A 71,136-nucleotide genomic window follows, 5' to 3' on the forward strand; every position below is an offset into this window, starting at 1 on the left:
AACTAATCCCAATCCTGTCTTCCTTCTGCTGCAGCCAGGATCTGAGTCCATCTCTTCCTTGTTGCTTGGAATCGATGGAAAGATGCCCTGTCTCTGGCCCACCAGATGATTAGTTCATCTGTGATGTTGGTTCCTTCTGGGAACACCTCCTTGAACTGCTTCACGTCATTCTGGTTGCGTTTCGCCATAATCATGGCAGCAATCCTCTGGCGTCGCTCCTGTGCCTGTGCTCGACGGTTGGCCCTCCTTTCAGCCCTCCTTTCAGCCCTAGCAACCTCGTCTTGTTCATCAACTACCTCTCCTAACTGTGGATCCATCAGTGGCGGCTAGGTTTTGGTCAAGGGGAATGAGGCGCAGGGATCCAGTGGTTTCTGGTGGCCTCTCTTATGTAGACAGTGTGGCAGGCTTGGTGGGTTAGTTAGGTCCAACACGGAAGCCCACCATCAGGCCCACGTTACACCACAAATTTGATAGAAGTACAGTCAGGTTCGGTCAGGTTCACACAAATTCAGACAGACTCATGCAGAAAAGTACAGACAGGTTCAAAACAAAGTGAAACCGGTTCTAAACTAATTCAAACAGGTTCAAACAGAGAAGTTCTACCTTTTTATAGTGTCAGTTACCACTTGCATAGAAATAACCCCTCAATCTGCTGCTTGTAAACCTTTTCCTTTTGTTACCAGCCAAAACATCTGAAGTTGCAGCAACATATCTTGGTGCATTGAATCGCTTGCCTCTCCCTCCACCTGCAGGCCTACCCCTTTTAGCTGTTGTAGTAGGAGTTGATGCATATGCAGCAGGAGCTGGTGCTCTTGCATGTGGTGCTGGTGCTGATGCAGCAGGAGCTGGTGCTCTTGCACTAGGGGCTGGTGCTCTTGGAGTTTGTACTGGAGCAGATGGAGCAGGTGCATAGACTGCCCTGTTTTCCTACATTAAAGGTCCAACTTAACTTAGATTAGACTATGAAAAAGGAAACATTGCATAGATGCTTGATAATTACCTGGTGTTTGTTTTTCCTCATTTGCAGTTTAGGCCTAAGAGTCTTATTGCAACTTGTATACTTGTGTCCTTCCAACCCACAATTTCCACAGGTAATTGTTCCCATCCTACTGGTGTCTCTTGGGGTAGGAACTTCAAACTCTCCTTTCCTCCTTGCAGTCTGTTTTCTGCCTGCCTTTTCTTTGAACACAGGAGGTTCAATGTCTGGAGTGTTTGTGTGAGGCCAGAAATCTGGACCAGGAACAGGGTATATAATTTCTTTGTATGTCTCCAAATAACGTGGCTTCTTGAAAAAGTCATTGACATAGTCCTCAGGATGCAACTTTTGCTTTGTCAGTACAGATATGCCATGACTGCAAGGTACACCAGTCATGTTCCATCTCTTGCAGTCACATGTATACCCCTCCATGTCCACACAATACTGTTTTTCTTTGCTAGTAACTTGCCAAATTGTTGGACCAGCTCTGTCAGCCTGGCAATACTTGGCATACTGCTTGTTCTCTTCTAAAATCTCTGAGTAGGTTGGTGTGATTGTCCACCTGCTAATCTGTAACTTCTCCCTAGTTTGTTGCCTCTTGATCATTTGCTTGGTCCTAATCCCTTCAAACATTGTCCTTATTGGTTTGGCCCTAACATCCAGTATCATCTTGTTGAAGACTTCACTTAGATTGTTCACAACTAAATCTGTTTTGCAAGTATGATCCATAGCAAACCTAGCCCAAGTAGAGACCTCAATTTTTTTGAGCCATTTCCAAGCATCCTCAGACTGTGCTTTCAGCTCTGCCATGCCTAGTTCATGCCCATGTTTAGTGTAGGAGTAGCTAGCCTTGTCAATACACTTCTTTAGTTCCTGGCCTCTAAATCCAGCAGATTGAAAACTTGCATATATGTGCCTAAGACAATACCTTTGAGGTGAATCAGGGAATACCTCATTTATTGCCTTAAGCAAGCCCTGTACATTCACAAATTATTAATACAATTGAAAAAATGAAATAATTAAAAAAAGTAATAACATAAATTGCTCAATGAAATTCTTCCCAACCTTTTGCCTGTCAGACATGATAGTGTATGTTCCAAATTTGTTGCCACTGCCAATGCAACATCTCAATTGAGTTAAAAACCAATTCCAACTTCCACCATCTTCCTTGTCAACCACACCAAAAGCTATAGGATAAATATTGTTGTTTCCATCCCTTCATGTGGCTGCAAGAATTTGCTGTCCAGTGGTTAACTTGATGAAGCATCCATCAAGACCTATAAATGGTCTGCAACCATTAAGGAAACCTTCCTTTGAAGCTGCTAAACAATAGAACATATACTTGAATCTAGGAGTAGGTGCTGGGTTCTCTAGATCTTCAAATGTTGTTACTATACACCTGCTACCTGGGTTTGTGTCAAGAACTGCTTGAAGATAATCCCTGAGCCTCAAGTACTGCTGCTTGTGGTCACCTTGAACTACATCAACAGCCTTCCTCCTTGCCCTATATGCCACACTTCTTGATACATCCACTGAAAACTTAGTCTTGGTCTTCTTAATTAATGCATCCACAGGAGATCTAATGTCTTCTCTCAATGCTGCCTCTACTGACCTTGACATCCACTTAGTAGTAACCTTTGTGGACTCTGCACATGCTCCACAAGTGTGCAACATATCACACTTCTTGATGCAGAATGTTTTTTCATGAGCTAACTTAGAGTCACATATATAAAAATCACATCCCTGGGCGGCTCTCTCTGAGCACCAAACAATAATCCTATCTGGGGCATTTCTGTGGTATTGAAAATTTCTCAAAGTCCTAATGTGAAAATCCCTAAGTGCATCTCTGAACTCATACACAGTGGTGAAGCACAAGCCCTTACAGAACTGTTCTACTGGTCCTTGAAGTTTGTGATCATACCATATCCTGTCTTTCAACTTCTTATTCCTTCTCTTCCTACCACTTGGTAGTTTATAGGATCCTTCAGGCTCATCTTCTTCATCACTGATGCCACAATCACCAGGGAAACATTTTTCATCTGCTTCAGGGAACCAATCTGCTTTCTCCATTTCTCAACCTCATGGTGGGATCTACTGGTTGGACCAGGTTTTCTCACTACCTTCAGTTTCTGTACCACTGCTGTATCTTGTTTTGCAGCTTCATCTTCAGAGGAATACTCTGACTAAAAATCCACATTGTTCCCATCTGAACCTGAATTTGCAGCTTCATCATCAGAAACAAATTCAGACACATCAGTGTCACCTTCAAAATGGTTAAGGTCAGCCTCTCTCTGCACCATGCTTTTCTTCAGCTCTTCCTTTCTGTCCATGCTTATATCCACCAACTTAGTGCAACTTTGTTGAGTGTTAATGCAATGTTCAGCAAAATAACTATATCTGTTTTCATGATTTTCATCTGCATTACATTCCTCAAGAGCTCCCCCTACTCTTATGTTCAGAAACTTTTCATTATGAGAGTGTGCCAACATCTGCTGCACATCATCTTCACAGCATATTTTATCTAAACCTTCTAATCCTTTCTCCTCATCAAGTACATAGTACATATAATCATCAGCCACAAAGCCCTCACTCCCAATAAGAGAAAGCATTGTCAAATATGATATGTCTGACTGGTATAAATTTCGAACCACAGATTCTCTGGTATTGAAATGGAACCAAATTGACCACTTTGGGTCATCAATTCTGAAAATTATAAAATGAAATACCTTTATTAACTGAAAACAGGATAACTGAACCTAACTAGGCACAATATTGAGTTTCTGTCAAACTGCTTTTTTCAGTTTCTTACACAACAAAGTATGCACAATACTAACAACTTGCAAGGTCACCATAACTGAATCTAACCACAAAAAACTAGCCTAAATTACTGATTCTCTGAATCTATGAATCTCACAACCATGCAAAAAACTATGCCGTACCTGCCGCCACCCGCAGAACGAGGAAGCTTCCGCCGACCTTGAGCTCTGCTTCTTGTCGTCGACGGTGGTCATGCCGGCGCCGACCAATCCAACCTCGGCTGCACGCCGCCCGCGGAAGGATTAGATTCGGACTGAGAAGGCTGCTGCGCCGCGCTGCCGCCCGGAGGTACGCCTGAATCGCCGCCGGAGTTTGCATCCACAGCCGCCATGGCTGGCGACGGCTAGGGCTAGGGAGGAGCTCGGGGGAGAGTGAGAGAGGGTGGGGAATGGGGAGCCGGCCGGCCAGGTCTGACCTGGTCCGACCAGGTGCGACCGACGAGCGGCTCTAACGCCCCCCCCCCCCCCCCCCCCCCCGCGTGCCGTTAGCCGTTAGGCGGGCCGCCCGCTGGCAAGTGGGCCACTCATGTTAGAATCGCGGTTAAAACGGTCAAAACCACCATTCAGTCAACCTGGTAGTTTTTAGTCACGTTTTTGGTAGTTTTCGGCCACTTTTAAAAAAGTGGTAGTTCTGTGGGACGCGAACCCCTAAACTGGTAGTTTTTTGTCAAACACTCCTGACGGAACTGTTCTCCTCCATCTTGCAGTTATAAAACTTGTTGGAGACTTCATATCTCTCAACTCGGGCATTTGCTTGAAATATTAATTTCAACTCTTGGAACATCTCATATGCTCTATGACGTTCAAAACGTCTTTGAAGTCCCGATTCTAAGCCGTAAATCATGGCACACTGAACTATCGAGTAGTCATTAACACGCGACTGCCAGGCGTTCACAACGTCCACAGTTGCTGGAGGGGTTGGCACACCTAGCGGTGCATCAAGAACATAATTTTTCAGTGCAGCAATGAGGATAATCCTCAAGTTACGGACCCAGTCCATGTAGTTGCTACCATCATCTTTCAACTTAGCTTTCTCTAGGAACGCATTAAAATTCAAGGGAACGGTAGCACGGGCCATTGATCTACAACATAGATATGCAAATACTATCAGGACTAAGTTCATGATAAATTAAGTTCAATTAATCAAATTACTTAAGAACTCCCACTTAGATAGACATCCCTCAAGTCATCTAAATGATACGTGATCCAAATCAACTAAACCATGTCCGATCATCACGTGAGATGGAGTAGTCATCAATGGTGAACATCTCTATGTTGATCATATCTATTATATGATTCACGTTTGACCTTTCGGTCTCCAGTGTTCCGTGGCCATGTCTGTACATGCTAGGCTCGTCAAGTTCAACCCGAGTATTCCGCATGTGCAAAACTGTCTTGCACCCATTCTATGTGAACGTAGAGTCTATCACACCTGATCATCACGTGGTGTCTCAACACGACGAACTGTCGCAACGGTGCATACTCAAGGAGAACACTTATACCTTAAAATTTAGTGAAGGGATCATCTTATAACCGTACTAAGCAAAATAAGATGCATAAAAGATAAACATCACATGCAATCAAAATATGTGACATGATATGGCCATCATCATCTTGTGCTTTTGATCTCTGTCTCCAAAGCATCATCATGATCTCCATCGTCACCGGCTCGACACCTTGATCTCCATCGTTGCGTCGTGGTCGTCTCGCCAACTATTGCTTCTACAACTATCGCTAACGCATAGTGATAAAGTAAAGCAATTACATGGCGTTTGCATTTCATACAATAAAGAGACAACCATAAGGCTCCTGCCGGTTGCCACTAACTTTTACAAAACATGATCATCTCATACAATAACGTATATCACATCATGTCTTGACCATATCACATCACAACATGTCCTGCAAAAACAAGTTAGACGTCCTCTATTTTGTTGTTGCAAGTTTTACGTGGCTGCTACGGGCTTCTAGCAAGAACCATTCTTACCTACGCATCAAAACCACAATGGTGATTTACCAAGTTTGTTGTTTTAACCTTCAACAAGGACCGGCCGCAGTCAAATTCGATTCAAGTAAAGTAGGAGAAACAGACACCCGCCAGCCACCTTTATGCAAAACTAGTTGCATGTCTGTCGGTGGACCGGTCTCATGAACGTGGTCATGTAAGGTTGATCCGGGCTGCTTCATCCAACAATACCGCCGAATCAAAATAAGACATTGGTGGTAAGTAGTATGACGATCACCGCCCACAACTCTTTGTGTTCTACTCGTGCATATTATCTACGCATAAACCTGGCTTGGATGCCACTGTTGGGAAACATTACATGGAAAACAAAATATTTTCTATGCACACGCAAGATCTATCCATGGAGATGCATAGCTACGAGAGAGGAGAGCATCTTCATACCCTTGAAGATTGCAAAGCGGGAGCGTTTATCAACGCGGTTGATGTAGTCGTACACCTTCACGATCCGTCCCGATCAAGTACCGAACGTATGGCACCTCCGCGTTCAGCACACGTTCAGCTCGATGACGTCCTCGCCTTCTTGATCCAGCAAGACGAGCGAAGTAGTAGATGAGTTCCGGCAGCACGACAGCGTGGTGATGGTGTTGGTGAAGAACAATCTCCGCAGGGCTTCGCCAAGCACAACGAAAACTATGACGGAGGATAAACTAGAGGGGACGGGGTTGCCGGCACACGGCTTGGTGAATCTTGATGTGTCTTGGGTGCTAGCCCTGCCCCTCTATTTATATGTTGAGGCTTGGGGTCGAAACTTGGAGTAAAATCCTCCTCAAAGTCAGTTTTACCCGAAAGGCAAGAGTCCTTCTCGGACTCCAGGACCATACGCCAGGGTTCCTGGCGTCTGGACCCAAACGCCAGGGTTCCCGGCGTCTGGACCCAGACGCCAGGGACCCTGGCGTCTGGCCCCTGGACTCCGCAAAACTTCCTTTTGCGCTTTCCAAAAACCTTGTGGGCTTTCCCCTTTGGCCCAAATAAAGTGTTCTCGTACCCAAACATTTCGAAAAACATCCGGAATCCCTTCCGGAGACCGAACACTATTATCCCATATATCAATCTTTACCTCCGAACCATTCCGGAGCTCATCGTCATGTCCGTGATCACATCTGGGACTCCGAACAATATTCAGTCACCAATATACATAACTCATATAATACTATATCGTCAATGAACATTAAGCGTGCGGACCCTACGGGTTCGAGAACTATGTAGACATGACCGAGACACCTCTCTGGTCAATAACCAATAGCGGAACCTGGATGCCCATATTGGCTCCTACATATTCTACGAAGATCTTTATCGGTCGAACCTTATGACAACATACGTAATTCCCTTTGTCCATCGGTATGTTACTTGCCCGAGATTCGAACGTCGGTATCTTCACACCTAGTTCAATCTCGTTACCGGCAAGTCTCTTTACTCGTTCCGTAATACATCACCTTGTGACTAACTCCGAGAGGGCCCAGAGATACCTCTCCGATACTCGGAGTGACAAATCCTAATCTCGATCTATGCCAACTCTACAAACACCATCAGAGATACCTGTAGAGCATCTTTATAATCACCCGGTTATCTTGTGATGTTTGATAGCACACAAGGCATTCCTCCGGTATCTCGGAGTTGCATAATCTCATAGTCGAAGGAATATGTATTTGACATGAAGAAAGCAATAGTAATAAAACTGAACGATCAATATGCTAAGCTAACGGATGGGTCTTGTCCATCACATCATTCTCCTAATTATGTGATCCCGTTATGAAATGACAACTCATGTATATGGTCAGGAAACCTTAACCATCTTTGATCAACGAGCTAGTCAAGTAGAGGCTCACTAGGGACACAGTGTTTGTCTATGTATTCATACATGTATTTAGGTTTCCGATCAATACAATTCTATCATGAATAAGGAAATATGAAATAACAACTTTATTATTGCCTCTAGGGCATACTTCCTTCACCCTTATGATCTCTCAAGACCATACCGGCACCCGCTGAACCATCATCCGCATATGAGCCACCAGTGCACAGTTTCTCTCAGCCAACTTTTGGAGTGCTCCACTTGGGTTCAATTCTTGTTATCGCATGTGGCCTACTAGGACAATCATCATATGTTAGACTGGTTGTAATGGGGAGTATCATATACTAATATCATGCATGTGATACTAGTGTATGATACTACCTTCCTAATACATAGTATCATATATTAGTATCATGTACTACTTTAGTTATTGCCATGCATGACACATACTAGCATAGCGTTTATTATGGTACGGTATCATGATATGATATTCAACCCTCTCTCTCTTCATTTAATTCTATGGCACATCATCAAAATTGTCTAGTTGGCATGCATGATACTAACTATGATACTACCATTACGACCAGCCTTATGATAGATTTGCCCTTGCTTTGATCAGAAGAGAGATATGTCTTAATGCCAATGAGGGAGTCAAGGTATCTCACCAAGAAACGACTAGAAGCTTCCATGGGCGGTGGTGGTTTATTATGAACCACCTCATTACGGGTGTACCATGCCTGCCAACATTGAAGCATTGAATAATGTTCAGCTTCTGGGAGAGGCTCTAACGTAGTATGTAGAAGCCACTCCTTCCCGGTATTCAGCATCGTAGTAATACTTGGCAATGTCCAAACTCCAGCCATTCTATCCCATAGTACTCGTGACAAAGGTGCAGCGACAGAGGGCATGAAAACATCCTCAGATTCATGTTGGGCATAGGTCGCTTGTCTCAAGTCCCCGGACGTGCTTGTTCCTCCATGTTGGCAGTGAATCAGTAGCGACTCGCCATGCAAAATTGCGTACTGTTGGGGAACATCCGATGACAAGATAAGTCACTCATCAGTGAAACAAATTTTAGATAGTAGTGAGAAAAATATTCTGGACAACTAAAGCAGAACAAATATCAAAACATATCCATTTTGTGTCTTATTTTGAATGTATCATCACGAAGAACGTAACAGACAGAGCGATAAGATAAAAACATCATGCATACATACAGATACAGTTGTAGTACGCACTGAATTGAGGAAGTATGCACTTTTTTTTCTCCTTTACTCCCCCCTACAAGGCTACAAGTTGGCAGCAACTGGTACATACGTATTATACATGTATTTTTGTGGGTTGACCAGGTTATTATGGAAGCTTGCCGGCCGGATGCGGATGATTAGAATTGGGAGAGGAACTGGAGCTGCTTCAGGATGGGGCCGAGCGCCTCCATGAGCTTCTCGCACGGGTGGTTGTGCACGCCCTCATACGTGGTCACCACGATGGCCGTGTCCTTGGCCAGGCGCTGCACCTGCTTCTTCACGTTGCATGTGGGATGGGTGCACCGGTAGTAGCTCCTTCACGGTCAGTGGTACAAACTCGAAGAGGTAAGCTTAGGCAGTGACATGATAGTAAGTGGGTTAATTTGATGTTTTATCACAGTGATGATGTGTGTAACGTGGACCAGGCACAAATAATGCATGTCAAACGGATGTCGTGTGTCAATACTCAACATGCAAAAATATCTACTCCCTCCGTTAAATATAAGTCCTTTTAGAGATTTCAACAAGTAACTACATACGGAGCAAAATGAGTGAATCTACACTCTAAAATATGTCTATATACATCCGTATATTGTAGTCCATTTGAAACCTTAAAAAAACTTATATTTAGAAACGGAGGGAGTGCATCTTATGATCTACTCCCTCTGCTCCTAAATATCTGGCGTTTTGGTAGTTCAAATTAAACTGCCAAAATATCCAATATTTAGGAACGGAGGGAGTACTCTGGAAATATAATGCACCATTTAGAAGTTAAAACCAACGCATGGGAATACATTAACTGATCCCCGGGGTATCTACATCCAACCGGGCTAACCCCTTTCCGTTACTTGTACAACAAAGATACAATGTTCTTTACAAGAAATCTAATAGGAATGCTCGCAGTCAAAACCCTTACTGCTAGGATACATCAACTTTGTTAAATGTGTGCTGAGATCTCCTTCGGAAGTAGTTTGTGTTATGTGCTTGTTTCTTTTATTTTGGGCAGGTCTACAAAACGAAGAGGGCAAGTTGACACTGAAAGACGTACGGTGCGACTAGTTGATGAACAGGGCACCGGCGCTGGTGCATGTGGTGAATCTAGAATATCTTATGATGATTGTCATGCTCGCACTAGTGAGCGATATACATGTATATCTTTATAGTTTCTTTACTAGATTTTGTACCTTGATGGCGTTTTCTATTGGAAAACGTTTGGGGCCGGGCCACCGGCGAAACGATTCGGCCGGTCTCCCTCTTCCTCGCGCAGCGCACGTACAGGAGGGCACCAGCGCCGGCAGGCACCATGCGCGGGCCAGACGACCAGCGGGCTTCTTTGACCGCCGCCGCCAGAGAAGAGCGCCTTGTCGTCCGCGTGCGGCCGCCCCTCACCGGATGTCGTTCGCGTGCGGCCGCCCCTCGCCGGATCTCGTTCGCATGCGGCCGCCCCTCGCCGGATCTCGTCCGCCTGCGGCCGCCCCTCGCCGGACTACTACCCCTCTGCCTCTTCCCAGAATCCGCCCCTCTGCCTCTCCCTGGAATCCGCCCCGGCCGCCCCTCGCCAGACCTTGCAGCGCTCGAGCCTCCCCAGCCATGGCAGACTACACCCTACGGTGATTTTTTGTTAGAACCGGTTGTAGCAAATTCAATCGCCGGTGGTAGCAAAAATCTACTACTGTTGCAGCAAAACGGCGTCATCGTCATCGCGAGCAAACACTAGACATCGCGCTTTTTTGTTACATGCTACAACCTGTATCACATTTTGCTACAACCGGCACACCACTCAGCTACAACCGGCGCCGAGTTTTGCTACATCGGATATACAGAAAGTTGCAAGCGTTCAGTGCCATCGAGGAAAGCTACAACCGTCTACAGAAAATGCTACAACCTTCGATGAAAAAAGCTTCAACCGAACGAGAGATGAATTTTTCACCCAGGCGCTGCTCAAAACGAAAAAAGTTTCAATCGTTTACAGAAAAGCTTCCACCGTAGAGGGGAAAAGCTACAACCGTGTCAATTTTTTGCTACTACCGTCTGTGTGTTTTGCTACATCCATTCATGCGGCCATGGTACTTTTTTGCGACTGAGGTGTGACCGGCGACGACGAGGACGAACATTTTTTGTTGCAACAACCTCGTTTTTTGCTACCATTGGCGATGTGTTTTGCTACATCCGATTAACATGTTTGCTACAATGGCGACGCCGATGGATTTTTTTTGCTGCAACCGTTGTCTTCATTTGCTACGACTGACACGGGAAAATGCTACCACGAGGCATCTCAGTTTTTTGCTGGAACCAATCATCGGTGAGGCGGAGCTGCATCCATGGCACTCCGACGAGCAGCGGGGGCAGCGAGCGGTCGGGGCGAGCTGAGTCCCGGAGCGCGGGGCGGCCCCGACGGGCGGCCGGGGCGGCGAGCGGACTTGGACGAGTTGAGTCGCAGAGCTGCATCCATGGCGCTCCGACGGGCGGCCGAGGCGGCGAGCGGTCAGCTCCAACCGGCGGCCGGGGCGGCGAGCGGGCGGGGCGAGCTGAGTGCCGGAGCGTGGGGCGGCCGGCGAAGACGGGCGGCGAGACGGGGTTCCTTTCCCCGTCCGCGCTCGCGAGAGGAAGACAACGCCCTGGTTGGATAAGAATCCAATGGATCAGAATGGGCCGATCTGACGGCTAAAGTTGGACCGGCCGAAGCGTTCGGCCGGTGCGCCGGCGCCTAGCATCGCCCTTTTCTATTCCTTGACAGACATGTTGCGGATCACCCTTTAGTTGTCCCCGTGGTGGTCGCTTGGGCAGCCAGGAACTTATTCTCCTTTGTCGTACCACAACTTCCTTCGGTAAACCCCGCCGTTGGCCAGTGATATTGTGTACTCTACCAAACTATTTCTATTTTTTTTGTAAGTGTAAATAAGGAAGTGTTCATAAAAATTGTGGTGTCAATATGTTTAACTCTTTACAATTATAAGAAAATGTCTTTTAGCTAGATATCATTTAATAAATCAAAGAAATTCACCGATTAGCTTGATATATAATGTGTTGATTACCTCTGGCTTTAGGTATCGAAGTAGGCACGTTTGAAAACTTTGTACACCTATGGAAGTTAATATTTTCGTATGGTATCTATTACGAGGACATTTTCTTGATTGTCATTTCGCTTCTCTTAGGCCTTGTATAATGCAAGGTGCTTAAGGGAGGTGCTTAAAGAAATAAATCGGGTTTTTCTTAAGCATTAGTGTTTATTTGTACGAGGTAGACGCTTAATTAAGCGTATCTCCTGTAAAAATAAGCACTGATGCTTTAGAAAAATCTGGTTTATTTTTTTAAGCACTTTCCTAAGCACCTAACATTGTACAAGTCCTTAACTGGTCAATCACCGCTACCTCTATAGCTCGTATGTTTGGGAGCTGGCTTGATGGGATCCCGTGAGCACTAGGATTACTTATTCACATTTGGTGTTAGCACCTTGTGTTTGGTTTTGCCATACTGATGTTGGTTTGATAAAAAAGAAGAATGTTCCTAATCCTATGTAGGCTATGTTCTTATCTATGATCTTTTTTTGTAGATGTTGCAGCAAGTGGACCAGCATTATATTAGATAATAATGGAGGGTAGCAACAACTTGAAGCCAGTTATTTTTTTTATAGGCTTTGGCGTATTCGTTAGACTATACATGGTTGTAATTGCAAAAATTCAGGAAAATGCAGAGAGAGAGAGAGAGAGAGAGAGAGAGAGAGAGAGAGGGGGGGGGGGGGGGGGGGGGTAGGCGACGGCTGCGGCTACCATTGGTTTCCAGTCGATAAACATTTTGCAGGTCAACCATATTCAAACAATCAATGAGGGATTGTTGGCGCACCCGAGACTAACCTACAACGGATACGTCATGCGCATCCATGCATGCCTGTAAACTTTACATGCATGGCAGATTCAGTAGTTCGGCAGTGTGGAGCCTCCTTCCACATGATCGATGCATGCATGCAAATCTAGGGTGCATGGATATTCATCCTTGCATCGGTGCATGCAATCCAGTGCATGAGTACTTAGACGCAGACACGCGCATGAATATCAGGATTAATAATAGTATAGAGAAACTTAATTGGACGAACCATACCTAGGGTTGGAGCTGTTCTTGACGGCCTTCTGCCCGTACTTCCTCCAGCGGTAGCCGTCGTCCAGGATATCGTTCTCGCTCCTCGTATGGAACGCGAACCGCGGCTTGCTCGCCTTCTTCTTCCCCGATCTCCCCGCGCTTCCCTTCGCCTTCTCCTTGTTACCACTTCCACTGCCACCCGCCTCGCCGTCGTTCTCCCCGCTCTGATCCGCCTGCACGGCCTCCTCCTTCTGCTCCGGCGGAGCCACCAGCTCCGTCTGGAACAGGGACGACCAGTCCACGTCCCCCATCGCCGGCTGAAGGGTCAGATCAGGAGGAGTACACGGCCACGGCGGCGGGGCCAGCTGCTGGAGCGCTGCGGCGAGCGGGCTGTGCTGACCGTCCGACGACGAGGCCAGTGGTGACGCGAGTGGCGGCGGCGTCGACGGCGCCGAGAAGTAGGGGAAGCGAGGGAACGTGTGCGCCTCGTCGTCTCCGTGGAGACCATCCATCTCAAAGCTACGCGTGATCTCAAAGGTCGGCTGGGTGAGACTTGGTACATAGTGCGTCGTCGATTTATAAAGGTGTAGGGTTTACTGCTCTGCCTTGCGGATGTGCACGTACGTGTGAATATGTGAAAGAGAAGACACTCGATGCTGAGAGGGAGTTGTGCAAACGTGCACGCTCAAAGCCGGGAAGAGAGAGAGAGAGAGATAGAGAGAGAGAGCAGTATGAGCATGCAACCATATCCCAACTACCTAAATTGGTTCAACCGCCCCGTCCGTCCCTGTAAAATGCATATGCATGGGGGAAGCTTGCTGAATACTGTCCCCGTAAAAGAAGAGTAGCACCTCAATCGTTCCACGTAGTACCCGTAAACTACGTAGAGTAACGAAACGTCGAAAATGACAAGTTCACGACGCTGATCTTTCCGTTTACATTCGAGCACACAAGCTTACACCGATTTGTTTTTAGATCCTTACTCTCACCTTCGACGTCATGTATAAACTGTATGTACTGTTCATCTACTTTGAGTATGCGGGTACAACGGTATTGCCACGGCTCAGCGGTTAGGCATGCAGCCGTGTAATTAACCTGGCCATCCGGGTTTGTTTCACGACTCATGTCGCACAGGTGTCGTACCCTTTATTTTTTACGAGAACTGTAATTTCTAGTATTTGTACTCCCTCCATTTCACAATGTAGTGCGCTGGTATAATTCTTGCTCCCGCCACAGTCGGTCTTATTGCTTAAATTTACAGTCAAACTTGAATCTCGGGAAACACGGGCGCACTACATTGTGAAACGGAGGGACTATTTGAAAGGATACGTTCAACCCTAGTTGATGTTGAGGTCGAAGAGAAATGAAATTCTCTCACAAATTTTTTTGTGTGCTTCAGTGTAGTCACCAGCGGTGTTGTTATCCTCAATGTAGCTGGTTAGGTTCTAGATGTGGGATCGGAGCTGACGCCCACTTCGCGTGAGGTCGGGGGAGGGTGTTTGTTTCTTGTCATGTAGATGGATATGATTGTCAACATGAGCAACAATGGTGCTTGAGGAACCACTTGTTATGCCTTCATGTGGGAACATGGTGACCAGGATGTCATTCCCTACAGGTCCATTGACCTGTCGTTGTTCGCTCGCTCTCTACACATTTTCGGTCCCTTTTTTCCTTTTACTTTCTTTTTGTTTTTCTTTACATTTTTCTCCCGGTTTTTTTGTTTGGTTTTCTATTTCTTCTCTGTTTTTGTTTTTCCGTCGTTGTACTTCGTTTTTCTTTGGTTTCTCTTTGTTTCTTTCATGGTTATTACCGGTTTTTGTTTTCTTTCTCATTTTCCCATTTTCCCTCCTTTGTCATCGGATTTTGTTTCTTTGTTTGTTTTCAATGTTTTTTGTTTTTCTTATCGGGTCTCAATATTTTCCATTATTTTTGCATTTTTTTACTTTTTAATTTTATTTGCTGGTTTCTTCTTTTTGTTTTCATTGTTTTTTTGTTTATCTTTGTATCTTTTGGTTTTCATTCTACATTTTTTTATCAAGAATATTTTCTAATACATGTTTAACATTCTTCAAATACAATTTAACATTTTTTGAATACATGGTCACATTTTTCTACACACATATTTAACATTTTTCAAATTATTGATTAATTTTTTTTCAAATACAGGATCAATATTTTTAATAATTGTTCAATATTTTTACACACATTAAAAAATATTCAAATGCTTGATTACTTTTTTCTCAAATACAAGATTATTTTTTAATACATATTCAACATTTTTTCCTATACACATGTAACACTTTTCGAATGCTTGATTACGATTTTTGAAATGCAATATTAATATTTTTTGTACATGATCAACATTTATATATATATTTAATTTTTTCAAATGTTTGATAAATATTTTAAAATAAAAGATTAACATTTTTTGAATACAATACAAGATTATTGTTCTCTTAATACATGGTCAGCATTTTTTCTATACACATTAAACATTTGTCAAATGCTTTATTCATATTTTTAAAATAATTGTTTTAACGTTCTTCAACTGCTTGATTAATTATTAAAAATACATGATCATATTTTTTCAGACACATTGTATATTTTTGTATACATTTTTCGTATAAATGAGAACATTTAACATTTTTCAAATACTTGGTTAACATTTTTCTAAAATGTTTTATGTAAAAAAATTGCATTATATTTATTTAGAATATTTGGATGTATAAAATAAGGAGAAAAAATCGAAAAACATGAAAATTAACGAATAAATGTGGCCGTGGCCTCCTGCGCGCCTGGGCTGGCCCATCAGGCGCTCCCCTGACGCGAGGCTTTCCTACGTCTCGCGGTAAGCGAGACATAGGGGGCGCTCTCGAAAATCTGGTTTGACGCGAGAAGCTGGCCGCCGGCAGGCCGCGGAGGAGTCGGGCAATTGGCGGCCGTGGTCCGTGGAGCAGAGCACTCCCGAAGGGCCCCTGAAGCCGAACCAAACTCCACGCATAACCTTCTCTGACTCATGGGGCCCTCTCCGTCGCCGCCGCAGCCGCCACCGCCGCTTCCGGCGACCGGCCGCCTCCTCGTGCTCTACGCGTCGCAGACCGGCAACGCCATGGACGCCGCCGAACGTGTTGGGCGCGAGGCCGAGCGCGGTGGCTGCCCGGCCGTCGACGTCCTCTCCATGGACAGCTTCGACCCCGTAAGCTCCTAACCCTAGAAAACTCACCCCGCAACCCTTCCATCTGAGGTCATCTGAATCTTCTTTTCTCTTTGTGCAGAGTTGCTTGCCGGGCGAAAGGTCCGTGGTGTTCGTCGTGTCCACCACGGGTCAGGGCGATCCCCCGGATTCCATGAAGGCAAGGGAAATTGAAAATACATTTTTCCTTGCAAGTTTGTCGATTTTGGTTTGCTAATTGAGTTTTTCTTTTTACAATGGGCTTCGCACGTGACAGGGGTTTTGGAGGTACCTTCTTAAGAAGGACCTTGGTGCCAGGTGGCTGGAAGGACTCCGTTTTGCCGTATTTGGGCTCGGTGATTCGGGCTACCAGAAGTACAATGTTAGTCTTCCGATGACAAGGATATTGTAGCTTTGCTATTGTGCTTTTTCAGATAATGATGCGCCGTGATTTGTTAAAATTATCTGTAGTTCACTGTTTTGGGGGATTTAACTTAATTATGAATAGAAGTAGAACTAGTTTGCGCCATGTAAGAAACGGTTATAGAAAACTGTACATGACGGCTATGTGTTCTGAACTGGCATTTGCTGCATGCTCAACAATGCTCATTTCTCATTGCTACTTTGCTGCATGCTGTATGCTGCATGTTCTAAACAATAGTAGTAGGTTTTGCCCTATTTTGCTCATGCATCATGACTTCTGTTTCTTAAAATCTTACTGGCTTCTTGTCTCTGTTTTCCTGCTCACTGTTGCATACACACTGCAGTTACCTGCAAAGAAGATCGATAGAAGGCTTTTACAACTTGGTGCAGAAATAATCATAGAGATAGGCTTGGGAGATGATCAGCACCCTTCAGGGTATGATGATATTCATTTGCATGTTTTGGGGAAGTCTAATGTCACATTTTGCTGGTTATCTAAATTTTAAGCATTATTTTTTTGTATTGGAAATAAATTTCTCAAAGTTGCCAGGGATTATTTTTTTGTATGTCAGATATGAAGGAGCTCTAGATCCTTGGTTGCTGTCTTTGTGGGAATCGCTGAATAAAGCAAATCCATCACTTCTACCAAGAATAACTGATATCATTAATCCTAATTTGAATTATTTGGGGGATTCAAAGATCGAAGTCATATATTACTCTTGCAATGATGCCCCTCCAGATTCCGTTGTTTCAGGTGTGAGCTGTCGTCAATCATTCTAATGTTAGCGATAACCTGTAAATAGTTGTATAATGTCTCTTCTAAAGATCATGTCTGTCATTTTTTCATCAGACTCCAAGAAATTAATCGAGAGAGCACGCTTAATGTCCCCTGCTCTGAAGTTCCATAGTGATGGAGAGCCACAATACATGTTAAAGATGGCACGTTCTGTACCCTCTCCAAGTGTTTAACAGTTTATACCCATTTTTATTTTGCTTTTATCGCCCATTTATGGTTGGTTATTTCAGGTTCAGATGATCTAGCAGTTCTAAATATTAGCACACATTCATCTCTAGGGAATCTTCTTTAGTTACATATAAAACTATCCCCTTGTTGTGTCATTACTGAATGTAGTATTTGCTCCTGGGAATAACACTATTTACTTCGTAAGCTATAATTTAATTTGGAGTTTTAACTCTCCTAAACTTACACTGAATTAGTATTTATGTATGCATAAGACTGGAGTAGATTTTCTGTTGGCTGGCAAGGCAACTCATGTTGGATTTAGCTTATTTGACCATTTATATTTTTGGTGGGCAAGTGTTCACCATAGACAAGCTCTTTTCTGTGGGGAAAAAAGAGTGGACACTGGACAAGAGTCAACCATACGCAATTTTTTCTTTTTAATTACCATAGGCAAGCTCTGATTGCAAAGGCAAGCTCTATAGCACTAGTTGATGCCCTGTTACTTGTTCTGTAGACACTTCCAACTGTCCATTCTGCTGCGAGAAGCTTGCCACTAACTGTGCATACCAAGCTCAAGTTGCAGTTCTATGTCATGAACGTGATGCTGCTTTGCTCAGGAGGTTCGGCTTGCACAGGGAGATATTTACCATGCTAAAAAAATCAAACCTTAATAAACAAGAGTAATGAATAATATATGGGTGGTAGTATGATAAACAACAGACTGGGGATAGTTATTGTTCATTGTGGGGATGCTCCTCCTGTTCTGTGAGCATATAATAGGTTGTTGATGAACAATTGTTGTAATTTAGTCGATCCATCTTTATTCTCTTAGTTCATGTCACTGATGACACTGCTAACCTTTTTAGGTAACAAATCAGCGTTTGACTAAGGAGGATTATGAGAAAGATGTGCGCCACTTTGAATTGGAAGATCCATCTTCTGTGCGTTCTTTGTCCCATATGATGTTAGCTCGCAGTCATCTTGTTAATGCGAAGAGGTTGTAAGATTGTTTCTTTTTTGCCATGTCAGGCGATCAGCTATCAAGTTGGCGACGCGTTAGAAATTCTACCAAGTCAGAATCCATCAGCTGTTAATGCTTTCATTGAACGCTGTAACTTGGATCCAGATTCTTACATAACGGTAGGTTGATCTGTTTTGTTTTATCTAGTTGATTTAGTTTCTTGTACCTTTGTGTTTTCTCCGGCACTGACTCAACTTCCTTTAGTATCTTGGTCCATATTAGTAACTGTCTGCGCATTGTTTGTTGCAAAATTAAATAACAACTGCTTTAACTGGGTCATTGCTTTTGTAGCAAGCTATGGTTTAGATTTCCTACATCCTTTTTTTTCTTTCTCGAATACATGATTATTGAGTTTATCAATAAAGGGGAGAAAACTAGAGATAGTTGTGCCTTTTTATATCTTATCAACTAGTCAACCTGTTGCAGTTATTTAGCTAACTAAAAAAGAGACTATTTATTTTGCCCAGATTAGAGCAAAGGGAGGGGATGAAGTTTCCAACGGTTCACTTTTGAATGGCTCGATGGGTCGCATCAAGTTAAGCACCTTTGTTGCTTTGACAATGGATGTTGCATCAGGTTCCCCTCGTCGGTATTTCTTTGAGGCAAGAACAGCTACCCTGAATGCTTTATCCCATGCACTTCCTTTCTAGCTGTTGATTAGCTAATGGATGCCAGTGATATCCTGATGTATATGGCTAATGAGTCATATTTGATGTTCACACAACTTCAATTTTCTGTTGTAGATCATGAGCCATTTTGCAACAGCTGAACATGAAAAGGAAAGGCTTCAGTATTTTGCTTCTCCTGAAGGTAGAGATGACCTCTACCAGTACAATCAAAAGGAGAGTCGGACTGTTCTAGAAGTAAGTTATGTCTTAACTGGAGATTTTCTATATGTCTTTCTTGCAATACAAAAAATTAGTGTGTGCAAGTTATATCATTTATATGACAATAGGCCATTGTCTTTGGAATTTTTTTCATGGTTGAACAGTGAGATATGGTTTTGTGCTACTTTTAGGTATTGGAGGATTTTCCCTCGGTGCACATGCCTTTTGAATGGCTGGTGCAACTAACTCCTCCATTGAAGAAACGGGCCTTTTCCATATCATCATCGCCATTAGTACATCCAAATCAGATACACTTGACTGTTAGTATTGTATCATGGCTTACTCCTTTCAAGAGGACAAGGCAGGGTCTCTGCTCCACATGGCTGGCAGGTCTCAGTCCAAATGAAGGTATGCATTGTTTCTTTCCTTCTGTTCTTTTCCTGGATGTCACTGCTCCTGCTCCTGAAGTAATAATATATACTCTTCACTTTAACTTAGTACATGTACCCACTCACCCTGAAGAAAAAAAAAAGCATTGACCCCTCTTAATTATCACTTTGTTTATGTGCAGAAAATCTTATACCATGTTGGGTACACAAAGGATCCCTGCCTCCTCCAAAGCCATCGATTCCTCTTCTACTTATTGGACCAGGAACAGGATGTGCACCATTTCGAGCATTTGTGGAGGAAAGGGCTGCACAGAGTGCGAGAGAATCAACAGCTCCCATTCTGTTCTTTTTCGGCTGTAGAAATGAAGACAACGATTTTCTATACAAGGACTTCTGGTTGAAGCATGCCCAGGACAAGGGAGTGCTGTCCCTGAAAGAAGGCGGTGGTTTCTTTGTTGCTTTTTCCAGGGATCAGCCTCAAAAGGTCTATGTACAACACAAGATAAAGGAGCAGAGTGCAAGAGTGTGGAACATGTTATGCTCTGGGGCTGCAATCTACGTTGCAGGGTCTTCTACCAAAATGCCTGCTGATGTTACAGCTGCACTAGAAGAAGTTGTCCGCCAAAAGGGCGGTGAGGCTGCTTCAGGATGGCTCAGGAAACTGGAAAGGGCTGGTAAATTTAACATTGAAACTTGGTCGTAACCGTGATTTGTCACTGTCAAACAGGGCAAGAAAGTATGTATGAACAATCAATCGTGCTCCGCAGTTATTTATGGGGTAGCAATTCAGCGTAGATCAAAGATTTCAGGAAAGTAGATGTATATCTGCACATAAATACAGATACAGAGTCATTTATTCTTCGACGGAAAAAAATACAAGGGAAATCAAACACATTCCCTGTTTCACTGTTGTATCTGTATTCGGGACGATGTAGGTTCGGTTCAAAGAAGAGTGGCGGCTTGATTTTACGTAGTGGGATAAAAACAAGTGACATGTGGTGAGAGCAGCAGTTGCTGTATTTGATGTGGTTTTAATCTGCGATGCTCTGTTAAATTTGTTGACCTTATGATGTAGGAGTATTATCTAATCTGTACTCAGTGGCCAGTCTTGAATATTTACTATGACGCCCTATGATCATTCACGATTTCCGTTTGAACAGTTAAACCTGCAGTGTCATTCGAGACAGGCTGAATGCCCGTTTAGCCATCTGCATATATGTTTGTCCTTGGTTCTTCTTTCTAGTTTTCCTTGGTATTAACTTGGCTGTGGCCATGGAATGGGCTGAGATAACCTTGAATAAACCGGTGGCATCTTGATTGTCTGGTTCGTTGGCGAGATCTATTTCAGCTCTACAGTCGAGTCTTAGTTGGCGCCTCCCATATTTGAATCCCCATGCTCTTTCTGCTTATGTTGACGATCAAGAGAAGTTTTTCTTACATCATTGATCGATTTTGAATGGAGAAATAGCATAGATCAACGATGATAAAAGAGGTAAATAAGTACCAGTCTGTTTATTGCATCAACGTGCTAAACTATACAGCAAACAGCCCACACTCCGTACAAGCCGGCGATACTGGCAACGCCATCCAAATACAATAGGCAACAACAACGGAAATGTATGCTAGGATGCAAGATACCATATACTCATATAGTAGGACACAGCAGCGTCTGCAGAGGCTAGAACGTAAACGAACGCAGGCATCATCAACCCAAATAGCAAAGCACTGAACTGTATGGTGCTTACGAACGAACGGCACAGATCCGGGGGCTTCTTCAGCCGCTGCGGGTCCAGACGACGTGGTCCTGCGGCAGGAAGTGGCACACCGGCGCCCCGCCGGGCTTCACCTTGAGCACCTGGAACGCCACGTGCCTCGGGTTCCAGCCGGCCGTGTCGGCGTGGCACACCGCCACGGCCTCCACCGCCGTGCCGTCCTTGCCGACCATGGACACCGTGTACGCCCTCGTCGCCTGCGTCAGGTGGCACGCGAACACGGCGTACGCGTACGGCTCCGCGTGGCAGGCCACGAGCTGGTCGGCCCCCGCCGCGCGCCTCACGCCGGCCATGGTGTACTCCTGCTCCGGCGACCCCTCCTTTCCGACCACCGTGGAGGCGGCCCTCACGTGGCTGGTCCCGAGGCTGGACGTGGCGAAGTCCACCATGGACTCCAGCGACGTGGCGCACGACTTCTTCTCCCCCTTGGCCGCCGTCGCCTCGCACTCGCGCAGCGTCTGCTTCATCTCCGCGGCCTCGGCGGAGTCCGGCGCCACGGAGAAGCGGCTGAGGATCTCGGGGGCCTTCTCCGAGGAGAACGGGATGGCGTCGGCCTCGCTCCGCGGCAGGAACTTCTCGCCGGCGCCCGGGGTGGCCATGAAATGGACGTTCATCTTCTTCCCGGCGTGCAGATCCTTCTCCAGGAAGAAGAGCGCGGCGCTGGGGTCGTCGTGCAGCTGCGTCTCCGTCGCGGCGTAGTTGTATAGGAAAGGCGAGACGTTGACGTGGACAGGCTTACCCCGGGGTTTGCCGCCTGGCTTACCGTAGCCAGGCTTGACGTTGACGCCGACGCCGCCCTTGCCAACGCCGACCGTGGTGCCGCCTGGCTTACCGTAGCCGGGCTTGACGTTGACGCCGACGCCACCCTTCCCGACGCCGACGGTGGTGCCGGTGCCACCAGGCTTGCCGTATGCAGGCTTCACGTTCACGCCGACGCCACCTTTCCCGACGCCGACCGTGGTGCCGCCGCCAGGCTTCACGTTCACGCCGACGCCTCCCTTCCCTACTCCGACCGTGGTGCCGCCGCCAGGCTTCACGTTCACGCCGACGCCTCCCTTGCCTACTCCAACCGTGGTGCCGCCGGGCTTGCCGTAGCCAGGCTTGACATTGACGCCCACGCCGCCTTTGCCAACGCCGACCGTCGTGCCGCTGGGCTTGCCGCTTCCAGGTTTGACGTTGACGTCAACGCCGCCCTTGCCAACGCCCACGGTTGTGCCCCCGGGCTTGCCGTAGCCAGGCTTGACGTTGACACCCACGCCGCCCTTGCCGACGCCGACCGTAGTCCCGCGGGGCTTGGCGCTGCCAGGCTTGACGTTGACGCCGACGCCACCCTTGCCAACATCGACCGTCGTGCCGCCGGGCATCCCATGACCCGCGTCGACATGGACACCACCCGAGCCGACGTTCACCGAGGTGCCTCCGGCTGTGGAAAGCAGGGCGAACCGGAGAAGGGTCAATGCTTTCCCGTGTACCGAAGCTGTTTGCTTAAGTGATAGAGTAGTATACCTTGACTGTTCAGGAGTTGAGAGAGGGAACTTGGCATAGGGGTGTTGGGAAGAGCAGACTTCCAGTATTGCTCCGGAGCACGAGCTGCCTGGCTTCCTACCGACGCAATCTGCATGCAAATTACACGGTCAGTTTCTACGATTTTAGATCATCAGCTATTAACAATTTGATAAAAAAAATTGCTCCTCTCATGATGTATGCATGCATGATACTATACTGTCACCGACCTTTTAGCACATAGTACTAGCGTAATAGAAATATTCCTTTGCACACCATTTTATACTCTGTAAATTAGCATAAATCAGATATAGATCACCCTATGTTTTTCCTTTTTCTTCTTCAGATGTAGATCACCATATGTTTTAGTACAGCTACTCGAATAAGCATGGAACTAGCTAGGAAGAACAATAAGAGAGCAATATGCCTCCCACAAGAAGTAGCGTAGGGAAAATTAAGAACACAACCACATCTACATATCCAGGTGTGTTGGAGATGATGAATAAATTGGGAACGAAAAACGAAGGGCATGGTAGTGAGGAACTGACCAGTAGAAAGCCAAGGATGCCGGCGGCGACGAGCCTATCCATGGCGGGCACCAATGAGGAAACTGACGACAGCTCGCAATGTGAGGATGATCTGCTCACTTGGAACTGCCACAAGAGGAGATGTGTCCTTGTAACCAGCACGAACGTCGATATTTATAGAATCAGGTCAGAGAGTAGATGTAGGTGGTTGCGGGGAATTAATTTGCACAGTTCGATCTATTAACTGCCCCGACGCAAACAATGCAGTGCATCATCACTGAGTCGCCGAGTACGGCTGTGCAGGTAATACGTACAGTATATACACAACTGATTGTACACCATACGTGGCTAGCTAGAGTTGCACCTGTCCAGGACGGAGGACGCATGCGAAAAACGACGTCCCGCGCGTGCAGTGCAGGTGCATCCACTGTTCTGATCAATCGACTCAACCGTCCGTGCCTCGCGCGCGCGATAGTATTGAATGTCGGTCGCCGTCGTGCCATGCCGATACCGATACGGCTCCACCGGCAGCGTGGCGCGCGCCTCCACGTCTTCTTCTCCGGCAGCTGACGGTTGCGCGGCGAGTGTGACTGCGAGATCGGTCGTTCGCCGCCTGACCACTTCACACATGCTAGCCCTAAGCCTCCTACGCATAGTCCTAGGAGTACTCTGTATACAGAGTAAGGTAGGATCGAGTGGGAAGTACGCTTTGGATCTGGGTGTATATACTTCCTCCGTCCCAAATATAAGTCTTTCTAGATATTTTAACAAGTGAGTACATACGGAGTAAAATGAGTAAATCTTCGCTCTAAAATAATGTCTACATACATCCGTATGTCGTATTGCATTTGAAATGTCTAAAAAGACTTATATTTAGGAACGGAGGAAGTACATCTTATACGACATTTTTTAATAATTACAAAAAAGTTTAAAATATTTATAAGTTTTTTTAGAATAAACTTAACTTCCTTTTCCACAAGAGCACGAGTACATGACCACTCCAGGATCGAGTATCATTTTTTCCGATGCCGAGTCTTGAACGTTGAACGTCACCTGCAAAAAAGAGAGTCTTGAACGTCGAACTGCCGTCTGCCGGCCCATGGACCGCAGGATGCCTGTGTATTGCCCAAACCACTTATTGAGGGCTGTAGCAGCCATGCTGGCCGATGTACATAAGCTGCACGGGGCACGGTACGAGCTAGGCTACGTTGCCTGGTTGCTGCTCGTCAAGATCGGTGAACAGGGCCGTGGGGCAGCCGGCCCCCATATCCATGGCCATGGGGGCTACGAATCCGGTATGCGGGCGTGCTGGTGATGACACCGTGATATGCGGGCATCGCGGTCGCAACGTTGAGCGCGGCAGGTCTCAAGGGGCCGGGGGGCACTAATGGAGTGTGGAAAATGGTGGCGGCCCGTCGCGCTGATAGTTGGGAGTTGGTTGGGGGCAAGCGCGAACTTGACACCGGATGCCCTTTACGTGCTTCAGGACACCACCTTCCGGCCGCCGGCCGGACCATGTGTTGAAACATGGTTACGGACAGGAGGAAATGACGTATGTCCGATGAGCAGGGGTTAGCCCCCTCCCCTCCCCGCTCCCCCGCCGCTGCCGGCCTCCTCGCCTGCTTCCGCCGCCGCCGGCCGCCGGGCGAGCGCCTCCAGGCTCGCCCCGCTCCCTCCCCTCCCACCTCTCCTCCCCCACCCCCCCCTCGCGGCGCGCCCGCGCGCGCCGGGGGGGGGGGGGGGACCTTACCTGCTGCAGCCTCGGACCCACCTTCCTCCCCCCCCCCCCCCCCCCCGCCGTCGCCGGCGAGCTCCGTCGGGCAAAGCCCGGTGGGCGCGGCGGTGGCGGGGCCCTTCTCCCCCCTTCTCGTGGGACCCCGGCACGGGGCGGCCTCCTCGAGCTGCAGCATTGGACTTCGCGGGGTTCAGCAGCTCGGCGGCGGGCTCGCGGGGCGGCCGACTGGTGGCGGCGCGCTACCGCCTTGGGTCTCGTGCGTGGCGGAGCGGCTGCGGAGCTCCCGTCTCGGGAGGTGTCGCGCGGTCGCCCCCCTGCTGGATCCAGCCGGATCTGGTGGTGGGGGTCGGCTGGCGGCGCGTGGCGGCGGTAGTGCGTGCCCGGCGGCTCCGGCGCTGTGAGCTCGCCGGGCGACGCGGGTAGGGCAGCGGCTGGGCGTGGCCGTTGCTCCGGCCGTGGGCGGCGACGTGTGGAGGTCCGGCGGTGCTGGACTTCCGGTGTCGTGGCGGCTTCATGGTGGCTTGGCGAATCTGCTTGCGGCGGCGGCCGGCTTCTCCGGCGTCGGCTTGTCTGCGATCGGACTGTTTCGGCCTTCACTCCATCTCCTCGGCGCTCGGTCGTTACTCCCTTCGAAGGGCTGGCCCTTTCCCAGCTGCGATTCATCGCTCGTCTCGCGCCCGGTGCAGCAGGACCGAGCTCGTCTCGCGCATAGTGCCGCAGGACCGAGCTCGTCTCGCGCACGGTGCAGCAGGACTGACCTCGTCCATGCCCCACGGTGCTGCAGGACCGATCTTGTTTCGCGCTCCGGGCTGCAGGTTGGGTCGATGGATGCCAGTGTTGGCCGACCTATTGGGTCTCGACGCGGGGGGTGGGCCAGGGGTGCAAAGGCGGATCCTTTTCTGCTCGTCTCTTTGGTTGGGGTAGCGGCGGGTCTCGGGTGCGGTGGTGTAAAGGTCTTGGATGCTGGGGCGGCGGCCCTGGTGGCGGTGCCCGGTGCTCTTGGGCAGAGCCCATGTCTTGGCGCTGCCCGGTGACCATGGCCGTGTGGGCGACGTGGTAGGCGGGGTGTAGCGTTCGGTGGCGGTGAGTGGTGGCCGGGGTGAAAACCTGCTCTATCTTCGGACGGACCGGCGACGGCGAAGCTCGTTCCCTTCTTAAAAGCGTCGTCGCGGCTCTCACCGCCCATCGTGCGGCTCCGGGGAAATTCTGATCCTCGGATCGGGCGGTGACGGCGCTCCGGTGTCGTATCCTTCCTGAAGGCGCCGTCTTGAAGTCCACGGTTCGTTGTATGCGGCTTCATCTCTTCGTGGTAGTGTGCTAGGGGTGGTGTTGCTACACTCAACGCTTTTGTATCCTGCCTTGAGTGTGTAGTGTTGGATGCGTTTGTATCGGATGATATTGATTTTTGCTTTATATATAAAGCGAGACGAAAGTTTTTTTCGATAACGACGTCTGTCCAGTCCATTCTATAGTACTGCTTTCTGCTATGTTTTCTCAGTTTCCAAAGTCAGTGTTAAGTACACATCGATCGGTTCTACCTGTTGCCTCTAGATTTGTGGCTTGACCCTGGTTTCGAAAGGCTTTGTCATGCGGTATAGGCGATGCTTCATTGTTCCTAATTAGTCACGTAGTATGCCAGTGACGCATCGGGTCGGATGTTAGTTGTTAATAACTCGCTGGTCTTTGTGGTGGTAATGGGGAAGGGATGTGCGGTACTCATCAAGCATGGCTCTAGGAACACCGTGGATGTTCGATGGTTTTTGTTTTGAGGGGAACCATCTATGTGCGATTTTGACACGTGTACGACCAGAACGTTAAATGTACGCCATTATTTACGGTTCAATCTTTGCCTATCCCTATATTCACCACTGTCTCCCAGTTGTCCTGGTATATACTGCTACCAGCCCCGAAAGAGATTGACAGGAATTATCTCGACACCTTTGCTATTGAAGGTCGTTTGCACTTTGCACTATCTCCTTCCCCTCCCGTTCGGTGACATGAGGTGCCTTTTCTTCCCATGTTCATTTTTATGAAAATCGACAAATATGACCCCTTTTTTAGGCGCAAGCGTTATGCAAATGGGTCATCTTATGAATATATTTTTTAATCCGACTCATTTGTGTTGAAGTTTTAGAAAAGGGCCAAATTTTTCTATTTTCATGTTTTTTCATACCATACGCAGTACAGCTCCAGCGAAAGCAGTACCCGAGCTGCACAAGCAAAGAAGATTAGGAAACGGATGGTGACGACGGACGGGTGGTCATTACTGATTTCGTATTGCCGCAGAGCACAGCAGAGTATTAACTTGCACTGCTCCTTTGAAAAGGCAACGTAAACAGGACCGACACATCTTCAAGCCACTCGGGTCTGAGTCTGACGAGAGTGCAGACCGGCGACGCATGAATGCTTGTGATGCCGCCCATAAATGATCTCGCCCACCCATTTTTTGGACTAACAAGGCACCGTTCATGTTTGGTGGATTCCGCCGTACGTACGTATGGCCGTTTGATCGTCGTTGGCTTTGCACGATCCTCGCCGAAACGTGTACGGGTAGAGCTCAAAATGATGGTACGCGCACTTATTTGGCGGGGGCGTCGCAGGGCCCGTCTTAAAGGTTGCTCAGCACGGTTGGCCGTTGGGTGTCAACTGGTAGGCGTCACGTACAATGTTTAATCGCCACGCAGAGCACCTTTTCAAGCCATTGATGTGGTTCCGTGGCAACATCACATCGTTAGGCTGGTCATGGTGGCCGAGAGAAAAAGTCCAAAACGAACCTTAAACTTATAGATGAAAGCTCGAGCCCTGAACTTACAATCCTAAAAATTAGCACACGAAACTCTCTAATCACGGTCTATTTTGAAGATTGAAGGAATTTTGTTGATATTCACTGAGGTGGCAAGGGTTGACTGGCTTGCTGGACATTAGGACTAATGGGCCAGGCCTATTAGTGCAGTCCCTCGTGCCCTTGCTCTGTTCTTTTATTATTATTATTTTTGTTTTCTTTGTTTTATATTTCTGTAATAAAAATAAGTATTTTTAAAATACAAGAACCCATTTATCTTCTATTAGGAGCGACAAAAAAAACTAGTGATTATATATACCTGAGCTATCCTCTGTTAGGAGCAGGCAAAAACTACTAGTGATTACATATCCCAGAGTTTGAGAGGACAGGAAATCCTGACCGCACACTCGCAGCAGCCGGAACTAGCCAATCGCCATGAAGGCTGCTAGTGATTATACGCGTTGTATAAGAACACATAGAAGCGTTCATATATGAAATCATTTTTTGATTTTTTGAAACATTAATAATAATAATTTACTATATTCTAAAATATTTTTTGAAAAATATGACATGGTAATATTTTGCCAAATACATAATTTACATTTTACAAAACTATACGAACATTTTCTTCAAAAAATTTAAACATTTCAAAAAAATTATTCAGGTTTCAATATTTGTTCCCTTTAAAAAAAGTTTCAAATAGTGTTCAATCCAAAATTTGTTGTGTTTTTAAAAAATCTTCATTTTTTATATTAAAAAGCATTCAGAATTTTAAGAAGTGTAGGCACTTTAAAAAATCGGATAATTCAAAAATAGTTCAGGCCTGCACTGTTTCAATATTTGTTTGGCCTTACAAAAAAATTTAAATCTCGACGCTGCAGTGTGTTGTTAAATAGTTCGGGGCTCTTTTTATTGCTGTAACAGCCAATGTTTCTAGTGGCTGGCGCGAGGAGTTTAGCATCTCCATATCACCAGTTCCAATCCAGCAGAGTTTCTCTTTTTTCAGTATTTTTATTACTTCACCTATTACGTAAAAGTAAAAAAAGAACTTCACGTCTGTTGGGCCGGCCCAGTCGCAGAGTTCCTCTTTTATAGTAGTTTTACTTGGCCTGTTATGAAAAAAAGCTTCGCGTCTGTTGGGCTGGCCCATTCACGACCGCAGTCAACAATCCTAGATGCCACGTCGAAAATCCCTGTTTGGGAAGGCTCTCAGGGTTTAAAATAGACCGGGATCACAAAGTTTGATGTGCTGATTTCGATTTAGTTTTCGTCTACAAGTTTAATGTTTATTTGGACTTTTACTGGAAGTAACTTACATAGTAACATAGCGCATTTTAAGACAAATTTGCTTATGTGAATTTTAGGCAGGTCCACGTACAAAAGGGGTACCACGTTAAATGACAAACTGCGTCTGGACCGCTCGACCTAGACGGTTGCAAGCGGTTTGAGTGTCGCATTGAAGATGTTGTAAGGCATTAAAAAAAACTTTTTAAGGAAGCCCAAAAGTTATCTTAGTCTGATAATTACAAAAAAAGGCCAGTACAATGAAAAAGCGATTATAAAAGAAACACTTACAAACCTCCTCGTCATATCGGGTTTTAAAAATCGCAATAGGCACTTGCCGTTTGAAATTACGCTGGAGTACCCGCCTCCCGAGGAGCTTCACGGGCGAGGGTCCTTCGTGCCGTCCGTTTGCCGGCTGCGTGCTCCGGGGGCCTCTCGGGGAATCTCCATGCCTTTTGTGAAGGAAATATGCCCTAGAGGCAATAGTAAAGTTATTATTTATTTCCTCATATCATGGTAAATGTTTATTATTCATGCTAGAATTGTATTAACCGGAAACATAATACATGTGTGAATACATAGACAAACATAGTGTCACTAGTATGCCTCTACTTGACTAGCTCGTTAATCAAAGATGGTTGAGTTTCCTAGCCATAGACATGAGTTATCATTTGATTAACGGGATCACATCATTAGGAGAATGATGTGATTGACTTGACCCATTCCGGTAGCTTAGCACTTGATCGTTTAGTTTACTGCTATTGCTTTCTCCATGACTTATACATGTTCCTATTGCTATGAGATTATGCAACTCCCGAATACCGGAGGAACACTTTGTGTGCTACCAAACGTCACAACGTAACTTGGTGATTATAAAGGTGCTCTACAGGTGTCTCCGATGGTACTTGTTCAGTTGGCATAGATCGAGATTAGGATTTGTCACCCCGATTGTCGGAGAGGTATCTCTGGGCCCTCTCGGTAATGCACATCACTATAAGCCTTGCAAGCAATGTGACTAATGAGTTAGTTGCGGGATGATGCATTACGGAACGAGTAAAGAGACTTGCCGGTAATGAGATTGAGCTAGGTATTGAGATACCGACGATCGAATCTCGGGCAAGTAACATACCGACGACAAAGGGAACAACGTATGTTGTTATGCGGTTTGACCGATAAAGATCTTCGTAGAATATGTAGGAACCAATATGAGCATCCAGGTTCCGCTATTGGTTATTGACCGGAGGCATGTCTCGGTCATGTCTACATAGTTCTCGAACCCGTAGGGTCCGCACGCTTAAAGTTCTCTGACGACCGGTATTATGAGTTTTTGTGTTTTGATGTACCGAAGGTAGTTCGGAGTCCCGGATATGATCATGGACATGACGAGGAGTCTTGAAATGGTCGAGACGTAAAGATCGATATATTGGACGACTATGTTCGGACACCGGAAGTGTTTCGGGAGGTTTCGGACATATACCGGAGTACCGGGGGGTTACCGGAACCCCCCGGGAAGTGTAATGGGCCTATTGGGCTTTAGTACTTGATTATGAATCACTTGGTACTTGCGAACCATGCCTCATGGGCAAGATGACTAGAACGCCGTTCTCCGAAACAATGGAGCGAGCAACAGATTTGTTGGAGATCATACATACTAATGTATGTGGTCCGATGAATGTTGAGGCTCGCGGCGGGTATCGTTATTTTCTCACCTTCATAGATGATTTGAGCAGATATGAGTATATCTACTTAATGAAACATAAGTCTGAAACATTTGAAAAGTTCAAAGAATTTCAGAGTGAAGTGGAAAATCATCGTAACAAGAAAATAAAGTTTCTACGATCTGATCGTGGAGGAGAATATTTGAGTTATGAGTTTGGTCTTCATTTGAGACAATGCGGAATAGTTTCGCACCTCACGCCACCCGGAACACCACAACGTAATGGTGTGTCCAAACGTCGTAATCGTACTTTACTAGATATGGTGCGATCTATGATGTCTCTTACTGATTTACCGCTATCGTTTTGGGGTTATGCTTTAGAGACGGCCGCATTCACGTTAAATAGGGCACCATGAAAATCCGTTGAGACGACGCCTTATGAACTGTGGTTTGGCAAGAAACCAAAGTTGTCGTTTCTTAAAGTTTGGGGCTGCGATGCTTATGTGAAAAAGCTTCAACCTGATAAGCTCGAACCCAAATCGGAGAAATGTGTCTTCATATGATACCCAAAGGAGACTGTTGGGTACACCTTCTATCACAGATCCGAAGGCAAGACTTTTGTTGCTAAATTCAGAATTTTTCTGGAGAAGGAGTTTCTCTCGAAAGAAGTGAGTGTGAGGAAAGTGGAACTTGATGAGGTAACTGTACATGCTCCCTTATTGGAAAGTAGTTCATCGCAGAAACCAGTTTCTGCGACGCCTATACCAATTAGTGAGGAAGTTAATGATGATGATCATGGAACTTCAGATCAAGTTATTACTGAACCTCGTAGGTCAACTAGAGTAAGATCCGCACCAGAGTAGTACGGTAATCCTGTTCTGGAGGTTATGTTACTAGACCATGACGAACCTACGAACTATGAAGAAGCGATGGTGCGCCCAGATTCCGCAAAATGGCTTGAAGCCATGAAATCTGAGATGGGATCCATGTATGAGAACAAAGTGTGAGCTTTGGTTGACTTGCCTGATGATCGGCAAGCCATAGAGAATAAATGGATCTTCAAGAAGAAGACTGACACTGACGGTAATGTTACTGTCTACAAAGCTTGACTTGTTGCGAAAGGTTTTCGACAAGTTCAAGGGGTTGACTACGATGAGACTTTCTCACCCGTAGCGATGCTTAAGTCTGTTCGAATCATGTTAGCAATTGCCGCATTTTATGATTATGAAATTTGGCAAATGGATGTAAAAACTGCATTCCTGAATGGATTTCTGGAAGAAGAGTTGTATATGATGCAACCAGAAGGTTTTGTCGATTCAAAGGGAACTAACAAAGTGTGCAAGCTCCAGCGATCCATTTATGGACTGGTGCAAGCCTCTCGGAGTTGGAATAATAGTTTTGATAGTGTGATCAAAGCATATGGTTTTATACAGACTTTTGGAGAAGCCTGTATTTACAAGAAAGTGAGTGGGAGCTCTGTAGCATTTCTAATATTATATGTGGATGACATATTGCTGATTGGAAATGATATAGAATTTCTGGATAGCATAAAAGGATACTTGAATAAGAGTTTTCCAATGAAAGACCTCGGTGAAGCTGCATACATATTGGGCATCAAGATCTATAGAGATAGATCAAGACGCTTAATTGGACTTTCATAAAGCACATACCTTGACAAAGTTTTGAAAAGGTTCAAAATGGATCAAGAAAAGAAAGGGTTCTTGCCTGTGTTACAAGGTGTGAAGTTGAGTCAGACTCAATGCCCGACCACTTCAGAAGATAGAGAGAAAATGAAAAGTGTTCCCTATGCTTCAGCCATAGGCTCTATCATGTATGCAATGCTGTGTACCAGACCTGATGTGTGCCTTGCTATTAGCTTAGCAGGGAGGTACCAAAGTAATCCAGGAGTGGATCACTGGACAGCGGTCAAGAACATCCTGAAATACCTGAAAAAGACTAAGGATATGTTGCTCGTTTATGGAGGTGACAAAGAGCTCGTCGTAAATGGTTACGTCGATGCAAGCTTTGACACTGATCCGGACGATTCTAAATCGCAAACCGGATACGTGTTTATATTGAATGGAGGAGCTGTCAGTTGGTGCAGTTTTAAACAAAGCGTGGTGGCGGGATCTACGTGTGAAGCAGAGTACATAGCTGCTTCGGAAGCAACAAAAGAGGGAGTCTGGATGAAGGAGTTCATATCTGATCTAGGTGTCATACCTAGTGCATCGGGTCCAATGAAAATCTTTTGTGACAATACTGGTGCAATTGCTTTGGCAAAGGAATCCAGATTTCACAAGAGAACCAAGCACATCAAGAGACGCTTCAATTCCATCCGGGATCAAGTCCAGGTGGGAGACATGGAGATTTGCAAGATACATACGGATCTGAATGTTGCAGATCCGTTGACTAAGCCTCTTCCACGAGCAAAACATGATCAACACCAAGACTCCATGGCTGTTAGAATCATTACTGTGTAATCTAGATTATTAACTCTAGTGCAAGTGGGAGACTGAAGGAAATATGCCCTAGAGGCAATAATAAAGTTATTATTTATTTCCTCATATCATGATAAATTTTTATTATTCATGCTAGAATTGTATTATCCGGGAACATAATACATGTGTGAATACATAGACAAACATAGTGTCACTAGTATGCCTCTACTTGACTAGCTCGTTAATCAAAGATGGTTGAGTTTCCTAGCCATGGACATGAGTTGTCATTTGATTAACGGGATCACATCATTAGGAGAATGATGTGATTGACTTGACCCATTCCGTTAGCTTAGCACTTGATCGTTTAGTTTACTGCTATTGCTTTCTCCATGACTTATACATGTTCCTATGACTATGAGATTATGCAACTCCCGAATACCAGAGGAACACTTTGTGTGCTACCAAACGTCACAACGTAACTGGGTGATTATAAAGGTGCTCTACAGGTGTCTCCGATGGTACTTGTTGAGTTGGCATATATCGAGATTAGGATTTTTCACTCTGATTGTCGGAGAGGTATCTCTGGGCCCTCTCGGTAATGCACATCACTATAAGCCTTGCAAGCAATGTGACTAATGAGTTACTTGCGAGATGATGCATTACAGAACGAGTAAAGAGACTTGCCGGTAACGAGATTGAGCTAGGTATTGAGATACCGACGATCGAATCTCGGGCAAGTAACATACCGATGACAAAGGGAACAACGTATGTTGTTATGCGGTTTGACCGATAAAGATCTTCGTAGAATATGTAGGAACCAATGTGAGCATCCAGGTTCCGCTATTCGTTATTGACCGGAGACATGTCTCGGTCATGTCTACATAGTTCTCGAACCAGTAGGGTCCGCACGCTTAAAGTTCTGTGACGATCGTTATTATGAGTTTTTGTGTTTTGATGTACCGAAGGTAGTTCGGAGTCCCGGATATGATCACGGACATGACGAGGAGTCTCAAAATGGTCGAGACGTAAATATCGATATATTGTACGACTATGTTCAGACACCGGAAGTGTTTCGGGAGGTTTCGGACATATACCGAAGTACCGGGGGGTTACCGGAACCCCCCGGGGAGTGTAATGGGCCTATTGGGCTTTAGTGGAGAAGAGGAGGGGCGGCCAGGGCTGGCCGCGCCCCTCCCCCTCTAGTCCGAATTGGACAAGGAGGGGGGGGGCGGCGCCCCCTTTCCTTCCTCCTCTCTCCTTCCCTTCCCCCTTCTCCTACTCCTACTAGGAAAGAAGGAGTCCTACTCCCGGTGGGAGTAGGACTCCCCCCTTGGTGCGCCCTCCTCCTTGGCCGGCCGCCTCCCCCCTAGCTCCTTTATATACGGGGGCGGGGGGCACCCCAAGACACAACAATTGATCATTGATCTCTTAGCTGTGTGCGGTGCCCCCCTCCACCATAATCCACCTCGGTCATATCGTAGCGGTGCTTAGGCGAAGCCCTGCGTCGGTAACTTCATCAACACCGTCACCACGCCGTCGTGCTGACGAAACTCTCCCGCGAAGCTCTACTGGATTGTGAGTTCGTGGGACGTCACCGAGCTGAACGTGTGTAGTCCGCGGAGGTGCCGTAACTTTGGTGCTGGGATCGGTCGATCGTGAAGACATACGACTACATCAACCGCCTTGTCATAACACTTCCGCTTATGGTCTACAAGGGTACGTAGACGACACTCTCCCCTCTCATTGCTATGCATGACCATGATCTTGCGTGTGCGTAGGAATTTTTTTGAAATTACTACGTTCCCCAACATTTTGATCCACCTGAATGACGCGCACTGATACGTCCATTTTGCATCATGCTTTTATATCGATATTTATTGCATTATGGGCTGTTATTACACATTATGTCACAATACTTATGCCTATTCTCTCTTATTTTACAAGATTTACATGAAGAGGGAGAATGCCGGCAGCTGGAATTCTGGACTGGAAAAGGAGCAAATATTACAGACCTTAATGCTATGGTTAGGTTTACCTTAATACTTCTTTTGTAGTTGCGGATGCTTGCAATAGGAGTTAATCATAAGTGCGATGCTTGTCCAAGTAAGGACAGCACCCAAGCACAGGTCCACCCACATACCAAATTATCAAAGTAACGAACGCGAATCATATGAGCGTGATGAAAACTAGCTTGACGGTAATTCCCATGTGTCCTCGGGAGCGTTTTCCTTCTTATAAGAGTTTGTCCAGGCTTGTCCTTTGCTACAAAAAGGATTGGGCCATCTTGCTGCACTTTATTTACACTTGTTACTTGTTACCCGTTACAAATTACCTTATCACAAAACTATCTGTTACCGACAATTTCAGTGCTTGCAGATAATACCTTACTGAAAACCGCTTGTCATTTCCTTCTGCTCCTCGTTGGGTTCGACACTCTTACTTATCGAAAGGACTATGATAGATCCCCTACACTTGTGGGTCATCAAGACTCTTTTCTGGCGCCATTGCCGGGGAGTGAAGCACCTTTGGTAGGTGGAATTTGGTAAGGAAAAATTTATATAGTGTGCTGAAATTTACTGTCACTTGTTACTATGGAACATAATCCTTTGAGGGGCTTGTTCGGGGTATCTTCACCCCGACCAGTAGAGCCAAGAGTTGCTCCTCCACCTTCTGAACCTACTGAAAATGTTCACTTTGAAATTCCCTCGGGTATGGTAGAGAAACTGCTAGCTAATCCTTTTACAGGAGATGGAACATTGCATCCCGATTTACACCTAATCTATGTGGATGAAGTCTGTGGATTATTTAAGCTTGCAGGTATGCCCGAGGATGGTATCAAGAAGAAGGTATTCCCTTTATCTTTGAAGGGAGAGGCATTGACATGGTATAGGCTATGTGATGATATGGGATCATGGAACTACAACCGATTGAAATTGGAATTTCATCAGAAGTTTTATCCTATGCATCTTGTTCATCGTGATCGTAATTATATATATAATTTTTGGCCTCGCAAAGGAGAAAGCATCGCTCAAGCTTGGGGGAGGCTTAAGTCAATGTTATATTCATGCCCCAATCATGAGCTCTCAAGAGAACTGATTATTCAAAAAATTTATGCTCGGCTTTCTCTCAATAATCGCTCCATGCTCAATACTTCTTGTACTGGCTCTTTTATGATGAAGACTATTGAATTCAAATGGGATATATTGGAAAGAATTAAATGTAACTCTGACGATTGGGATCTCGACGAAGGTAAGGAGTCAGGTATAACACCTAAGTTTGATTGTGTTAAATCTTTTATGGACACCGATGCTTTCCGTGAATTTAGCACTAAATATGGACTTGACTCTGAGATAGTAGCTTCTTTCTGTGAATCATTTGCTACTCATGTTGATCTCCCTAAGGAGAAGTGGTTTAAATATAATCCTCCCATTGAAGTAAAAGTAGTCGCACCTATTAAAGTTGAAGAAAAGACTATCACTTATAATGATCCTATTGTTCCTACTGCTTATGTTGAGAAACCACCTTTCCCTGTTAGAATAAAGGATCATGCTAAAGCTTCAACTGTAGTCAACAAAAGTAATATTAGGACACCCAAACCCCCTGAACAAATTAAAGTTGAACCTAATATTGCTATGGTTAAAGATCTCTTGGCTGATCTATTGATGGGCATGTTATTTATTTCTGTGAGGAAACTGCTAGAATTGCTAAACCTGATGCTAAAGATAAACATAGACCTGTTGTAGGCATGCCTGTTATTTCTGTTAAAATAGGAGATCATTGTTATCATGGCTTATGTGATATGGGTGTTAGTGCTAGTGCAATACCTCATTCTTTATACGAAGAAATTATGCATGATATTGCGCCCGCTGAGTTAGAAGGTATTGATGTTACAATTAAGCTTGCCAATAGAGATACTATATCACCGATTGGGATTGTTAGAGATGTTGAAGTCTTGTGTGGGAAGGTTAAATATCCTACTGATTTTCTTGTTCTTGGTTCCCCACAAGATAGCTTTTGTCCCATTATATTTGGTAGACCCTTCTTGAACACTGTTAATGCTAGGATAGACTGCGAAAAGGATGTTGTCACTATTGGTTTAGGGGATATGACTCATGAGTTTAATTTTGCTAAATTTCGTAGACAACCCCGTGATGAGGAATTGCCTAGTAAGGATGAAATTATTGGTCTTGCTTCTATTGCCGTGCCTCCTAATGATCCTTTAGAACAATATTTGCTCGACCATGAAAATGATATGTTTATGAATGAAAGAAGGGAAATAGATGAAGTATTCTTTAAACAGGGACCTATTCTGAAACAAAACTTGACTGAAATCCTAGGGGATCCTCCTCCACCCAAGGGTGATCCCGTGTTGGAGCTTAAACCATTACCTGATACTCTTAAATATGCTTATCTTGATGAAAAGAAGATATATCCTGTTATTATTAGTGCTAACCTTTCAGAAAAGGAGAAAGAGAAATTATTGAAAACTCTGAAGAAGCACCGTGCTGCTATTGGATATACTCTTGATGATCTTAAGGGCATTAGTCCCACTCTATGTCAACACAAAATAAATTTGGAGAAAGACGCCAAACCAGTTATTGATCACCAACGACGGCTAAATCCTAAGATGAAAGAAGTGGTAAGAAAGGAAATATTAAAGCTCCTTGAGGCAGGTATAATTTATCTCGTTGCTGATAGTCAGTGGGTAAGTCCAATCCATTGTGTCCCTAAGAAGGGAGGTATTACTGTCGTTCCTAATGATAAAGATGAATTGACCCCGCAAAGAATTATTACAGGTTATAGGATGGTAATTGATTTCCGCAAATTAAATAAAGCTACTAAAAAGGATCATTACCCCTTGCCTTTTATTGATCAAATGCTAGAAAGATTATCCAAACATACACATTTTTGCTTTCTAGATGGTTACTCTGGTTTCTCTCAAATACCTGTGTCAGCCGAGGATCAAGAAAAGACCACTTTTACTTGCCCTTTCGGTACTTTTGCTTATAGACGTATGCCTTTTGGTTTATGTAATGCACCTGCTACCTTTCAAAGATGCATGATGGCTATATTCTTTGACTTTTGTGAAAAGATTTGTGAGGTTTTCATGGATGATTCTCCGTGTATGGATCCTCTTTTGATGATTGCTTGAGCAACCTTGATCGAGTTTTACAGAGATGTGAAGAAACTAATCTTGTCTTAAATTGGGAGAAATGCCACTTTATGGTTAATGAAGGCATTGTCTTGGGGCATAAAATTTCTGAAAGAGGTATTGACGTTGATAAAGCTAAAGTTGATGCTATTGAAAAGATGCCATGCCCCAAGGACATCAAAGGTATAAGAAGTTTTCTTGGTCATGCCGGTTTTTATAGGAGGTTCATTAAGGACTTCTCAAAAATTTCTCGGCCTCTGACTAATCTATTACAAAAAGATATACCTTTTGTCTTTGATGATGATTGTGTAGAAGCATTTGAAATACTTAAGAAAGCTTTGATTTTTGCACCTATCGTTCAGCCACCTGATTAGAATTTACCCTTCAAAATTATGTGTGATGCTAGCGATTATGCTGTAGGTGCTGTCCTAGGACAAAGAGTTGATTAGAAGCTAAATGTTATCCAATATGCTAGTAAAACTCTAGATGGTGCCCAGAGAAATTATGCTACTACTGAAAAAGAATTTTCAGCAGTTGTATTTGCTTGTGATAAGTTCAGACCTTGTATTGTTGATTCTAAAGTAACTATTCACACTGATCATGCTGCTATTAAATATCTTATGGAAAAAAAGATGCTAAACCTAGACTAATTAGATGGGTTCTCCTACTACAAGAATTTGATTTGCATATTATTGATAGAGAGGGAGCTGAGAACCCCGTTGCAGACAACTTGTCTAGGTTAGAGAATGTAACGTCCGGATAATTAGGCTACAGTAAAACTCTCCTGATGATGCCATGTCATCTCTGGTACTGTTGCTAATCAAGTGTTAGTTCAAAACATCTCAAATTCAAAAAAATGAATTAGTGACAAACACCCAAAGTTTTCGGAAGTCAAAACAAAAATGTTCGGTGGGTGCCAAATATTGCACTGGTAATTAGTGTGGAGAAAACATTTTTCTAGAAAGTGCCTAAGTATTTTAAAGTGAAATAAAACAGAAAAGAAAAATAAAGAAAAGAAAAAGAACCCCCTCCCTCACTGGACCAGGCGGCCCTTGCTCGCAGGCCAGACCGGCCCACCTGGCCCAGCTGGCCAACCGCCGGCCCAGCCCCTCCTCGGGTCGCCTTCCCCCCTGTTCCCCCGACCGGGGTCGCAACAGGGGCGAGCCCCGCCGGACCGCCTCGACGGCGACTGCCCGAAGAGGATAAGGTCGACCCCTCCCCTTAACGCCTCGGCCTCCTCCCCACCTACCTCCACTCCCCTCTCTCGCCTCCCAGATCCACACGCTCCTCCCCTCTCTGTCTCGCTCGTCCGCCTCACCCGAGCGCCATCGCCGCCGTCCCACCTCGCATCACCGCGGCGACCGCCTCCCTCGTGCTCCTCCGACGTAACCAGTCGCTCCGCTGCGCGCCGCTACGTCGACTATGGCCACGAACGCGAGCCGACGAGCCCCACCGCCCGGACCTGCGCCTTCTTCTTCCTCCTCAGATCGCCGGCGATCTTCCTCCTCTCCGGCGACTCCTGCTGCTACTAAGCCTATCACCGGCCTCCGTGTGCCGCTCGGTGAGATCCTCCGTCTCCTGCTCCCCTCCGTTAGCCTCTACGCGTGCCGCCGCGTCCGTGCTCTGCTCGCCGCCGACGATCTTGTGGCCGTCGTTCTGGTCGATGTCAGCACTGCTTGAGGCCACGGTCGAACTCCTAGTGCTCCCAGGAGCCCAACGAGCACGAGCCCGTGCTTCCCCGTACCCCCTAGCTCAAGATCCGTCGACGCCCGAACTCCGGCGTCCGCTCCGCCGCTCGCCACCACCGTCTTCGGCCGTTTCCGGCCAAGCCACCCCCACAGTTCAACGCGCAAGCGTGCGCCCGTTCGAACGCGGGTAGCCGCGTACGAAACGACCCCGTGTGGCGATTTTCCGAACGACTCCGGCGACGCGCCGCGGCGGTTTTGGTCGCCGGAGCTCTCTCCGGCGCCGATGCCGATGTGGCTCGATGGGCCCCGCCCCTGGGTCGCTGACCAGTGGGTCCTGGGGTGCCCGTTGACTGGGTTGACCCAGTCAACTACTGACCAGGCAGCCCAGTGCCACTAACACGTGGGCCCCACTGCCTATATTAATTAATTAAAATGTTTTAATAATTAAAACCTAATTAGTTACTAATTAGAGACTCACATGTGGGGCCCAGTAGCTATTTAACCTCAGATTAGTTTAATTTAAACTCTGTTAATTAACAGTGGCTGACATGTGGGCGCCACCTCTCTGGTTTGACTGGTCAGCCGACCTGTTGACCTGCTGACGTCAGCATTGCATCATGCTGATGTCATAACTCCCTTTTTTGTTAATTTAGAGAATTCCAGAAAATGATTAAATCTTTAGAAAATCATATAAAATAATCCGTAACTCGGATGAAAATACTTTCTACATGAAAGTTGCTCAGAACGACGAGACGAATCCGGATACGCAGCCCGTTCGTTCACCACACATCCCTAACCTATCGCACTTGCAACATTTCACCTCCGGTCCATTTGTCCGAAAACGCGAAACATCGGGAATACTTTCCCGGATGTTCCCCCCTTCGCCGGTATCACCTAGTACCGCGTTTGGGCACACCTAGCCTCACGCTTTGTCATGTCATGCATCGTTATGCATCTATTTGCATTGTATTCATTGTTTCTTCCCCCTCTTCTCTCCGGTAGACTACGAGACCGACGCCGCTGCTGGTGCCCCGACCGACTACGTTGTTGACGACCCCTCCTTCTTGCCAGAGCAATCAGGCAAGCCCCCCCTTGATCACCAGATACCACCTATTCTTCTCTATATTGCTTGCATTAGAGTAGTATAGCATGTTACTGCTTTCCTTTAATCCTATCCTGATGCATAGCCTGACCTTGCTACTACTGTTGTTACCTTTGCCTGCAATCCTACATGCTTAGTATAGGATGCTAGTTTTCCATCAGTGGCCCTACATTCTTGTCCGTCTGCTGTGCTATACTATCGAGCCGTGATCACTTGGCGGTGATCACGGGTATATACTTATATACTCTATACATGACACCTGTGGTGACTAAAGTCGGGTCGGCTCGTAGGAGTACCCGCGAGTGGATCTTTATGGCGGAGCGACAGGGTAGGTTGAGACCGCCTAGGTGAGAGGTGGGCCTGGCCCTGGATGGCGTCCGCGGTTACTTCAAAATAACACGCTTAACGAGTTCTTGGTATTTGATCTAAGTCTGGCCATTTGGTCTATACGCACTAACCAACTACGCGGGAACAGTTATGGGCACTCGACGTCGTGGTAGCAGCCGAAGCATTCGTGACGTCAACGACTGAGTGGCGCGCGCCGGATTGGACTGGAACGCCTACTAGGCTAGGTCTGTTTTCGGCCGCGTTCGCAACGTGCAGGTGTGCAATGGGCGATGGGCCCAGACCCCTGCGCCATAGGATTTAGACCGGCGTGCTGACCACTCTGTTGTGCCTAGGTGGGGCTGCGACGTGTTGATCTTCCGAGGCCGGGCATGACCCAGAAAAGTGTGTCCGGCCAAATGGGATCGAGCGTGTTGGGTTATGTGGTGCACCCCTGCAGGGAAGTTTATCTATTCGAATAGCCGTGTCCCTCGGTAAAAGGACGACCCAGAGTTGTACCTTGACCTTATGACAACTAGAACCAGATACTTAATAAAATACACCCTTCCAAGTGCCAGATACAACCCGGTGATCGCTCTCTAACAGGGCGATGAGGAGGGGATCGCCGGGTAGGATTATGCTATGCGATGCTACTTGGAGGACTTCAATCTACTCTCTTCTACATGCTGCAAGATGGAGGCTGCCAGAAGCGTAGTCTTCGACAGGATTAGCTATCCCCTCTTATTCTGGCATTCTGCAGTTCAGTCCACCGATATGGCCCTTTACACATATACCCATGCATATGTAGTGTAGCTCCTTGCTTGCGAGTACTTTGGATGAGTACTCACGGTTGCTTTCTCCCTCTTTTCCCCCTTTCCTTTCTACCGGGTTGTCGCAACCAGATGCTGGAGCCCAGGAGCCAGACGCCACCGTCGACGGCGACTCCTACTACACTGGAGGTGCCTACTACTACGTGCAGCCCGCTGACGATGACCAGGAGTAGTTAGGAGGATCCCAGGCAGGAGGCCTGCGCCTCTTTCGATCTGTATCCCCGTTTGTGCTAGCCTTCTTAAGGCAAACTTGTTTAACTTATGTCTGTACTCAGATATTGTTGCTTTCGCTGACTCGTCTATGATCGAGCACTTGTATTCGAGCCCTCGAGGCCCCTGGCTTGTATTATGATGCTTGTATGACTTATTTATGTTTTAGAGTTGTGTTGTGATATCTTCCCGTGAGTCCCTGATCTTGATCGTACACGTTTGCGTGCATGATTAGTGTACGATTGAATCGGGGGCGTCACAAGTTGGTATCAGAGCCGAATGCCTGTAGGAATCCCCCTTCCACACTCCTTGGCCAAAGTCGAGTCTAGACATTGCAAAAACTTTTACTAACATGGTTGTGTGTCTTACGGGCCCACGTCGCCATTGGGTGGTACTAGGATCTTTTACTCCTCGACCTTTACTCTGGGACTCTGAACTCTCTTCTACTCGGGTTAAACGAATTTACTAACTCTAACACTAGGATCCCGTGACCACATTCACCCCAAAGTTGGATAAGCCATAGTTATTTCTTAGAATAGTATTTTGAACAATTCACACACTGTCATTTGACTCCTTTGAAACATTTTTGCTTGCAGATGGAACCCACGAGGCAGGTCATGCACCACACGACGGCCATTGGTGCCTCGGGATCACCTGCTGTGCTAGCTGAGATGATGACCTATCTGGGTTATCGCTGGCATCCTGAGTACACCGTCTACGAGGAGTACCAGGACTTTAACCAGGAGCAGTACCGTGCCATCGTCCACCTCTACTCTCGGGAGTATGACTCCACTACTGTGCTGCACACCGCTCATGGTGTTGGAGTGACCATTGATATGGCTGTCCACGATGCTGCTTATGCTGCTCTGACACGTCTTCGTGGAGAGTATCGGGAGTTGGACACCTCCCCTTTCAGGCACATTGCTATCGCATCTGATGTTGGTGCGGAGGGATACTATACTGCTGCCTACTCCACTGTCACCCGAGAGCCCTTCTACCATCAGAACCTGGTTCTGCATGCTGATGGGCTGGATCGAGCTAACTGAGCTCTTCGCCACGAGTTGTACACCACCCGTCAGCACCTTTACCGTGCTCTGACGCTGTTGCACCCCTTTGTCCGATCTAGAGAGCTGCCCCGTTCTGCGATCTACCCAGCCAGGACTGTGATGCCCCAGGGTGTCGGCTGGCCAGATGTGGGAGGCTACTCTCCCGCACTTGGTCCTCTTCTGCCACCTGAGCGTCAGGTTCTGCACCAGAGTATTCGCGGACCCCAGGTTGCTGACGTGGAGTTCCCGATGCGACACTACCAGCTTTCAGGCTACACCTACCTCCACAGTACCTCTTGGGACTGATGTAGGCTTGCTTGTTAGTGTTAGATGCATTCGCCGCGAGCCTGTGTGCCGCCTATGGTGTTTTAGTCTATGTACTGAACTCTGTGTACTGAACTCTATGCATGACCCCTTTTGTAAGTTATGTCGACTACTATGTAGTAGCTATCGTGCTCCTTTCATTATGCATGTTTCATCATGAATGATTCTTCTCTTTGCAAATTTCTCAATGCTGAACTACCCCTGTTAAATATTAGCAGGATGGTTAGACCAGGTGGTCGTGGTGGCAATGCCCCACCACCACCTGAGTACATGGCTGGTATGATCCAACAGTTCGAACTGAACCGCCAATTCATGGAAAATATGATGGCTCAGTTTCCTCGCCCCAATATGGACCAGCAACCAACCCCAGTAACTCTGCAGGATTTCATGCGCCTCAACCCAACTATGTACCGCAGCTCAACTCAGCCTCTGGATGCTGATGACTGGCTCCGTGACATCACCTATGAGATGGAGTCTGCCGATGTAGCCCCTGCCAGCTATGTCACCTTTGCTTCCTTCTTCTTGAAGGGACCCGCAACTCAATGGTGGGACAGCCACAGGCGTACTCTGCCAGCTGGAACAATCATCACCTGACCAGACTTCCAAGCTGCTTTCCGTGCCCGCTTCATTCCTCAGGGAGTCATGGACCGGAAGAAGCGTGAGTTCTGCAACCTCACCCAAGGCAACAAAACTGTTGAAGCTTATCAGCGGGAGTTTCTGGACTTGTCTCGCTATGCTGAAGAGGACATTGCAACTGATGCACGCAGACAGGAGAAGTTCCGTGATGGCCTTCAAGCTGACATCAAGCTCGCACTTCTAGTGCATGACTTTACTGATTTAGCCACCTTAGTGAACAAGGCCATCAATGTCGAAACTGGTCTGCAGGAATACCAGAGCTCTCACAGGCGCAACCGTGACACGGGCTCATCTTCGGGCCCGCCCTCACAGAAGCGTAAGATATGGATCCCGAACAGCATGTACCGTCCAAATGCATCTGCCCTAAGGCAGACCTATGCTGCACCTCGTCTGCCTCCACCACCATCTAGGCAGCCAAGACTTCCAGCTCCACCACCCCAAGCTCCTGTTCCCACTCCCAATAATGGTTTGTGCTTCAGGTGTGGTCAACTAGGACACCGTGCTAGAGAATGCAACCAGAACCAGAATCAACTGGCCCTTCCAGCAACTGGCCATGGAAGCAACCAGCCCCGCAGCAACAAGGCCAAGTCTTATGGTCGTGTTCATGCCAACCACGTTGATCTCAACGAAGCTCAAGACCAGCCTGCTACCGTGATGGGTACTCTTCTCGTAAATTTAGTACCAGCATCCGTTTTATTTGATACAGGAGCATCCCATTCATTCATATCAGCAGAATTTGCATTCATGCATGGCATTAAATACGAAGAGATGAACACTCCGCTAGTGGTACACACCCCTGCGGGCCAATGTCAAACCTCTATGGTTAGTCACGACGTTCCTGTTGAAATTGAAGGACTGGAATTTCTTGTCTCTCCCATCGTACTGAAGTCTTGTAGCATTGATCTCATTCTGGGAATGAATTGGTTAAAAGCGCATACTGCTTCAATCGTTTGCGCCACTAAGACCATCCATCTGCTACACCCTTCAGATGAAATAGTTACTTACCAAGCTCTTCTGGTGCAAAATGCCGAGGCAAGGCTCTATGCATTGAACGCTGCACCACTCGAGGGCATTGAAAACATTCCCGTCGTGCGTGAATTCCTCGACGTCTTTCCTGAAGAACTTCCAGGGATTCCCCCTACTAGAGCTATCGAATTCATCATCGACTTGAAACCAGGCACCACTCCTATAGCCAAACGACCCTACAAGATGCCGCCGCATGAACTCCTTGAGCTTAAGGAGGAAATCAACAAATCTCTTCGCAAAGGATTCATTCGCCCAAGTTGCTCTCCTTGGGGAGCACCTTCTCTCTTTGTCAAGAAGAAGGATGGGACAAACCGATTAGTTCAAGACTACCGTCCTATAAACCAAGCTACCATTCAGAATAAATACCCTCTTCCTCGGATCAATGATCTGTATGATCAACTGGCGGGTTCATCAGTGTTCTCTAAGCTCGACTTGAGGTTGGGTTACCACCAGATCCGTGTTCGTGAAGAGGATATCCCAAAGACCGCCTTCGTGACTCGATATGGTTCATACGAGTACACCGTCATGTCTTTCAGTTTAACCAATGCTCCAGCCACCTTCTCTCGTTTGATGAACTATATATTCATGGATTACCTCGACAAGTTCGTCGTGGTTTATCTGGATGATATCCTGGTATTTTCCAAGAACGAAGAGGAACATGCTGAACATCTTCGTCTTGTGTTGGAAAAGCTACGAGAGCATCAACCATATGCCAAGTTCTCCAAATGTGAATTCTGGCTACCCGAAGTAACCTATCTTGGGCATGTTATCTCTAAGGATGGAATTGCCATCAACCCTGAACGAGTCCAGGCTATCCTTGATTGGACTCCTCCCAAGAACGTTAAGCAAGTCCGAAGTTTTCTCGGTCTCGCCAGCTATTGCCGTCGATTCGTCGAGAACTTCTCCAAGATCGCCAGGCCTCTGACTAACCTGTTGCATAAGGGCGTCAAGTTCCAATGGACAGACAAATGTCAGGAAAGTTTCCAGGCACTCAAAGACAAGTTGACTTCTACCCCAGTTCTAGCTCCACCTGATACTAAGAAGGACTTCGTCATTTACTGCGACGCTTCCCGTCAAGGATTAGGCTGTGTCCTAATGCAAGACCGCAAGGTGATTGCTTATGCCTCTCGTCAATTGCGCCCTCACGAAGAGAACTACCCAGTTCACGACCTCAAACTTGCTGCTGTCATTCATGCGCTGAAGCAGTGGCGACATTACCTTCTCGGTAATCGTTGGGAGATCTTCACTGACCACCAAAGTCTGAAGAATCTGTTTACTCAGCCAGACCTGAACCTCCGTCAGCAGAGATGGATGGAGATTGTTGCAGACTTTGACTTGGGTATTTCCTATACGCCAGGCAAGGCTAATGTAATGGCTGATGCCTTGAGCCGCAAGTCTTACTGCAACCACCTCTAGGTTCACAAAGTTCAGCCCTCACTTGTTGAAGAATTCAGAAAGCTGAACCTCCATATTGTTCCTCCGGGTGCACTCGCTCCCCCTCCTAAGGAGTTTTGCAAGATGAACTTCCGTGTTGTTTCCCAGGGTTCCCTCAATACCCTGGCCGTCGAACCAGATCTCTTGGACTCCATCAAGAGAATACAGGGATATGACTCTGAAGCCCACAAGATTAAGCGCTACCTTGCAGAAGGAAAGCCCCCATTCTTCACTATTGCTGATGATGGCACTTTGTACTTCAAAGGCCGCCTAGTGGTGCCATGTGCAGAGAAAAACCTGGATATGACTCAGGAAGTTATGAAAGAAGCTCATGATACGCCTCTATGTATCCATCCTGGTAGTACAAAGATGTACCAAGACATCCGTCAGAGATTCTGGTGGTCTAATATGAAGCAAGACATTGCTCGTTATGTTGCTGAGTGTGATGTTTGCCGCGTATCAAAGCAGAACACAAAGGCCTGCTGGAACTCTGCAACCTATCTCTATTCCTGAATGGAAATGGGACCATGTTGAGATGGACTTCGTCACTGGATTTCCCAAATCACAGAAAGGTAATGATGCTATTCTTGTCGTCATTGACCGGCTTTCCAAAGTTGCACATTTTCTGGCGGTCAAAGAAACGATCACTGCTAGTCAGCTGGCAACGCTCTATATGTCCAGGATTGTTTCACTCCACGGTATTACATTGGTTATCAGCTCAGACCGTGGCAGCTTATTCACTTCAAGATTCTGGGCAAGTTTCCAAGAAGCTATGGGGACTCATCTGTCTTTCAGTACTGCATTTCATCCTCAGTCGCAAGGACAAGCTGAACGTGTCAACCAAGTTCTCGAAGACATGCTTTGAGCTTGTGTTATTTCCTTCGGCAAGAAATGGGAGGAATCTCTCCCGTATGCTGAGCTCTCTTATAATAATAGCTATCAAGCTAGTCTGAAGATGGCCCCCTTCGAAGTGTTATATGGACGAAAGTGCCGAACCCCTCTGAACTGGTCAGAAACTGGGGAACGTCCACTTTTTGGTCCGGATATTATCCAACATGCCGAAGAACAAGTCCGCATTATTCGTGAGAATCTCAAAACTGCTCAGTCACGTCAGAAGAGTCAGTATGACCGTCATCATAAAGACATGGTCTATCAACCTGGCGAAAAGGCTTATCTTCGAGTCACACCAATGAAGGGTGCTCACCGCTTCGGGATCAAGGGCAAACTAGCTCCTCGCTATATTGGCCCATTCACTATTCTCGAAAGGCGTGGAAAAGTGGCATACAACCTGGAGCTTCCGCCGAACCTTTCTCAGGTTCACGATGTGTTCCACGTGTCACAGCTCCGCCGTTGCTTCAAGGACCCAATCCGAGCCATGGATCATGAAGTGCTCGAATTGCAGCAGGACCTCTCCTATAAAGAGCACCCGGTCCGCATTCTCGACCAAGCTGAACGCCGCACATGTCAGAAGGCGATCAAGTTCCTCAAAGTCCAGTGGTCGCACCATTCTGAAGATGAAGCCACCTGGGAACGCAAGGATCGCCTGCGTGATGAATACCCCGCACTGTTTCCTTCTACCTCCTAAATCTCGGGACGAGATTTCTTGTAGTGGAGGAGAATTGTAACGCCCGGATAATTAGGCTACAGTAAAACTCTCCTGATGATGCCATGTCATCTCTGTTACTGTTGCTAATCAAGTGTTAGTTCAAAACATCTCAAATTCAAAAAAATGAATTAGTGACAAACACCCAAAGTTTTCAAAAGTCAAAACAAAAATGTTCGGTGGGTGCCAAATATTGCACTGGTAATTAGTGTCGAGAAAACATTTTTTAGAAAGTGCCCAAGTATTTTAAAGTGAAATAAAATAGAAAAGAAAAATAAAGAAAAGAAAATAAAAAGAACCCCCTCCCTCACTGGACCAGGCGGCCCTTGCTCGCAGGCCAGACCGGCCCACCTGGCCAACCGCCGGCCCAGCCCCTCCTCGGGTCGCCTTCCCCCCTGTTCCCCCGACCGGGGTCGCAACAGGGGCGAGCCCCTGTGACGCCCGGATAATCAAGTTACAGTAAAACTCTGCTAACGATGCCATGTCACCATGATCACTTAGTTAACCTCGGGTTAGTTCAAAAAACGATTCAAAATTCAAATTCAAATTCAAGTCAAACAACTAAAGTTTTCAAAAGTCAAAACTAAAATGTTCTCAATGTGACAAATAAATCATGGATATTATTGGTGGAGAAATAACATCTTTGTAAAATAATTAAATACCCCAAAGTGATTAAAACAACAGCATAAACAATTAATTATACCCCTATTATATTTTACAAAATACTAAATTATTTTAGCTAGGTGCCCAAGTTATTGTGGCAGTAGTATATTTACAAATACTAAGTTAGGTGCTGGTGATAAATTTTACAAAACTAAAAAAAATAGATAAAAAAAGAAAAAAAAAAGAAAAGAAATAAAACAACCCCCCCCAAGCTGGACCGAACGGCCCAGCTGGCCGCCGCACCGGCCGGCCTACCAGGCCCAGTCGGGCCTCCTTATCCCTCCCACCCCCGAAACCCTAACCCCCACGATCCCCTTCCCCCCCTCTGGATCGGGATCGGCCCCGATCCCGTCGACCCCGACGCCCAGCGCTCACCGCCGCCCGGGACCGCCTCGCCGGACTTTTCCCCGCCGTCCCTACGCCCCGTCACCGCCGGCGCCTCCTCGTCTCCTCCCCACGCCGGACTCCTCTGCGCCCCTTCTCTCCCTCGCACGGCTCCCGCCAGAGCCGTGGCCGTCGCCCGTCCACGCGCCGCCGTCGATCTGGAACTGGGACTCGGCCCCGAGGCCACCGCCGCGCGGAGCTCGCCGTCGTCCGCCCCGGCCTCTCCCTCGCCGGACCGCGTCGTCCCCGCCTCTCCTTCGCCGGTCCTCCCCGCGCCTCGCCGCCTCTTCTCTTCAACGGGGGTGAGCTCCCCGTCGGGCCCCGTCCGTCTTCCCCCCTCCGTCCCAACGCCGTGGCCGCACTCGGTCCCCGCAGACCCGCGCACCATCCCTGTGCGTGCTCACCGCCGCCGCTCCCGTCGGGCCCCCGCCTCCGCCCGTGCCCCGCCCGGCCGTGTTACCTGCCGCTGGCCCCGCCCGCGACGGCTCCAGCCGCCGCTGCTCTCGTAGCTTCCCGGAGCCCCTCCGCCGTGGTTCACCGAAGCCGTTCCGTCGTGGCCGTAGGCCATGTTCGCCAACCGCCGGCGCCCCGCCTCTGGGTGTGCTCGTGCGTGAGCAGCACGTGCCACCGACACGCGGGCCCCAGCAGATTAGATTAGGAACTAATCTAATTAGCCAAACTAGCTAACCTCTAATAGACACTAACAGCAGGGCCCCACCTACTAATTAGGATAAATTAAATTAAAACAAGACCCTGTTAAAAGGTAGGAGCCAATGACAAACGGGGCCCACGCCCCTGGGAAAAAAAGATTTAAAAAAAAGATAATAATAAAATAAAATAAAAAATAAAATAAAGTTAAAACAATAATAATAATAAAATTTAGTTAATTAACTTAATTAATCTGTTTAATTAAATAATTAAAACTAATTATTCAATTAATAAAAACTAACTACTATTTAGTTAACCTGAGACTATGACGAACGGGACCCACGCGTCTGTTGACCTAGTCAACAGATGGTTGACTGATGACATCATGCTGACCTCATGCTGACGTCATAATTAATTTTCTAATTGAATTAATTCTATTAATTCTAGAAATAATTTAAATCTTTATAAATTAATGTAAAATAATCCGTAGCTCGGATGAAAAAACTTTGTACATGAAAGTTGCTCAGAACGACGAGACGAATCCGGATACACAGTCCGTTCGTCCACCACACCTCCCTAACCTATCGAACTCGCAACTTTCCCCCTCCGGTCCGTTTGTCCGAAAATGAGAAACACCGGGGATACTTTCCCGGATGTCTCCCCCCTTCACCGGTATCACCTCATACCGCGTTAGAACACGTCTAGCTCTGCCTGTTGTCCTGTTATGCACTTGCTTGCTATGTATTTACTGTTTCTCCCCCTCTTCTCTTCGGTAGACCTCGTGACGATGCTGATGCCCCTGTGGTCGACTACGTCACCGATGACCCCTCCTTCTTGTCTGAGCAACCAGGCAAGCCCCCCCCCTTGATCACCAGATATCGCCTATTCTTCTCTATACTGCTTGCATTAGAGTAGTGTAGCATGTTACTGCTTTCCGTTAATCCTATCCTGATGCATAGCCTGTCATTGATGCTACAGTTGTTACCTTTACCTGAAATCCTACATGCTTAGTATAGGATGCTAGTGTTCCATCAATGGCCCTACACTCTTGTCCGTCTGCCATGCTATACTACTGGGCCGTGATCACTTCGGAAGGTGATCACGGGTATATACTATATACTTTATATACATGACACATGTGGTGACTAAAGTCGGGTCGGCTCGAGGAGTACCCGCAAGTGATTCTGATGAGGGGGCTGAAAGGACAGGTGGCTCCATCCCGGTAGAGGTGGGCCTGGGTTCCTGACGGCTCCCGACTGTTACTTGTGGCAGAGCGACAGGGCAGGTTGAGACCACCTAGGAGAGAGGTGGGCCTGGCCCTGGTCGGCGTTCGCAGATACTTAACACGCTTAACGAGATCTTGGTATTTGATCTGAGTCTGGCCATTTGGTCTATACGCACTAACCATCTACGCGGGAGTAGTTATGGGTATCCCGATGTCGTGGTATCAGCCGAAGCTCTTTTGACGTCAGCGACTGAGTGGCGTGCGCCGCATTGGACCGTAAGCTCGCGCTTGTATTAAGGGGGCTAGGTCTGCTTCCGGCCGCGTACGCAACGTGCAGGTGTGCATAGGGCGATGGGCCCAGACCCCTGCGCGCATAGGTTTAGACCGGCGTGCTGACCTCTCTGTTGAGCCTAGGTGGGGCTGCGACGTGTTGATCTTACGAGGCCGGGCATGACCCAGAAAAGTGTGTCCGGCCAAATGGGATCGAGCGTGTTGGGTTATGTGGTGCACCCCTGCAGGGAAGTTTATCTATTCGAATAGCCGTGTCCCTCGGTAAAAGGACGACCCGGAGTTGTACCTTGACCTTATGAAAACTAGAACTGGATACTGAATAAAATACACCCTTCTAAGTGCCAGATACAACCCGGTGATCGCTCTCTAACAGGGCGACGAGGAGGGGATCGCCGGGTAGGATTATGCTATGCGATGCTACTTGGAGGACTTCAATCTACCCTCTTCTATATGCTGCAAGATGGAGATGGCCAGAAGCGTAGTCTTCGACAGGACTAGCTATCCCCCCTTATTCTGGCATTCTGCAGTTCAGTCCAGTGATATGCCCCTTTACACATATACCCATGCATATGTAGTGTAGCTCCTTGCTTGCGAGTACTTTGGATGAGTACTCACGGTTGCTTTTCTCCCACTTTTCCCTTTTTCTATACCGGATTGTCTCAATCAGATGCTGGAGTCCAGGAGCTAGAGATCCCGAGGATGATGCTACATGGAGTTCGGCTTCGAGGAGTAGTTAGGAGGTCCCAGGCAGGAGGCCTTGCCTTTTCGATCGTTGCTACTTTTGTGCTAGCCTTCTTAAGGCAAACTTGTTTAACTTATGTCTGTACTCAGATATTGTTGCTTCCGCTGACTCGTCTGTGATCGAGCACTTGTATTCGAGCCCTCGAGGCCCCTGGCTTGTATTATGAAGCTTGTATGACTTATTTTTGTTTTAGAGTTGTGTTGTGATATCTTCCCATGAGTCCCTGATCTTGGTCGTACACATTTGCGTGCATGATTAGTGTACGGTCAAATCGGGGGCGTCACAAGTTGGTATCAGAGCTAGGTTTCGATCCTGGGACCTGTGGGTTATGGGCCCACGTCGCCATTGGGTGGTATTAGGATCTTTTACTCCTTGCCTATACTCTGGGACTCTGATCTCTCTTCTATCCGGGTTAAATGATTTTACTAAATCTAACATTAGGATCTCGTTATCACTTTCACCCGGAGAGCCCCTTATTTACTAATGATCGTCTGCTGCACGTGAAGACCCTGAAGATACTCTCTGCTGATAACCCGAGGACTTGTGTTCATCACTTTTGCAATTCCCTTTCATCGATAAACTCCTATGGATAACCACGTATACTCGCCATTCATACAATGTTTCCCAGTTCATCTTGTTATTACAAGATACCCCGAAATTCTCTCTGTTGTTCCGAGAATCCTTTGAGCTTACTGCCTTGCTGTTCTTTGTCACCTGAATACCCCTACGGATAATTCTCGCACTTACCGAGTATCCGGTCATCCCCAGTTGATTCAAGTATTCCTCAATAGTCTTCAAAATACTATTCGATCTTTCGAAAATCCTCAGGAGCCTATTGCTCTTGAAATTCTTGTTTGCTTGCATTATGGTTAATCCCATAAGTCTCGTAATCTTATTGGCATCTCTTGTCATTATCATTTTGAGTCCGTTGATTCAATTTGTTGCGAATGCTCGCAATCCTCAATCATATCCTAGAATTCATTCTTCCGGCTCAGACGTCATTTTAAACATGAGCTGGATCTCGACCAATCAAATCGTCATCGATTGTACCCCTAAGGCTATTCGACTTATCCATCCCTAATCAGAGCGTTGCTTCTGATCCCTTGTCTTGGAATTCATAATTCCTTTGCATTTGAGCTTTTGAGTTAGTCAGTTGTTTCTATAGTCTGATCTCCTTGCATTCTTTCTTCCTCTGGTTGAGTACTGATGCTCACATCAGATCCCTTGGGGACCACCAGACCTTTTTGTCGGATTTTATCCGACAATGTCCTCCATATTAAATAAGCTGGTGAGCTTTTCCTCGGATACATGACGCCTTTGGTAAATTGTATCCTCTGCCTTGTGAACCATACTCTACTTTTGAGCTTGTATTATTTACTCCGAAGTTCGTGGTATATTTTCTAAGAAACCCTGATGGGTTGAACCTATGCCTTCCTTAATATGTGTGAACTCGAAAGTTTTCACGAGTCATACTCTCCTGGTATTTTGCCATATAAAATTTCAACACTACAACTTCATCGAACGCGAGAAGTAAATGAAAGGATATGCATTGGAGAAGTGGGAGTCGACCTTGAACTTTGTGTTCATGCCCATGGACACGATGTAGATCTTATCATTAAAAGCTCCTCTTAAATTAATTATTCCCTTGGTATAAGTTCATCTTATATCTGGGATCTGGCCTTTTGCAATCGTGGTTCCGACCATGTTCTCCTTTAAATACCATTTCTTGGACAAGTTAAATCACTTGTCTTCTGCAGGTCAATACGCCTGCCCAACCTCTATTATGATCTACCTTTGAGTATTACCCCTGGTATCTCGGGGATATCTTACCATTGCACTACATCTTATAAACTTTGATGAAGTACTACCTTACCTTGTCTTTGTCACTTCATGGGCTCTGGGTTGTTTGTCAACCGAGAACACCGATTAGTGAATCAAGTCCGCACTCCGATTCAATAACTCTAGGTAATTTTCGTTGCTTACGAGTTTAATAATCATTAAGTCATTCCTAGCCTGATTGGCTATATCATTAGCGTGCTAAATTTTAACTGTGCTACCTGGTCCTTAACCCCGGAGCACAACTTTTGATGATGAGCTAAGCTTACGCCGATCTTCCTCTCATACCATTTCACCTTGAACAACAAGCTTGATTTCAAGCGTGTGTCCTACCCATGGTTCCAATAACCGTCTGCTTCATCATTCCTTTGACTTGATGTCGTCGCTGATTTTACATCTTCATGAAATCTCTCGACAAATGTGTTGTGATCATCATCAACCTTATGCGCTCTTCCAGGATATCGATTGAGTTCATGATGAGAAATACCATCCTTGCCCTCGATGATCTGTGTTATCATCGACCACTTTATTGCCTTCCCACCAACACAAGCTTGTTCGTGTTTGGTGTTATACCTTGAGTTCCTTGCTATCCAGCAATTGTTCTTCTTTACCTTGGAGTATTACCATCTTTTATGTCAAGTATGTCGTAAGAATTTCACCACCTCGCATGACATCTTGGTATAGTGATACTTCTCCCCATCACCATTCTTTCTTGGTCCCCGTGTTGTTTCTAAAAGGAATACCAACAAATGGTCTGTGATGTGTAAATTCTAAACTTCTAGCAACCCTATTGCTTTGAAGTCATTGGTCTATAGTTTCATTCCACGTCTATGGCTTAATGAATCATCATTCGAACATTGATTGTGCTACCTAGCCCATATTTCGGGTGCACATTTCAACCAATGTTTAACTGTGTATGTTTTCCTCGAGCATACATCATTAAGTCATTCGATCTAGCTAATGTTATCTCCTTGTTCACATAGTGGTGGAAATCCATCTTTTGGAAATCTCAATGGATTGTCGCTGGGTCAAGCAGTCACCTCCTCACCTCTCCTTGATGTAATGATGAACCCTTGTCCGGAACTCGCTTCCATAGTTCATCTCCCGAGAATCTCCGGTGTCGTTTCGACAATTTGTGTTGCACCTTTCTTCTCAGGCATCCTGAGTCTGAGTTATCCTGACACCAATCAGATCTGAATCTCGGTCAGATATGATGGTTGGAACATATTTCCAAGAGTTATAACATTGGCCTATTTAAGATCCGGTAAGGTGATGCCATGCTTAACACACCTGTCCGGGGAACCTATTGTTATAGTTTCCTTTTTAGCAAGGTTAGCCATTCTTCCATGAGGAAATTGTAAGACTTATTCTATCAGTTGTTCCTGATGGATCCTTTTTGTTTCCAAATTATGATCTTCACCTGTTGACCATGTCAATGCTATCACAAAGCATGCCTATGGTACTCCGATATTCAACGGGAACATTCAAGCACAATGCTAAATGTTTCCTGCACAATTATCCAAACACCGCTGTATGGGTAATGTCATGAAAATTCTCTCCCATACCTAAAGAGTTTTCTACATTATATCATGTCATGGATATCATGCTCTGCTTGTCCTTGGGAAGGATATACCCTTGAAATATGTGTTTACACACATTTTCCTTTCCATTCTTCTGTTTAATCTGATAAACATATTTTCCTTTTCATTGTTTGGTTTAACCTTTCTGATGATCTATATGATCTAAGCAGCAATATTCTCCTGCTTATGTAAACACCTCGGTGTACAACTCTGTCAGTAAGACCCTGTTACTATTGTTAGTGACATTTCGGTAACCACCGATGGACGAGAACTTTGCCTAATGGTCCGCCTCGTTTCAACGAGCAGGAAAATGGTTCTCTTCGTCCCTCGCCCTTGGTACCGACGATGTTGCTGACATTTAATCGACAGGCTACCCTCTGACATGTCTTACTAACATGACCATGCAAGATGTCACCGTTCCTCCTACTTTTAATCCACATGGTGGGCCCATAACCCACAGTTCCACAGGATCGAAACCTGACTCTCCTGTGCACCCCCTGTTCCCAAATTTATTCATCACGCGTGGCCTCGTATGTAATTCACGGACCATCGTCCTACTGATCTATACTGGCATCAGACATAATACTTATTCCGATTGCTTTGAACCCATTTCACACTTTGTTTCAGGCTTCGAACGATTGCCTACCCGTTGAAACTTCTCATGGTACTTTCTTACTTGCTCTCGGCTTTTCTTAAGGTTTAGTTCGAGAGATACTTTCCGCCACCTTCCCCGATGATATTGACCAGATAGTAAACCCTGCAGAAGTCCGTTCCTCCAGAATACCCCCTTACTCTGTCGTAAGTACGATGGAGTTCCCGAGGAAAGGACGACAACTTTATCATGATGATCTGAAACAGCAGAATGAAGACATCAAAGTATTGGATTAGTCTCTTCGAGAAGAGCAAGCCAGGATGAGAAGACCCGCTAGATTCGTTACCAAACCTTCCCCCCTTACTCCCCTCTTAAATCTCGGGACGAGATTTCTTGTAGTGGAGGAGAATTGTGACGCCCGGATAATCAAGTTACAGTAAAACTCTGCTAACGATGCCACGTCACCATGATCACTTAGTTAACCTCGGGTTAGTTCAAAAAACGATTCAAAATTCAAATTCAAATTCAAGTCAAACAACTAAAGTTTTCAAAAGTCAAAACTAAAATGTTCTCAATGTGACAAATAAATCATGGATATTATTGGTGGAGAAATAACATCTTTGTAAAATAATTAAATACCCCAAAGTGATTAAAACAACAGCATAAACAATGAATTATACCCCTATTATATTTTACAAAATACTAAATTATTTTAGCTAGGTGCCCAAGTTATTGTGGCAGTAGTATATTTACAAATACTAAGTTAGGTGCTGGAGATAAATTTTACAAAACTAAAAAAATAGATAAAGAAAAGAAAACAAAAAAAAGAAATAAAACAACCCCCCCCCCAAGCTGGACCGAACGGCCCAGCTGGCCGCCGCACCGGCCGGCCCACCAGGCCCAGTCGGGCCTCCTTATCCCTCCCATCCCCGAAACCCTAACCCCCACGATCCCCTTCCCCCCCTCTGGATCGGGATCGGCCCCGATCCCGTCGACCCCGACGCCCAGCGCTCGCCGCTGCCCGGGACCGCCTCGCCGGACTTTTCCCCGCCGTCCCTACGCCCCGTCACCGCCGGCGCCTCCTCGTCTCCTCCCCACGCCGGACTCCTCTGCGCCCCTTCTTTCCCTCGCACGGCTCCCGCCAGAGCCGTAGCCGTCGCCCGTCCGCGCGCCGCCGTCGATCTGGAACTGGGACTCGGCCCCGAGGCCACCGTCGCGCGGAGCTCGCCGTCGTCCGCCCCGGCCTCTCGCTGGACCGCGTCGTCCCCGCCTCTCCTTCGTCGGTCCTCCCCGCGCCTCGCCGCCTCTTCTCTTCAACGGGGGTGAGCTCCCCGTCGGGCCCCGTCCGTCTTCCCCCCTCCGTCCCAACGCCGTGGCCGCGCTCGGTCCCCGCAGACCCGCGCACCATCCCTGTGCGTGCTCACCGCCGCCGCTCCCGTCGGGCCCCCGCCTCCGCCCGTGCCCTGCCCGGCCGTGTTACCTGCCGCTGGCCCCGCCCGCGACGGCTCCAGCCGCCGCTGCTCTCGTAGCTTCCCGGAGCCCCTCCGCCGTGGTTCACCGGAGCCGTTCCGCCGTGGCCGTAGGCCACGTTCGCCAACCGCCGGCGCCCCGCCTCTGGGTGTGCTCGTGCGTGAGCAGCACGTGCCACCGACACGCGGGCCCCAGCAGATTAGATTAGGAAGTAATCTAATTAGCCAAACTAGCTAACCTCTAATAGACACTAACAGCAGGGCCCCACCTACTAATTAGGATAAATTAAATTAAAACAAGACCCTGTTAAAAGGTAGGAGCCAATGACAAACGGGGCCCACGCCCCTGGGAAAAAAATTATTAAAAAAAGATAATAATAAAATAAAAATAAAATAAAGTTATAACAATAATAATAATAAAATTTAGTTAATTAACTTAATTAATCTGTTTAATTAAATAATTAAAACTAATTATTCAATTAATAAAAACTAACTACTATTTAGTTAACCTGAGACTATGACGAACGGGACCCACGCGTCTGTTGACCCAGTCAACAGATGGTTGACTGATGACATCATGCTGACCTCATGCTGACGTCATAATTAATTTTCTAATTGAATTAATTCTATTAATTCTAGAAATAATTTAAATCTTTATAAATTAATATAAAATAATCCGTAGCTCGGATGAAAAAACTTTGTACATGAAAGTTGCTCAGAACGACGAGACGAATCCGGATACGCAGTCCGTTTGTCCACCACACCTCCCTAACCTATCGAACTCGCAACTTTCCCCCTCCGGTCCGTTTGTCCGAAAACGAGAAACACCGGGGATACTTTCCCGGATGTCTCCCCCCTTCACCGGTATCACCTCATACCGCGTTAGAACACGTCTAGCTCTGCCTGTTGTCCTGTTATGCACTTGCTTGCTATGTATTTACTGTTTCTCCCCCTCTTCTCTTCGGTAGACCCCGTGACGATGCTGGTGCCCCTGTGGTCGACTACGTCACCGATGACCCCTCCTTCTTGTCTGAGCAACCAGGCAAGCCCCCCCCCTTGATCACCAGATATCGCCTATTCTTCTCTATACTGCTTGCATTAGAGTAGTGTAGCATGTTACTGCTTTCCGTTAATCCTATCCTGATGCATAGCCTGTCATTGATGCTACAGTTGTTACCTTTACCTGAAATCCTACATGCTTAGTATAGGATGCTAGTGTTCCATCAGTGGCCCTACACTCTTGTCCGTCTGCCATGCTATACTACTGGGCCGTGATCACTTCGGGAGGTGATCACGGGTATATACTATATACTTTATATACATGACACATGTGGTGACTAAAGTCGGGTCGGCTCGAGGAGTACCCGCAAGTGATTCTGATGAGGGGGCTGAAAGGACAGGTGGCTCCATCCCGGTAGAGGTGGGCCTGGGTTCCTGACGGCTCCCAACTGTTACTTGTGGCGGAGCGACAGGGCAGGTTGAGACCACCTAGGAGAGAGGTGGGCCTGGCCCTGGTCGGCGTTCGCAGATACTTAACACGCTTAACGAGATCTTGGTATTTGATCTGAGTCTGGCCATTTGGTCTATACGCACTAACCATCTACGCGGGAGTAGTTATGGGTATCCCGATGTCGTGGTATCAGCCGAAGCTCTTTTGACGTCAGCGACTGAGTGGCGCGCGCCGCATTGGACCGTAAGCTCGCGCTTGTATTAAGGGGGCTAGGTCTGCTTCCGGCCGCGTACGCAACATGCAGGTGTGCATAGGGCGATGGGCCCAGACCCCTGCGCGCATAGGTTTAGACCGGCGTGCTGACCTCTCTGTTGAGCCTAGGTGGGGCTGCGACGTGTTGATCTTACGAGGCCGGGCATGACCCAGAAAAGTGTGTCCGGCCAAATGGGATCGAGCGTGTTGGGTTATGTGGTGCACCCCTGCAGGGAAGTTTATCTATTCGAATAGCCGTGTCCCTCGGTAAAAGGACGACCCGGAGTTGTACCTTGACCTTATGAAAACTAGAACTGGATACTGAATAAAATACACCCTTCTAAGTGCCAGATACAACCCGGTGATCGCTCTCTAACAGGGCGACGAGGAGGGGATCGCCGGGTAGGATTATGCTATGCGATGCTACTTGGAGGACTTCAATCTACCCTCTTCTATATGCTGCAAGATGGAGATGGCCAGAAGCGTAGTCTTCGACAGGACTAGCTATCCCCCCTTATTCTGGCATTCTGCAGTTCAGTCCAGTGATATGCCCCTTTACACATATACCCATGCATATGTAGTGTAGCTCCTTGCTTGCGAGTACTTTGGATGAGTACTCACGGTTGCTTTTCTCCCACTTTTCCCTTTTTCTATACCGGATTGTCTCAATCAGATGCTGGAGTCCAGGAGCTAGAGATCCCGAGGATGATGCTACATGGAGTTCGGCTTCGAGGAGTAGTTAGGAGGTCCCAGGCAGGAGGCCTTGCCTTTTCGATCGTTGCTACTTTTGTGCTAGCCTTCTTAAGGTAAACTTGTTTAACTTATGTCTGTACTCAGATATTGTTGCTTCCGCTGACTCGTCTGTGATCGAGCACTTGTATTCGAGCCCTCGAGGCCCCTGGCTTGTATTATGAAGCTTGTATGACTTATTTTTGTTTTAGAGTTGTGTTGTGATATCTCCCGTGAGTCCCTGATCTTGGTCGTACACATTTGCGTGCATGATTAGTGTACGATCAAATCGGGGGCGTCACAAGTTGGTATCAGAGCTAGGTTTCGATCCTGGGACCTGTGGGTTATGGGCCCACGTCGCCATTGGGTGGTATTAGGATCTTTTACTCCTTGCCTATACTCTGGGACTCTGATCTCTCTTCTATCCGGGTTAAATGATTTTACTAAATCTAACATTAGGATCTCGTTATCACTTTCACCCGGAGAGCCCCTTATTTACTAATGATCGTCTGCTGCACGTGAAGACCCTGAAGATACTCTCTGCTGATAACCCGAGGACTTGTGTTCATCGCTTTTGCAATTCCCTTTCATCGATAAACTCCTATGGATAACCACGTATACTCGCCATTCATACAATGTTTCCCAGTTCATCTTGTTATTACAAGATACCCCGAAATTCTCTCTGTTGTTCCGAGAATCCTTTGAGCTTACTGCCTTGTTGTTCTTTGTCACCTGAATACCCCTACGGATAATTCTCGCACTTACCGAGTATCCGGTCATCCCCAGTTGATTCAAGTATTCCTCAATAGTCTTCAAAATACTATTCGATCTTTCGAAAATCCTCAGGAGCCTATTGCTCTTGAAATTCTTGTTTGCTTGCATTATGGTTAATCCCATAAGTCTCGTAATCTTATTGGCATCTCTTGTCATTATCATTTTGAGTCCGTTGATTCAATTTGTTGCGAATGCTCGCAATCCTCAATCATATCCTAGAATTCATTCTTCCGGCTCAGACGTCATTTTAAACATGAGCTGGATCTCGACCAATCAAATCGTCATCGATTGTACCCCTAAGGCTATTCGACTTATCCATCCCTAATCAGAGCGTTGCTTCTGATCCCTTGTCTTGGAATTCATAATTCCTTTGCATTTGAGCTTTTGAGTTAGTCAGTTGTTTCTATAGTCTGATCTCCTTGCATTCTTTCTTCCTCTGGTTGAGTACTGATGCTCACATCAGATCCCTTGGGGACCACCAGACCTTTTTGTCGGATTTTATCCGACAATGTCCTCCATATTAAATAAGCTGGTGAGCTTTTCCTCGGATACATGACGCCTTTGGTAAATTGTATCCTCTGCCTTGTGAACCATACTCTACTTTCGAGCTTGTATTATTTACTCCGAAGTTCGTGGTATATTTTCTAAGAAACCCTGATGGGTTGAACCTATGCCTTCCTTAATATGTGTGAACTCGAAAGTTTTCACGAGTCATACTCTCCTGGTATTTTGCCATATAAAATTTCAACACTACAACTTCATCGAACGCGAGAAGTAAATGAAAGGATATGCATTGGAGAAGTGGGAGTCGACCTTGAACTTTGTGTTCATGCCCATGGACACGATGTAGATCTTATCATTAAAAGCTCCTCTTAAATTAATTATTCCCTTGGTATAAGTTCATCTTATATCAGGGATCTGGCCTTTTGCAATCGTGGTTCCGACCATGTTCTCCTTTAAATACCATTTCTTGGACAAGTTAAATCACTTGTCTTCTGCAGGTCAATACGCCTGCCCAACCTCTATTATGATCTACCTTTGAGTATTACCCCTGGTATCTCGGGGATATCTTACCATTGCACTACATCTTATAAACTTTGATGAAGTACTACCTTACCTTGTCTTTGTCACTTCATGGGCTCTGGGTTGTTTGTCAACCGAGAACACCGATTAGTGAATCAAGTCCGCACTCCGATTCAATAACTCTAGGTAATTTTCGTTGCTTACGAGTTTAATAATCATTAAGTCATTCCTAGCCTGATTGGCTATATCATTAGCGTGCTAAATTTTAACTGTGCTACCTGGTCCTTAACCCCGGAGCACAACTTTCGATGATGAGCTAAGCTTACGCCGATCTTCCTCTCATACCATTTCACCTTGAACAACAAGCTTGATTTCAAGCGTGTGTCCTACCCATGGTTCCAATAACCGTCTGCTTCATCATTCCTTTGACTTGATGTCGTCGCTGATTTTACATCTTCATGAAATCTCTCGACAAATGTGTCGTGATCATCATCAACCTTATGCGCTCTTCCAGGATATCGATTGAGTTCATGATGAGAAATACCATCCTTGCCCTCGATGATCTGTGTTATCATCGACCACTTTATTGCCTTCCCACCAACACAAGCTTGTTCGTGTTTGGTGTTATACCTTGAGTTCCTTGCTATCCAGCAATTGTTCTTCTTTACCTTGGAGTATTACCATCTTTTATGTCAAGTATGTCGTAAGAATTTCACCACCTCGCATGACATCTTGGTACAGTGATACTTCTCCCCATCACCATTCTTTCTTGGTCCCCGTGTTGTTTCTAAAAGGAATACCAACAAATGGTCTGTGATGTGTAAATTCTAAACTTCTAGCAACCCTATTGCTTTGAAGTCATTGGTCTATAGTTTCATTCCACGTCTATGGCTTAATGAATCATCATTCGAACATTGATTGTGCTACCTAGCCCATATTTCGGGTGCACATTTCAACCAATGTTTAACTGTGTATGTTTTCCTCGAGCATACATCATTAAGTCATTCGATCTAGCTAATGTTATCTCCTTGTTCACATAGTGGTGGAAATCCATCTTTTGGAAATCTCAATGGATTGTCGCTGGGTCAAGCAGTCACCTCCTCACCTCTCCTTGATGTAATGATGAACCCTTGTCCGGAACTCGCTTCCATAGTTCATCTCCCGAGAATCTCCGGTGTCGTTTCGACAATTTGTGTTGCACCTTTCTTCTCAGGCATCCTGAGTCTGAGTTATCCTGACACCAATCAGATCTGAATCTCGGTCAGATGTGATGGTTGGAACATATTTCCAAGAGTTATAACATTGGCCTATTTAAGATCCGGTAAGGTGATGCCATGCTTAACACACCTGTCCGGGGAACCTATTGTTATAGTTTCCTTTTTAGCAAGGTTAGCCATTCTTCCATGAGGAAATTGTAAGACTTATTCTATCAGTTGTTCCTGATGGATCCTTTTTGTTTCCAAATTATGATCTTCACCTGTTGACCATGTCAATGCTATCACAAAGCATGCCTATGGTACTCCGATATTCAACGGGAACATTCAAGCACAATGCTAAATGTTTCCTGCACAATTATCCAAACACCGCTGTATGGGTAATGTCATGAAAATTCTCTCCCATACCTAAAGAGTTTTCTACATTATATCATGTCATGGATATCATGCTCTGCTTGTCCTTGGGAAGGATATACCCTTGAAATATGTGTTTACACACATTTTCCTTTCCATTCTTCTGTTTAATCTGATAAACATATTTTCCTTTTCATTGTTTGGTTTAACCTTTCTGATGATCTATATGATCTAAGCAGCAATATTCTCCTGCTTATGTAAACACCTCGGTGTACAACTCTGTCAGTAAGACCCTGTTACTATTGTTAGTGACATTTCGGTAACCACCGATGGACGAGAACTTTGCCTAATGGTCCGCCTCGTTTCAACGAGCAGGAAAATGGTTCTCTTCGTCCCTCGCCCTTGGTACCGACGATGTTGCTGACATTTAATCGACAGGCTACCCTCTGACATGTCTTACTAACATGACCATGCAAGATGTCACCGTTCCTCCTACTTTTAATCCACATGGTGGGCCCATAACCCACAGTTCCACAGGATCGAAACCTGACTCTCCTGTGCACCCCCTGTTCCCAAATTTATTCATCACGCGTGGCCTCGTATGTAATTCACGGACCATCGTCCTACTGATCTATACTGGCATCAGACATAATACTTATTCCGATTGCTTTGAACCCATTTCACACTTTGTTTCAGGCTTCGAACGATTGCCTACCCGTTGAAACTTCTCATGGTACTTTCTTACTTGCTCTCGGCTTTTCTTAAGGTTTAGTTCGAGAGATACTTTCCGCCACCTTCCCCGATGATATTGACCAGATAGTAAACCCTGCAGAAGTCCGTTCCTCCAGAATACCCCCTTACTCTGTCGTAAGTACGATGGAGTTCCCGAGGAAAGGACGACAACTTTATCATGATGATCTGAAACAGCAGAATGAAGACATCAAAGTATTGGATCAGCCTCTTCGAGAAGAGCAAGCCAGGATGAGAAGACCCGCTAGATTCGTTACCAAACCTTCCTCCCTTACTCCCCTCTTAAATCTCGGGACGAGATTTCTTGTAGTGGAGGAGAATTGTGACGCCCGGATAATCAAGTTACAGTAAAACTCTGCTAACGATGCCACGTCACCATGATCACTTAGTTAACCTCGGGTTAGTTCAAAAAACGATTCAAAATTCAAATTCAAATTCAAGTCAAACAACTAAAGTTTTCAAAAGTCAAAACTAAAATGTTCTCAATGTGACAAATAAATCATGGATATTATTGGTGGAGAAATAACATCTTTGTAAAATAATTAAATACCCCAAAGTGATTAAAACAACAGCATAAACAATGAATTATACCCCTATTATATTTTACAAAATACTAAATTATTTTAGCTAGGTGCCCAAGTTATTGTGGCAGTAGTATATTTACAAATACTAAGTTAGGTGCTGGAGATAAATTTTACAAAACTAAAAAAAATAGATAAAGAAAAGAAAACAAAAAAAAAGAAAAGAAATAAAACAACCCCCCCCCCCCCAAGCTGGACCGAACGGCCCAGTTGGCCGCCGCACCGGCCGGCCCACCAGGCCCAGTCGGGCCTCCTTATCCCTCCCACCCCCGAAACCCTAACCCCCACGATCCCCTTCCCCCCCTCTGGATCGGGATCGGCCCCGATCCCGTCGACCCCGACGCCCAGCGCTCGCCGCCGCCCGGGACCGCCTCGCCGGACTTTTCCCCGCCGTCCCTACGCCCCGTCACCGCCGGCGCCTCCTCGTCTCCTCCCCACGCCGGACTCCTCTGCGCCCCTTCTCTCCCTCGCACGGCTCCCGCCAGAGCCGTGGCCGTCGCCCGTCCGCGCGCCGCCGTCGATCTGGAACTGGGACTCGGCCCCGAGGCCACCGCCGCGCGGAGCTCGCCGTCGTCCGCCCCGGCCTCTCGCCGGACCGCGTCGTCCCCGCCTCTCCTTCGTCGGTCCTCCCCGCGCCTCGCCGCCTCTTCTCTTCAACGGGGGTGAGCTCCCCGTCGGGCCCCGTCCGTCTTCCCCCCTCCGTCCCAACGCCGTGGCCGCGCTCGGTCCCCGCAGACCCGCGCACCATCCCTGTGCGTGCTCACCGCCGCCGCTCCCGTCGGGCCCCCGCCTCCGCCCGTGCCCCGCCCGGCCGTGTTACCTGCCGCTGGCCTCGCCCGCGACGGCTCCAGCCGCCGCTGCTCTCGTAGCTTCCCGGAGCCCCTCCGCCGTGGTTCACCGGAGCCGTTCCGCCGTGGCCGTAGGCCACGTTCGCCAACCGCCGGCGCCCTGCCTCAGGGTGTGCTCGTGCGTGAGCAGCACGTGCCACCGACACGCGGGCCCAGCAGATTAGATTAGGAACTAATCTAATTAGCCAAACTAGCTAACCTCTAATAGACACTAACAGCAGGGCCCCACCTACTAACTAGGATAAATTAAATTAAAACAAGACCCTGTTAAAAGGTAGGAGCCAATGACAAACGGGGCCCACGCCCCTGGGAAAAAAATTATTTAAAAAAAAAGATAATAATAAAATAAAATAAAATAAAAAAATAAAATAAAGTTATAACAATAATAATAATAAAATTTAGTTAATTAACTTAATTAATCTGTTTAATTAAATAATTAGAACTAATTATTCAATTAATAAAAACTAACTACTATTTAGTTAACCTGAGACTATGACGAACGGGACCCACGCGTCTGTTGACCCAGTCAACAGATGGTTGACTGATGACATCATGCTGACCTCATGCTGACGTCATAATTAATTTTCTAATTGAATTAATTCTATTAATTCTAGAAATAATTTAAATCTTTATAAATTAATATAAAATAATCCGTAGCTCGGATGAAAAAACTTTGTACATGAAAGTTGCTGAGAACGACGAGACGAATCCGGATACGCAGTCCGTTTGTCCACCACACCTCCCTAACCTATCGAACTCGCAACTTTCCCCCTCCGGTCCGTCTGTCCGAAAACGAGAAACACCGGGGATACTTTCCCGGATGTCTCCCCCCTTCACCGGTATCACCTCATACCGCGTTAGAACACGTCTAGCTCTGCCTGTTGTCCTGTTATGCACTTGCTTGCTATGTATTTACTGTTTCTCCCCCTCTTCTCTTCGGTAGACCCCGTGACGATGCTGATGCCCCTGTGGTCGACTACGTCACCAATGACCCCTCCTTCTTGTCTGAGCAACCAGGCAAGCCCCCCCCCTTGATCACCAGATATCGCCTATTCTTCTCTATACTGCTTGCATTAGAGTAGTGTAGCATGTTACTGCTTTTCGTTAATCCTATCCTGATGCATAGCCTGTCATTGATGCTACAGTTGTTACCTTTACCTGAAATCCTACATGCTTAGTATAGGATGCTAGTGTTCCATCAGTGGCCCTACACTCTTGTCCGTCTGCCATGCTATACTACTGGGCCGTGATCACTTCGGGAGGTGATCACGGGTATATACTATATACTTTATATACATGACACATGTGGTGACTAAAGTCGGGCCGGCTCGAGGAGTACCCGCAAGTGATTCTGATGAGGGGGCTGAAAGGACAGGTGGCTCCATCCCGGTAGAGGTGGGCCTGGGTTCCTGACGGCTCCCGACTGTTACTTGTGGCGGAGCGACAGGGCAGGTTGAGACCACCTAGGAGAGAGGTGGGCCTGGCCCTGGTCGGCGTTCGCAGATACTTAACACGCTTAACGAGATCTTGGTATTTGATCTGAGTCTGGCCATTTGGTCTATACGCACTAACCATCTACGCGGGAGTAGTTATGGGTATCCCGACATCGTGGTATCAGCCGAAGCTCTTTTGACGTCAGCGACTGAGTGGCGCGCGCCGCATTGGACCATAAGCTCGCGCTTGTATTAAGGGGGCTAGGTCTGCTTCCGGCCGCGTACGCAACGTGCAGGTGTGCATAGGGCGATGGGCCCAGACCCCTGCGCGCATAGGTTTAGACCGGCGTGCTGACCTCTCTGTTGAGCCTAGGTGGGGCTGCGACGTGTTGATCTTACGAGGCCGGGCATGACCCAGAAAAGTGTGTCCGGCCAAATGGGATCGAGCGTGTTCGGTTATGTGGTGCACCCCTGCAGGGAAGTTTACCTATTCGAATAGCCGTGTCCCTCGGTAAAAGGACGACCCGGAGTTGTACCTTGACCTTATGACAACTAGAACTGGATACTGAATAAAATACACCCTTCTAAGTGCCAGATACAACCCGGTGATCGCTCTCTAACAGGGAGACGAGGAGGGGATCGCCGGGTAGGATTATGCTATGCGATGCTACTTGGAGGACTTCAATCTACCCTCTTCTATATGCTGCAAGATGGAGATGGCCAGAAGCGTAGTCTTCGACAGGACTAGCTATCCCCCCTTATTCTGGCATTCTGCAGTTCAGTCCAGTGATATGCCCCTTTACACATATACCCATGCATATGTAGTGTAGCTCCTTGCTTGCGAGTACTTTGGATGAGTACTCACGGTTGCTTTTCTCCCACTTTTCCCTTTTTCTATACCGGATTGTCTCAATCAGATGCTGGAGTCCAGGAGCTAGAGATCCCGAGGATGATGCTACATGGAGTTCGGCTTCGAGGAGTAGTTAGGAGGTCCCAGGCAGGAGGCCTTGCCTTTTCGATCGTTGCTACTTTTGTGCTAGCCTTCTTAAGGCAAACTTGTTTAACTTATGTCTGTACTCAGATATTGTTGCTTCCGCTGACTCGTCTGTGATCGAGCACTTGTATTCGAGCCCTCGAGGCCCCTGGCTTGTATTATGAAGCTTGTATGACTGATTTTTGTTTTAGAGTTGTGTTGTGATATCTTCCCGTGAGTCCCTGATCTTGGTCGTACACATTTGCGTGCATGATTAGTGTACGGTCAAATCGGGGGCGTCACAGCCCCGCCGGACCGCCTCGACGGCTACTGCCCGGAGAGGATAAGGTCGACCCCTCCCCTCGACGCCTCGGCCTCCTCCCCACCTACCTCCACTCCCCTCTCTCGCCTCCCAGATCCACACGCTCCACCTCTCTGTCTCGCTCGCCCACCTCACCCGAGCGCCATCGCCGCCCTCCCACCTCGCATCACTGCGGCGACCGCCTCCCTCGTGCTCCTCCGACGTAACCAGCCGCTCCGCTGCGCTCCGCTACGTCGACTACGGCCACGAACGTGAGCCGACGAGCCCCACCGCCTGGACCTGCGCCTTCTTCTTCCTCCTCAGATCGCCGGTGATCTTCCTCCTCTCCGGTGACTCCTGCTGCTACTAAGCCTATCACCGGCCTCCGTGTGCCGCTCGGTGAGATCCTCCGTCTCCTCCTCCCCTCCGTTAGCCTCTACGCGTGCCGTAGCTAGCTGCCGCCGCGTCCGTGCTCTGCTCGCCGCCGATGATCTTGTGGTCGTCGTTGTGGTCGATGTCACCACTGCCTGAGGCCACGGTCGAACTCCTGGTGCTCCCAGGAGCCCAACGAGCACGAGCCCGTGCTTCCCCGTACCCCCTAGCTCTAGATCCGTCGACGCCCGAACTCCGGCGTCCGCTCCGCCGCTCGCCACCACCGTCTTCGGCCGTTTCCGGCCAAGCCACCCCCACAGTTCGACGCGCAAGCGTGCGCCCCTTCGAACGCGGGTAGCCGCGCACGAAACGACCCCCTGTGGCGATTTTCCGAACGACTCCGGCGACGCGCTGACTCCGACGTGGCTCGATGGGCCCCGCCCCTGGGTCGCTGACCAGTGGGTCCTGGGGGCCCCGTTGACTGGGTTGACCCAGTCAACTGCTGACCAGGCAGCCCAGTGCCACTGACACGTGGGCGCACCGCCTATATTAATTAATTAAAATGTTTTAATAATTAAAACCTAATTAGTTACTAATTAGAGACTCACATGTGGGGCCCAGTAGCTATTTAACCTCAGATTAGTTTAATTTAAACTCTGTTAATTAACAGTGGCTGACATGTGGGCGCCACCTGTCTGGTTTGACTGGTCAGCCGACCTGTTGACCTGCTGGCGTCAGCATTGCATCATGCTGATGTCATAACTCCCTTTTCTGTTAATTTAGATAATTCCAGAAAATTATTAAATCTTTAGAAAATCATATAAAATAATCCGTAACTCGGATGAAAATACTTTCTACATGAAAGTTGCTCAGAACGACGAGACGAATCCGGATACGCAGCCCGTTCGTTCACAACACATCCCTAACCTATCGCACTTGCAACATTTCACCTCCGGTCCATTTGTCCGAAAACGCGAAACATCGGGAATACTTTCCCGGATGTTTCCCCCCTTCGCCGGTATCACCTAGTACCGCGTTTGGGCACACCTAGCCTCACGCTTTGTCATGTCATGCATCGTTATGCATCTGTTTGCATTGTATTCATTGTTTCTTCCCCCTCTTCTCTCCGGTAGACTACGAGACCGACGCCGCTGCTGGTGCCCCGACCGACTACGTTGTTGACGACCTCTCCTTCTTGCCAGAGCAATCAGGCAAGCCCCCCCTTGATCACCAGATACCGCCTATTCTTCTCTATACTACTTGCATTAGAGTAGTATAGCATGTTACTGCTTTCCGTTAATCCTATCCTGATGCATAGCCTGACCTTGCTACTACTGTTGTTACCTTTGCCTGCAATCCTACAGGCTTAGTATAGGATGCTAGTTTTCCATCAGTGGCCCTACATTCTTGTCTGTCTGCTATGCTATACTATCGGGCCGTGATCACTTGGCGGTGATCACGGGTATATACTTATATACTCTATACATGACACCTGTGGTGACTAAAGTCGGGTCGGCTCGTAGGAGTACCCGCGAGTGGATCTTTGTGGCGGAGCGACAGGGCAGGTTGAGACCGCCTAGGTGAGAGGTGGGCCTGGCCCTGGATGGCGTCCGCGGTTACTTCAAAATAACACGCTTAACGAGTTCTTGGTATTTGATCTGAGTCTGGCCATTTGGTCTATACGCACTAACCAACTACGCGGGAACAGTTATGGGCACTCGACGTCGTGGTAGCAGCCGAAGCCTTCGTGACGTCAGCGACTGAGTGGCGCGCGCCGGATTGGACTGGAACGCCTACTAGGCTAGGTCTGCTTTCGGCCGCGTTCGCAACGTGCAGGTGTGCAATGGGC

General features: G+C 46.9%; 4 protein-coding genes across 4 annotated transcripts; 1 reads left to right on the forward strand and 3 right to left on the reverse strand.

The window, feature by feature from the left end:
- Positions 1 to 615: 615 nt before the first annotated feature.
- On the reverse strand, positions 616 to 3,046 carry LOC141042976 (uncharacterized). Its single transcript, XM_073511890.1, has 4 exons — positions 2,319 to 3,046; positions 2,042 to 2,087; positions 1,001 to 1,951; positions 616 to 927 (listed from the first exon to the last, which is right to left on the reverse strand). The coding sequence occupies exons 1-4, from the start codon at positions 3,044 to 3,046 to the stop codon at positions 616 to 618; spliced, it is 2,037 nt and encodes a 678-aa protein (XP_073367991.1).
- Positions 3,047 to 8,738: 5,692 nt separating this feature from the next.
- LOC109764698 (uncharacterized) lies at positions 8,739 to 13,490 on the reverse strand. Its single transcript, XM_020323488.4, has 2 exons — positions 12,956 to 13,490; positions 8,739 to 9,172 (listed from the first exon to the last, which is right to left on the reverse strand). The coding sequence occupies exons 1-2, from the start codon at positions 13,444 to 13,446 to the stop codon at positions 8,995 to 8,997; spliced, it is 669 nt and encodes a 222-aa protein (XP_020179077.1). The 5' UTR covers positions 13,447 to 13,490; the 3' UTR covers positions 8,739 to 8,994.
- A 2,305-nt stretch (positions 13,491 to 15,795) lies between these two features.
- LOC109764683 (NADPH-dependent diflavin oxidoreductase 1) lies at positions 15,796 to 20,895 on the forward strand. The gene is made up of 12 exons (XM_020323475.3): positions 15,796 to 16,130; positions 16,210 to 16,287; positions 16,384 to 16,488; positions 16,874 to 16,965; positions 17,102 to 17,283; positions 17,380 to 17,468; positions 18,360 to 18,434; positions 18,523 to 18,633; positions 18,982 to 19,116; positions 19,258 to 19,377; positions 19,533 to 19,749; positions 19,913 to 20,895. The coding sequence occupies exons 1-12, from the start codon at positions 15,951 to 15,953 to the stop codon at positions 20,431 to 20,433; spliced, it is 1,905 nt and encodes a 634-aa protein (XP_020179064.1). The 5' UTR covers positions 15,796 to 15,950; the 3' UTR covers positions 20,434 to 20,895.
- A 328-nt stretch (positions 20,896 to 21,223) lies between these two features.
- On the reverse strand, positions 21,224 to 23,822 carry LOC109764684 (BURP domain-containing protein 3). Its single transcript, XM_020323476.3, has 3 exons — positions 23,554 to 23,822; positions 23,009 to 23,117; positions 21,224 to 22,925 (listed from the first exon to the last, which is right to left on the reverse strand). Exons 1-3 carry the CDS (start codon positions 23,593 to 23,595, stop codon positions 21,505 to 21,507), a joined length of 1,572 nt encoding a protein of 523 aa, XP_020179065.1. The 5' UTR covers positions 23,596 to 23,822; the 3' UTR covers positions 21,224 to 21,504.
- Positions 23,823 to 71,136: the final 47,314 nt, after the last annotated feature.

The sequence above is a fragment of the Aegilops tauschii genome, chromosome 3, assembly GCF_002575655.3.
Source record: "Aegilops tauschii subsp. strangulata cultivar AL8/78 chromosome 3, Aet v6.0, whole genome shotgun sequence".
NCBI classification, from domain to species: domain Eukaryota; kingdom Viridiplantae; phylum Streptophyta; class Magnoliopsida; order Poales; family Poaceae; genus Aegilops; species Aegilops tauschii.

What these genes read in the sequence shown, in the direction of transcription:
- LOC141042976 (XM_073511890.1), bottom strand. Translation starts at nt 3,046, where the DNA reads ATGGAGAAAGCAGATTGGTTCCCTGAAGCAGATGAAAAATGTTTCCCT. An exon ending in TCATGTCTGACAGGCAAAAG is followed by an intron (nt 1,952 to 2,041) that starts GTTGGGAAGAAT and finishes GTGAATGTACAG; the next exon opens with GGCTTGCTTAAGGCAATAAA. An exon ending in TGAGGAAAAACAAACACCAG is followed by an intron (nt 928 to 1,000) that starts GTAATTATCAAG and finishes CCTTTAATGTAG; the next exon opens with GAAAACAGGGCAGTCTATGC.
- LOC109764698 (XM_020323488.4), bottom strand. Translation starts at nt 13,446, where the DNA reads ATGGATGGTCTCCACGGAGACGACGAGGCGCACACGTTCCCTCGCTTC. An exon ending in AAGAACAGCTCCAACCCTAG is followed by an intron (nt 9,173 to 12,955) that starts GTATGGTTCGTC and finishes CTGACCGTGAAG; the next exon opens with GAGCTACTACCGGTGCACCC.
- LOC109764683 (XM_020323475.3), top strand. Translation starts at nt 15,951, where the DNA reads ATGGGGCCCTCTCCGTCGCCGCCGCAGCCGCCACCGCCGCTTCCGGCG. An exon ending in CCATGGACAGCTTCGACCCC is followed by an intron (nt 16,131 to 16,209) that starts GTAAGCTCCTAA and finishes CTCTTTGTGCAG; the next exon opens with AGTTGCTTGCCGGGCGAAAG. An exon ending in AGGTCTCAGTCCAAATGAAG is followed by an intron (nt 19,750 to 19,912) that starts GTATGCATTGTT and finishes GTTTATGTGCAG; the next exon opens with AAAATCTTATACCATGTTGG.
- LOC109764684 (XM_020323476.3), bottom strand. Translation starts at nt 23,595, where the DNA reads ATGGATAGGCTCGTCGCCGCCGGCATCCTTGGCTTTCTACTG. An exon ending in GCATCCTTGGCTTTCTACTG is followed by an intron (nt 23,118 to 23,553) that starts GTCAGTTCCTCA and finishes ATTTGCATGCAG; the next exon opens with ATTGCGTCGGTAGGAAGCCA. An exon ending in TCAACTCCTGAACAGTCAAG is followed by an intron (nt 22,926 to 23,008) that starts GTATACTACTCT and finishes TGCTTTCCACAG; the next exon opens with CCGGAGGCACCTCGGTGAAC.